The following is a 71,738-nucleotide window of genomic DNA, read 5'->3' on the forward strand; positions in this document are numbered from 1 at the left end:
TTTTTTGGTGAAAAATGAAACAAAAAAAGCATTTAAAACTACAGCCATCGATGCATTTTCTGTTATTATCTTTCCCTTTCGTTGAGTAATGGGCCTAACCTGTCTTTGGTCTTCCTCTTGCTTCTCATGTATTTTAAAAATGTTTTCTTGTTACCCTCGATGTGCCTAGCTAGTTTAGTCTCATTTTTTGCCTTGGCCTTTCTAAGTTTTGTCTCCACATGCTGCTGCTGCTGCTGCTTTTTGAAATGTAGTCAGGCCCCAGCTTTGTAGATCCATCAGATCAGCACAGCTCTCCCGATTTCTCATGGGACATGGGCAGTCACGCTCCTGGATTCAGCCTAGGGAGCCAGAAAAGTTTTATAAGTTGAAATAAATGGGGTGGGACAGGCCATCAGTGGGGGGTGCTGGGCAAACTGTCACCAGCTCCTGCAGAGCCCTGCTTTAATCCATACAAGCCTAAAAGAGATGCACAGTCCCTAGACAGCTAAATTAGCCCCCCATCATGTGCAGCATGACTACCATCACTCTAACTCAGTGGTCCCCAACCTTTTTTGTCTGGCGGGCGCCAAACGAAGGACCGTGGTGGTGGTTGAGCATCTGCCAAAATGCTGCCAAAATTCAGCGGCATTTCAGTGGCAATACCTCTCGATGATGCCGCTTGTCAGTGGCAAGCAGTGTCATCGAGAGGTGCCGCCGCCGAAATGCCATCGAATTTTGGCGGCATTTCGGTGGATGCTCGACTGCCGGCCAGGATGCGGGCGCATTTAGATGCCCCTGTGGGCACAGCATTGGGGACTCCTGCTCTAACTGCTGGTGCGGTGAGAAAAAGAACACAGGGACTCCTAGAGAGACAAAGTGAGTGACAGAGTGGGTGGAACCGTTTGTTTAGCATAAGTAGTTAACGCATATTTCAAGGGACCAGTGAAATCAGCTGTTAACACTCCTCCCATCATAGGGAGGAAAGAAAGGAAAAGGGAGAAAGCAGTGTGTGCTCACTTTGTGAAAAGTATTCCCCCACAGGCCATAGGGTTTTTTTTGTCTCTTATCATTTTCCTGGAAATGATTAAAGACATGTGGCTGAACTTTTTTCACAAAGTGATCACTCTGTATCTGACCTCTCCATCCAACAATGCATTCAAAAGATGAGCCTGGGAGACTAAATCCATAAGCCTTTGCTAGACACTAAAAATTATGCAAAAACAGCGAGGAGTCCTTGTGGCACCTTAGAAACTAACACATTTATTTATTTAGCTTTCATGGGCTAGAACCCACTTCATCGGATGCACGAAGTGAAAAATACAAGAGCAGGTATAAATACATGAAAGGATGGGGGTTGCTTTACCAAGTGTGAGGTCAGTCTAATGAGATAAATCAGCCACACCATCCGGGGCTCATTCACCTGCACATCTACCAATGTGATATGTGCCACAGTGCCCCTCTGCCATGTACATTGGCCAAACCGGACAGTCTCTGCAAAAGAATAAATGGACACAAATTTGACATCAGGAATCATAACATTCAAAAACCAGTAGGAGAGCACTTCAACGTCCTTGGTCACTCAATAACAGACCTAAAAGTAGCAATTCTTCAACAAAAAAACTTCAAACAGTTTCAAGACTCCAACATGAAGCTGCAGAACTGGAATTAATTTTCAAACTGGATACCATCAGATTAGGCCTGAATAAAGACTGTGAGTGGTTGGGTAATTACAAAACCTAAACTTAATTTCCCCAATACTAATTTCTCCCTATTGTTACTCACACCTTCTTGTCAACTATCTATAATGGGCCACTCTGTTATCACTTCAAAAGTTATTTTTCCTCCCTTGGTATCCTGCTGTTAATTGATTATTAGTCTCTAAAGTGCCACAAGGACGCCTCGTTGTTTTTGCTGATACAGACTAAAATGGCTACCACTCTGAAACTAAAAATTATACACTGAATGGAGACACTGGATTTATGGCTTATTACAACAATCTGTAACCCTCTAACAACCCTGCCTTCCTATCCCGCCACCCCCGCATGACAGGAGAGGTGTTAACATAAGAACAGCCATACTGGCTCAGAACAATGGTCCATCTAGCCCAGTATCCTGTCTTCCAATGCCAGGTGCTTCAGAGAGAATGAACAGAACAGGGAATCATGAAGTGATCCATCCCCTGCCACCCATTCCCAGTTTCTGGCAAACAGAGACTAGGGACACTTTGGAGCATGGTTTTGCATCTCTGCCCATCCTGGCTAATAGCCATTGATGGACCTATCCTCCATGAATTTATCAAATTCTTTTTTGACCCCCGTCATAGTCTTGGCCTTCACAACATCCTCTGGTGAGGAGTTCCACAGGTTGATGGTACGTTGTGTGAAGAAATACTTCTTTTTATTTGTTTTAAACCTGCTGTCTATTAATTCGAGTTCTTGTGCAATGAGGAGTAAATAACACTTCTTTATTTACTTTCTCCACACCAGTTATGATTTTATAGACCTCTATCATATCCCCCCTTAGTCATCTCTTTTCCAAGCTGAAAAGTCCCAGTCTTATTAATCGCTCCTCATATGGAAGCTGTTCCAGACCCCTCGTCATTTTTGTTGCCTTTTTTTCTGCACCTTTTCCAATCCCAATATATCAGTTTAGCATAAATAGTTAATAAATACTGTATTTCAAGTGAACTGGCCTGTTAAAAGAATCTGTCTCACTTTGTTTTTAGCTATGACACTGAGTACTTTCCCCAGACCTGAGGAAGAGCTCTGTGTCAGCTCGAAAGCTTGTCTCTCTCACTGACAGAAGTTGGTCTTATAAAAGATATCACCTTCCCGCACCTTGTCCCTCTCATATCCTGAGACTGACACAGCCACAACAACACTGCCTAGGGAATTGTGTCAGGCTCACAACTGAAATGTCAGGGGTAGAGGTTGTAACTTCAGTGTGAAGAAGCTATTTCTTTCTCTCTTATAAGCTACACACTCCAAAGAGCTGAGACTGGAGCCCTGCAGCCATAGGCACCTATCAGCTGAGCTAAGGGAAGAGCTTGGCTTCCCGTCTGCTATTAAAAACACTCTTCCGCTCTGTTTAAGCTGCAGCCAGCCACTAGAGGGCAACACACAAACATACAGGGGGCCTGATCCTGCTTCCACTGAGGCCAATGGCAAAAACCATCTGTTTGTGTTAACGGGAGTGGATTGGGCCCAGAGCTCTGCACAGCAGAAATCATTCACTAAAGCTGGCCAGAAAACGGAATTTCCATCTCGTTTCCAAATTGCCTTTTGTCTGGAAATCCTAAATTTACTGAGGAAACATTGAAATGAACTCATCCAAACCTTTTAATACAGTTGAAACCTTATGATATACTATCAGATATTATCTCTCTATAAAGTATCATAGACCCATAGAAATATATTAAAATGAATTGACAGTTTAAAAAAAAATTAAAAGCTGACACAATATGAGACAGTCCAAACTAAATCCTCCCCCTTGAAATCAAATCATTTAAAAAAAAACAAAAAACATTTGCATCACAAATTTTGTCGAAACTGAGATGTTCTGGAAATGTTTCAGTGAAACAGCATTTCCCACCAGCTCTAATAACACATTCAACACAAATTATTTTCTTCCAGTCCAGCCGGCAGCTGGATCCCCAAGGACATTTCACTGGGCAAGAAGTTTTAGGGGCCAGTAATGAACCATTTTTGAGCTATAGGGAGACAGAGACACCTTAGGTGAACCCATCCTTTTGGGGCAGGGTTGTTGTGACTGCCCTGGCACTCCCAATGGGTTTGAGGTGCTTTCTCCAGACTGGCTGCCTGAGTAAATGTGGCAATTTTCCAGCCAAACCAATTGTCCAAGTCAAAGCTATAGGAAAGCGTGCCTGGCTCAGCCTTTAATTATGGCAGGGTTCTCACCTCCCTGTATAGACCTTTCTCTTTAATCTAAATCCTGCGTGGCTGGGGATGTCAAAGCACTTTGCAAAGGTTTAATTAATGAAGCCTCAGAAATGCCCTGTGATGTACGTGGTGTTATTCCAATTAAATCAATTAGTAAATCTCAAGGGTGAAATCCAGCCCCCACAGAAGTCCGTGGGAAAGCTCCCCTAGACTTCAGTGGGGCCTTAGAGTTTAAGGCCAGAAGGGACCAATGGCCCAGATCTTTAGGCACCTAACTCCCATCTAAATTAAATACCTCCAAGGATCCGGGCCCATTGTGATCATGCAGTCGGACCTCCTGCATAGCGCAGGTTAGACAAACTGAGCCAAGGGTTCCTCACCCTGCTCACTGCTTGTGGCTGAGCTCGAGCAGATGTTTTAGAAAGAGAGACCTAGTCTTGACTCCAGGTGTGATGAGAATCCCCCATGCCCCTCGGTAAGTTGTTCCAATGGTTGATTGCCCTCCTCATTAAACATGTGCACCGTATTCCCTGTTTGAATGTGTCTAGCTTCAACTTCCAGCCATTGGATCTCCCTCTACCCCGGTCTGCTAGATTGAAGAGCCTGCAAATAACAGAAATCTTCTCCCCATGATTGCAGTATAGACATACCCTGAGTAGCTTCTCTTGGGTAAGCTACTCAGAGGGTATGTCTATACTGCAATCATGGGGGTTGATTGCAGCATGAGTAGCTGAGCCCAAGCTAGCTAGCTTTCATCTAGCAGCGGAGCCATATAGCCTGGGCTACGCCACACAGGCTGTATGAGCCTGTCTGGAGCCCTGGGTAATTACTCGGTGGCTAGCCAGTGCCGCTGCGACTTTACTGCTCCAGGACTCAAGCAAGTAAGATTAAAGCTGGTTCGAGAACATCTACCTGAGCTGCAATCAGCCCTCCGAGTGCAGCATCAGCTGCTTAAGCCTCTCATGCTTTACAGACTGCCTCATTCTCCTAGCTCTTTTCCCGGGAAGTAACAGGGATGCAGACAGGTGCATTGATTCACCTAGGGACACAGGGAATTAGTGGAAAAGCAGGTAGTGGAACCCAGGCTCCCAGTTCTCACTCTGACCACAGGCTATAGGTTTGCACCCAGCTGGTGATGTGGGACCTGCAGCTGTGTTCAGAGGGACACTCTGCAGCAATACATGCCTGGATTCTTCTTTCTCCACTCCTGCACCTCCAGCCTAGGGGCTGCCCGCTCCAGGGTCATCCTCACATCTGTCTGGAAGGTGCTGGGTCACTCTGTGGGGAGTTTGGAGCTGGAAGCATCTGGTGCAGGAGGCATTTTATTTGCTCTGACTTTCTGGGCAGTGGAGGGAACGAGCAGGGAAAAGCAGAGCAGCCTCGGAGAGGTCCGAGTCTGAAGTTAAACCTGAGGCTATGGTCCCCAAAAGAGGGAATGTGGAACCCCCCTAAAGAAACTGACTCCCAAAGGAGATCTCCAGAGTGATTTCACTCTGTCTGTCAGGATCCTTGCAGGAAGGGGTTTAGAGAAGGGCTGGTTGTAATTTTTGGAGGTGAAACCTAGTTTTTGTTTGTCTTGACAAACTGTTTCCCCTTCAGTAACACTTGTTTCTATGATTCCAGGGTGGGTGTGTGTGTGTGGGGGGGGATTTTCTGTTGTGCACCTTTAGCATGTAGCATTTGACACTACATTTAGGAATAACTTTATCACTTCCGCTCTCCAGGTGTTGTCTGTTTATCGCCATAAGGCACAGTCCTTGATCAAAGGAGAGATTTATCCACCATGAAACATGGTGCTGTGAGCTCAGAGAAAGAGCATAGGCAGGATGGCCTAGTCACTAGGGACTAGTCTAGGAGTCAGAAGAGCTGGATTCAGTTGCCTGCTTTGCCACAGTCTCCCTTGAGCAAGTGAATTAGTCTTCCGGTGCCTCAGTTTCCCATCTGTACATTAGCACTGCGCTGCCTCCTAGAGGGGTGTGAAGGGTGAAGAGGTGCTCCCATGCTGTGGTGATGGAGCCATAGAAGTACCTAAGATAGGTAGATAGTGCTGAAGTTTTTGGGTGGTAGCAGCATGGCTTATTCAGACTAGCTCCCCCAAATTTTAACCCCTGAATTCTCAGCTGACGGTTGGGTTTAGGGAGCCAGCCCCAGTGCACATGCCTCCAAAGGCATAGTTCAGGGGTCCCAGTCAGTGTTTGAAGTGCTGGATGGGGCAGGATCAAACCCCTCTTTAAATTACTTTCTCCCAGAGGAGTCAGCTTTCCTTTCCCCTGCACTGCTATCCCACAAAAAAATTGCAAAACAAAGCACGAGTCCTGGAGCTACAAACAGGTCTTTATTTGTTGGGGTATTTTTTTTTCTTCTTCTCTTTGAATGAAATTCCTGCCAGCTCTCTGAGAGAGAGAGGGAGAGAGCAGAAAGTTCCTTTAGCTCCTCCTCTCAGAGGCTCTCACGCCCCTGCCCTGCCCAGCCTGTGAAACCCAATAACCAAGATCATTCAACAATGCCTCCCCTTCACTGGTTGCATCTTTACTACGCTCAGGAGTGCAGGGGATCCAGTGCCTGCTGGGTCTGAGAAATCAGACTCTGTCCGAGCAGCCAGCTGAGATCAGAGCCACTGAGCCAGTGCCAGCCACCCTCACCCAGCTCATGTGGGCTGCAGCTGTGAACAAGATGGACAAACTCTTCTTCTGCTGCACTTTTCTATTCTCCTCCGCCGCTCTCCAGGTGGCATCCACGGACCCAGGTGCTGCGCCCTCATGCCCGCCTCAGTGCCACTGTGAAGAAGATGGCATAATGCTCTCAGTGGATTGTTCAGAGCTGGGACTCTCCCAAGTCCCTGTCAGCCTGAGCCCCTTAACGGCTTACCTGTAAGTACCGAACTGTCATTTGCTTTGCAGTGCAAGTGCTGTCCTTGGGGCACAAGGATAGACACCCTCCCTCCCCACCCCAGAATCAGCTGCAGCTTGCTTGGGCTCGGAATCTGGGGCCACACTTTGGTGATATAAAATTTCTACCGCAAATTAGAAACAAAACAAAAAGGCAGCTATTATTTCAGGACCTGTTGAGCCAACTCACCCCTCCTCCCTATGCCCCGCTGCATAATGCTGTTTATACTGTGCTGTTCTGCATGCTTTGCTTCTTGATTGCCACGGATCAGAGGAGCTGGTTTGCTGGGCAGATTCTGATTGTTTGAGAGTATAATGGAGTATTTATACTGAGTAATTACTGCCAACTGTCCTGGATCTTTCTGTCCAATATTTCAATAGCTGTGATAACCCATGGCTTTGGTGGCTTTCAGTTTGGGTTAGCCACCAGCAGAGTGTTGGAATTGTCTGTTTCAGACAGAAAGTAAAGTTTCACCAGGTGGTTCAGTTCAAAGATCTTAATTTTCCAAGCGTTGGCCCGGCCCTGTTGCCACAGGGAACCCAACAGGGCTCAATTCAAAGAGGATTTTGCAGGGTTGACTTCTAGCACCACGGATGGTCCCAGTGGTTCCGCTCCGGTTACATCCCAGTTGTGGAGAGGACTGGGACTAACCTGCCCTCTTGAGAACTTCCCCATGCTCTACAAGGGAGGGCTTGGAAGGGCAGCTGGATGCCTCCACTGGGGATGGTGCCCTTCTCTGCATGAGACAGGTTGGCTTTGGCATTCCCTGGGAAAGACGCTTTGTAGCTGTATTCACAACAGGTTTAGCTGTGCTGCAGCAAGGATGGGAAGGAGCTTGGCTTTTGAATTTAGGGACAGAGCTGAAGGGCTGCCAGAGAAATGTATTCAACATAAAAACCACATTGTGTAGCTGGCAAACCGTAGCGGGTTGTGCTGAGCACCCTAGTCAGTGCAGGGGGCAGTCTTGTCTAGTGCCTAGGCTAGAACAACAGGTTTAGGAAGGAGGAAGGAGCCCTGGCTTGTATTCCAGACTTTGCCACTGATTTCCTCAGGCAGGTCACTGCCTCAGTTTCCCCCCTCTCTGAGGTGAGGATAATGATACTGACCCTCCATTGTGAAGTGCTTTGAGAGCTCTGGATGGAAGGTGCTAGAGAAGGGTGCCATCTCCTCTCCCCAGTCCATTTTTGCCCGAGGCAGAGTTGGCATTCAGCCCTCCTGTTGCAGTGTCTCTCTGTCTGTCACTGGCAGTCAGGTGGGAAGGGCTGTGCAGGATCCCATTCAGAATGGATGCTTTTCATCGGTGAGCAGGAAATACAAGGGAGCTGCCTAGTGCAAGGTGCATGTATCTTTAGGTGGGGATCCTGCGGCATGACTGTCACCCTCCAGTGTCTCCTACAGTAGAAGCATCTCACCCTAAGCATCTTGTACACAGACTGGTTCTGTCTGCAAACAAGCATTGCTGGATGAGGGATGCCAGCTTTGCCCGTGCATCCCCAGGGCAGTGGATTGTAAGCACAGGAGGCTGCAGGGCTCAGCCAATGCTATTGTAATGGGAAAGTAAAGCCCTGTCATGCACCCGTTCCACCTTTTAATTCATTTCAGGACCTGCGCATTCGGCTCCAGCCCTATAAGAACCACTCTCCCCAGCCCACTGCAGGAACACAGTGGGTAAAGGGAGGGTGCTGCTAGCCCATGCATGCTTTGCACTAGCCTCCGCCTGGATCACTTAGGTCGCTAACATTATTCTAATAGGATTGTCAGACTATTCATAACTCCTTAGCTACATTAATCAGAGGAGTGCGGGATCCCTAGGGCAAGGACCCTGCCAACCAGGGCGGTCGCTAGCAGTGTGGGCGTGCTGATGCGGCAGCTACTTGCAATGGGGTGAGGATTGCAGCCTGTGGGGTGTTGTAAAGACATTTTAGGCCTGATTGTCATAGTCCCTGGGTCCCTCGCAGGCATAGCAGGTGGCTCAGGGCCTCTGAGAACCAGGCTGTTTCTGGATGAGGTCAGTCTTTCCTTTGACAGTCGGAGTCCTGCTGTGCCGATCAATTTCTATCCTGTCCATCCCAAGGTGTCATTGCCTTTTTAGCAGCTTCACCCCTTCCCATGCTTTGCTCGGGGGATTTCCCTGGTAAGGACATTAGCCCACTTTGCTCATGTGGTGGCGCCATTGACAGCAGTTTGAAGGAAACATGCGGGCATTGTAACCTTCCAAGCCCAACACCCCATTGGCGAAGCTGGTCTGGGGGAGTTATTGGTGCTTAAAAATTGCAGGCCCCATCATGCGAGGGACTAGAGTGTCTGGCCCCCTGGCACTGCCTCTCAGATACTTGGGAGAATGCCAGCAAGCTGGCTGTATGATTAAAAGGCTTCAGATTGCAGAGCCCAGCCTGTCAATTAATACGTGACACCATGTAACGTAAATACGGGAGATGCCCTGGGCTCGTGGTTACAGCCGGGGACCGGGGAGGGGGGGTGGATTTTACTCCATCTCTGCCACAGTGTAACCTGCTTTGCTGCAAGTCACTGAGGGCCAGATTTTCCAGGGCTCAGCACCCACACTTGGAACCAGATTTTCCAAACTGCTCAGCAACATTGAGCTCTCTTGAAAACCTGGCACTGGCTGTGGGTGGCTGAGCCCTTATGAAGGTTTCTGGCCTTCAGTCCACACTGACGCACCTAAATAAGTGGCTGGACTTTAGGGAGAGCCATGAGGAGAGCAGAGATGCTTAGGGGAGAGCAGAGATGCTTAATGACTTCTTTGTTTCAGTCTTCACAGAGAAGTCTGAAGGAATGCCTAACACAGTGAATGCTAATGGGAAGGGGGTAAGTTTAGAAGATTAAAAAAAAAAAAAAGTTAAAAGTCACTTAGAAAAGTTAGGTGCTTGCAAGTCACCAGGGTCTGATGAAATGCATCCTACAAACTCAAGGAGCTAATAGAGGAAGTATCTGAGCCTCTAGCTATTATCTTTGGAAAATCATGGGAGACAGGAGAGATTCCAAGACTGGGAAAGAGCAAATATAGTGCCCATCTATAAAAGGAAATAAAAACAACCCAGGAAACTACAGACCAGTTAGTTTAACTCTGTGCAGGAAGATAATGGAGCAAGTAATTAAGGAAAATATCTGCAAACACTTGGAAGGTGGTAAGGTGATAGAAGATAGCCAGCATGGATTTGTAAAGAACAAATCATATCAAACAATCGGATCGCTTCTTTGATAGGGTAACGAGTTTGTGGATAAGGGAGAAGCGTGGATGTGGTATCCCTAGACTTTAGTAAGGCATTTGATATGGGTCTCGCAAGATATTCTTATCGATAAACTAGGCAAATACAAGTTAGATGGGGCTAATAAAGGTGGTTGCATAACTGGCTGGATAATCGTACTCAGAGAGTAGTTATTAATGATTCCCAATCCTGCTGGAAGGTATAATGAGTGGGTTTTGCAGGGGTCTGTTTTGGGACAGCTTTGTTCAATATCTTCATCAACGACTTAGATATTGGCATAAAAAGTGCGTTATTAAGTTTGCAGATGATACCAAACTAGGAGAGATTGCAACTGCTTGGAGGATAGGGTCATAATTCAAAATGATCTAGACAAAGGAGAAATGTCTGAGGTACCAGGATGAAGTTAACAAAGACAAATGCAAGTGCCCACTTAGGAAGGAACAATCAATTTCACACATACAGAATGGAAGAGACTGTTAAGAAGGAGTACGGCAGAAAAGGATCTACGGGTTATAGTGGACCACAAGCTAAATATGAGTCAACAGTGTGATGCTGTTGCAAAAAGCAAACATGATTCTGGGATGCATAAACGGTGTGTTGTGAGCAAGACACAAGAAGTCATTCTCCGCTCTGCTCTGTGCTGGTTTAGGCCTCAGCTGGAGTATTGTGTCAGTTCTGGGACTGCATTTCAAGAAAGATGTTGAGAATGAGAGGGTCCAGAGAAGAGCAACAAGAATGATTAAAGGTCTTGAGAACATGACCTATGAAGGAAGGCTGAAAGAATTGGGTTTGTTTAGTTTGGAAAAGAGAAGACTGAGAGGGGACATGATAGCAGTTTTCAGATATCTAAAAGGGTGTCATAAGAAGGAGGGAGAAAACTTGTTCACCTTAGCCTTTAAGGACAGAGCAAGAAGCACTGGGCTTAAACTGCAGCAAGGGAGGTTTAGGTTGGACATTGGGAAAAAGTTCCTAACTGTCAGGATAGTTAAACACTGGAATAAATTGCCTAGGGAGGTTGTAGAATCTCCATCTCTGGAGATATTTAAGAGTAGGTTAGATAAAGTCTTTCTGGGATGGTCTAGACAGTATTTGGTCCTTCCATGAGGGCAGGGGACTAGACTCGATGACCTCTCAAGGTCCCTTCAAATCCTAGAATCTATGAATCTATAAGGGTTAAAATTCAGGCGGCTCATTTGAGTGGCTCGACATAGATTCAGGCACTTTCTGTTCGGCACCCAACTTTCGGATCTTATAGCCTGCGCCTCTTTGTGCCTCAGTTTCCCTGCCTGTATAATGAAACGAATTATGCTCATCTCTGCAGAGCATTTGACTGCCTTGGAGGAATGGGGCTTGGGCAACGTGAAGGGTTTTTATAATAATAATAATAACCCCATATGATTAGGCTCTCCGTCTCAGACAGCAGGGTGAGAAACTGGACCACTGAGTTTGAGGTCCTGCCTCCATCCCTAAAATGTTTCCACTTGAAGGAAGTAGGCGCTGGCAGCCCACTGTGTCCTCTTAGAAGTGTGTTGAATCCAACAGCTCCGTCTTTTGCAGCATCTTTGCTCTGGCGATTGCCAAGTCCCATTCCTGGTTGGGGGCAGCGGGGTGATGGGGAGAAAGACTAAGGCCACAGCCTGATTTCCTGATAGCTGAGGCAGAGAGCTGGATGGAGGCTGCTCCGGGTGGCAGCAGCTGCAGAGGAGAAAGCTCTCCTGGTGATCTAGGAGGGGCCAGTCCACCTCTGTCTCTGCCTCGGCGGGTCCCTGGAGAACCACAGTGCCCTGGTGCTGGCCTGCAGGTGGCAGGCTAGAGCCTGCCCCATCTCCCCGAAAGTCCCCTCTGAACTCAGGCCCCTATAGGTGCAGCACAGAGCCCAGCCCCACATGGGCTTTAGTGGCATCTCCGAGGGTCCCCCAAACAGAAGCCCTTTCATTCCCTGAGCTGTCTCCGTGGGGAGTGGGGCAGAGAGCTCCCAGCTGAATTCTCAGCCGACCTAGAGATTCTGAGCAGGCGCCTGGAATTTAGCAGCCCTGCTGGGAATGTGAAGCCCTGTTGTTACCTTCACCGCCCTCTTCCCGCTGTGGGAAAGGTTCTCCCACACACTGCTCTGCAGTTGCTGCTTCTGGGGCCATGGGGAGCCGGGCAGGGAAAGCTGGGGACACGCTCGTCACATCCCTGAAGCAGAACCTGCTGCCAGGAGCAACTTGGCCTGCGTTTGCATTCCTGTTTTCATCAGCCATCTCTGCTGGCCAGCAACAGGGCTGGGATCAGGGCTGGGCAGTTCTCACTGCCGCTCAGGTTGGGCAAAGCCCAGTACGTATGGCTGGCCAGTGGGGTGTATTCCCACATGGAGGTCTGGTCTGCCTGTACCCTCTGTCGGTGTGGGGTGAGGAGGCTCCTTTCCTCTCCTCTGCCCTGCACTGCAGCAGGCCGCCCTGCTGAGGTGACCTGTCCCTTCAGGGCCTGCTCCCTTTGCTCTGGGCACTAGCCCCAGGGAGGAAGCCAGCCCCCTGCTCAGGAGCAGCTCCACCAAGGGAGTGGCCTTTGTACAGCACCTTCCCCTGACCCACTGAGCTTGGCTTAACCCACCAGGCGGCCATGTGGCACCGACTCCAGCAGGTGCCGTGGGAGCCTGGGCACGGGAAGCAGGATTCTGAGGGGAGGTTAAAACTTCTTTCCCGATTCATGTGTTTGCTGGGCCTGAGCCAGGCACCTCTGAACCTTTAGGGGATGGAGGGATTTGGAATGGGACTGCCGAGCCAGACAGGCAGCTCAGGCCCACGCGGCCCCAGTCCCCTCCTGCACTGTGGGTGTGGCTAGGGCTCCAGAAGGAGCTAAGTGGGGCCTCAGTGAGTTTTACTCTGTGCACATGACTGTTCCACTGGTGAGTGAGTGTGACAGGTGGCCCTCTGGGCCAATCTGCAGAGAAGCTGAGTCTGTTACAGGCCCCCCTAGAAATTCTGCCTCTTTAGCTGAAGCTGTAGCATTCAGGGTTTTAACTCCGCCAGTCCCCAGTTCAACGCCCAATAGGTCAGTCAGGATGGTGACCACCACATGAGCAGACCCATCGTCTCCAATCCAAGCAGCCCCAGGAATGTTGGTAGGGCAGAACTTGAAATCCAGGCTCCAGCCAGCATCCCCCTGTCACAACTGGGCCCTGATATTCTGCAGGGTCCAATCAGAGCCCCGGATCCCAAAACGCTGAACACAAAGTTCTCAGGGTGGGAATTGGGAGGGTGATAGCCTGACCTGGCCCCACGTGTATCATGTACCGTAGCACCAGCAGTGCACAGGGCTGCACGAGCCAAACCCCCATCGCAAGGCTGGCTGGAACACACAGGTAGATGAGATTTCCAGCCTCCCTGAATAACTTGCCCCTGCTGGTTTCTCATTGGCTGTGGAAAGGAAATGTGAACGGTGCTGCCTGGCAAGACCTTGCTGAGACAGAAACACAGCCACAGCCGGTCTGCAAGGAAAGGCTGTTAGGCTCATGACATACACTCAGAGATAAACATGCGAACACTCTCACTGGAGGGTTGCAATGTAACCCTGCTTTATTTCTCAGAATCCAGACTGATAATGCATGAGAACCTGAAAACAGAAAAAGAGAAAACAGGCTGCTTCCTGAGGAGCGAGTCCCAGCTCACCCCACCTCACTTTAAAATGACCCTTTCCAAGCAGGGCTGGTTCCAGCTTTTCTGCTGCCCCAAGTGGTGAATTGGGAGGGGAAAAAAAAAGAAACAAAAAAAAAGATAAAGCCACGATCGACGGCAGTTTGGCGGCAGCTCTACTGCGCCGCTTCATTCTTTGGCAGGAATTCAGTGGCAGGTCCTTTGCTCCAAGAGCGACTGAGGGACCTGCCACCGAATTGCCACCGAAGACCCAGATGTGTGCTGTGTCAATCAGGCAAGGTACTAAAAAGCTTCAATAGGACTTTATTTTTACAGTGGAAACATCTTTACCACGCTGCTACTGCACACTCTGTAACTTTCACTCCACCTCCTCAACTTCTACCCTCTCCTTCCTGTTTCCTGTCCTTTCAGACCCCCAACAGCCAGTGCTCCCAGTTCTAATAATTACAAGCACATCTAAACACCACATTCCCTCCTCTCTTAAGAAACTCTCCCAATTAAAATAAACATTGTTCTAACCGGAGGAACAAATAGGAAAGAAGACACTATACTATTGGCAGATATATTACACCGAAACCACTGTATATCAGGCCTGCACAACTCGTAAAGCGGTGAGGGCCACATTACTCCAAAGAAAACAGCTGAGGGCCGAAACCCCCTGGCCCCACGGAAACACCCCCGCCCCCGCAGGACCTCCCGGCCCGCGGAAACACCCCGCCCCAGCACCGCCCAGCCCTGCAGAAACAAACCCTCCTTCCCCAGCGCTGCCCCACCAAAACAGCTGTGGGCCAAAAAGAAAGGTTGGGGGTGGAAGGTGATACTTATTTTAATCAACCAGGGGCTCGCAGCTGAGAGGTGCTGAGCCCTCGGGGCAAATTAAAGGCCAGGGGCTCTGGCGGCCGGAGGAACCCGGAACTTGCGGGGCTGAGGCAGAGATTAAAGGGCCAGACTCCTGCCGCTGAGGGAGCCCGAGCCTTTAAATCCCACCCAGCCATCCGCTGGTGCCGCGGCCAGGATTCAAAGGGCTCTAAGCTGCCTGCAGCCGCGGGAGCCCTGAGCCCTCTTAAATCTCAGCCGCGCCAGGATTCTCTGCGGGCAGCCCCAGACCCCTTTGATTCCAGCCGTGGCTAAGATTTAAAGGGCTCAGGGCTCCCGCGGCTCAGGCAGCCCAGAGCCTCTTTGAATCCGGCCGTGGCTGAGATTTAAAGGGCTCAGGGTTCCCTGCCGCTGCGGGCAGCCCAGATCCCTATGAATCCCAGCCGTGGCTGGAATTTAAAGGGCTCTGGCTCCCCACCGCTGGGGCAGCCCAGAGCCTTTTGAACCCGGCCACAGCTGGGATTTAAAGGGCTCGGGGCTCCCCACCACTGCCAGCAGCCCAGAGCCTTTGAATCCCGGCCGCGCTGAGATTTAAAGAGCTCTGGGCTCCCCGCTGCTGCAGGCAGCTCAGAGCCTTTTGAGTCCCGGCCGCGCTGGGATTTAAAGGGCTCTAGGCTCCTCGCGCAGCGGGCAGCCCAGAGCCCTATGAATCCGGCACGGCTGAGATTTAAAGAGCTCTGGGCTCCCCGCAGCTGCGGGCAGCTCAGAGCCTTTAGTCCTGGCCACGGCTGAGATTTAAAGAACTCCGGGCTCCCCGCCACTGCGGGCAGCCCAGAGCCCTTTGATTCCCCCCCGTGGGCTGCACAGTGAGCCTCCACGGCAGCAGCGGCCCCGCGGGCCGTATGTGTGCAGGCCGACAAGTATCTAGTCCAGGCAGGTCATTGTCTGGGTCTGACGGGACTCTCTCAAGCCCAGTTCCAGTGAGTGTCTTGTTGTTGGTTCTACGATGAGTCATCCAGTGCAGACTGGTTGTTGGCATAATCCCTCTTGGTGCATAGGCAGGTGCAAGATAAGAAGTATTCCATACCAGCCCATCAGAAAGTCAATGGTAAGGTCCCTTCTTCACTATGATTTAAAGAGACTGTGAATTTATGGTCCCTTTGCATAAGATTCCAGATATTGTATTCTAATGAAGGAACCACACTCAACTTTGGTTCCTTAGCATCCTGCTGCTTGTCTGTAAAAGCTTTAAACTTTGCTTGGTTTTGTTCAACTGCTTTTTCTCTTGCAGTGTTTGTCTGCATGATAGTGGAACTTTCTGCAAAGGAGTCACAGCATGGACTGTGCCTCTGTATCTTGCTCATTATTTTGGCTTCAGCTGTAGCTGACTCAATCTGAGTAGCAATGGTTATTGTTTTCTAGTGTAAGTTGTGGTTCGAGAAGTAAGCGTTCTCTTACTTCGAAGCATGGTTGTTTTCTCAATGAGCTGGTCTCTAATCATCTCATCTGCCATATTCCCAAAGTCACAAGTTACAACCAGACTCCTCAGGGAAGCAATATACTGCATTATAGTCTCCCCCGGTTTCTGCTCACACTGGTGAAATCTGTAGCAATTAGCTACTACATTGACTTTTGGCACAAAAAGGTTCTTTAATGCAGTGAGTGCAGTTTCATATTTATCATCTGCAAGGGGAAAAGAGTAAAATATACGCTGCCCTTCTGCTCCGAGGCAGTGGATTAGCAGAGCATGCTTTCTTACTTCAGAAATCACTGTAGCATTGCTTGCAAGCAGATAAGTCTCAAACATATGGATCCAGACAGTAAAAGCAACTGGAGGCTCACCTGGGCTTTGCAGAAAGGGTGCAGGTGGGTTCAGAGGCAGAAGATCCATCCTCGTCGCCAAAATGTTGTATCAATCAGGCAAGGTACTAACAAGCTTCAACAGGACTTTATTTTCCCAGAGGAAACCTCTTTACCAAGCTGCTACTGCACCCTCTGTAACTCTTACTCTGCCTCCTCAACTCGTCCCCCGTCCTGCCTGTTTCCTGTCCTTTCAGACTCCCAACAGCCAGTGCTCCCAGTTCTAATAATTACAAGCAACATCTAAACACCACAACGTGCTGCCCCTTTCCATTGGCCGCCCCGAGCACCTGCTTCCTTTGCTGGTGCCTGAAGCTGGCCCCTGCTTCCAAGGGTTGTCTGCTGACTGACTTGGTGGACCCAGAGTCCACAGCTTCCCGCACCGCCCCCTCGCCTGTGAGCAGGACTGGGAATCCCTCACATCTCACAGAATGGCTTGTCATTTTTAACCAATTTCCAGTACACCACAGACCTGTTCCCCTGATGGATGGGAAGCATTTCCTCGCTGGTCCTCCCAGGAACGGGCTGGGTATGAAAGTGGGAAGCTCCCATGGTACTTAGAGGGGAAACAAATAAGACTCAGGCCAAGCCCCTGTCCTCTTGCTAACACACAGCAAAGCACTCCAGCTCTGAGCTGCCAGGGCCCGGCTAGCTGTTAGAGGTGAAGTGAAGACCCTAGACTAATTTGGCTACCATTGAGGAGTGCCCACCTCGCACATAGCAGGAAATCCTGTAGTGGGGCCGCTGTGGGGGTCTGGGGGGAGCAGTAGCTATTTAGTGCACGGATGTCTCTAGCCACACCAACAGGTTGCATTAGCAGTGGCCTGAGTAGAGGCTGCCTGTCTGCTCCCCAAAGGGGAAATGCAGCACTGAATGTTGCGGGCAGAGGGAAGCGCATGGGGCTCCGGACCTAATGCAATCACCACTCCCAAACACAGATGGGTAAAGCTATTGGGGGCAGCTTGTGAAGACTGTGCAGGACAGGGACTGTCTCATTCTGTGCTACTTGCAGCACTGGGGGAGAGCCAGCCCTGCCCAGAGCGCCAGCCCAAGGTCCATAGACTGGGACTTCCCATGGTGCTAGGGGCTGTACAAACACAGAACAAAAAGATGGTCTTTGCTTCCAATCTTGCCATCAGCTAAGCCCAGAAGCAGTAAATAGGCTGGTGGACTTAAGGGGTGCTTAGGCCTTGTTCTGCCCAGGACAATTCAGCCCCAGCACGTTGCTGGTGCTCTGACATTTGGTAAGGAGCTGATAACCAAGGGTTTTCCCACATCAAAATGGAAACAGGCCCCAGCTCATGCCAATGTGCTGTGGGAGCTTGGGAACCATCTGACGCAGTCTCCCCGATCACCAGGAGTCTGTCTACACTGCAGTCGGGGACATGACCACAGCGAATGCAAACAGCCCTGAGCTAGTTTTCCAGCTACAGCAGTAGGAGCTGCAGGGGTGAGCTAGCCACCCAAGTACAGAGCCAGGACTCCAGCTAGGCGTGCACAGCCTAAACTGCCACAGCTGCACTGCTCTTGCTACCTGAGCTAGCGGGAGTCACTGCATGCTGCAGTCACCACCTGTTGCAGTGTAGACATGCTGTTAACACGCGATGGGGCCAGGGATCATGCAGGCATGCAGACTACAAGGAAGGGCCAGTGGTGGGGGCACTTGCCTAGGCTTTTGGAAACTTGGGTTCAGCTTCTGGAAGTGTAAAAGATTTCTTGGCCTGGCTGGGCCTCAGATCCTCATCTGTACAATGGGCATAACAGCTGCCCAGGGGCGTGTTTGGGTAAATCCGGTAAAGATTGTGGGGCCCTCAGATGCTACTGTAATGGGGCCCAGATCAGTGCCCCAGACAGAGACACAAAGTCTGCCATGAGTCCTGACAAGGCAGGATTCCCCCAGTGACCGGAAATCCACTTTGTCTCTCATGTCAATGTGGAGCTCAGCGAGTTTGCACAGAGGTGTGTTACCTCCACTGGAGAGCCACAGAGCCAAATCAGAGTGTGTCAGGCTGCAGAGGAAACCAGAAGGCATGGGACACTTCAAAAGGCTGGCTCTCTGCATGAGCTTTTCTCCAGTTCCCGGGTGGGTCAGCAAATGCTGTTGCTGAGCTCATGCGGCCAGAAATCCATAAGTCTCCCACTCTGCAGCCTTCCCTATGGAAATGAGAGCTGCGCTGGGAGCCTGGCTGCAGGGTGAGGGGTGGCTGTTATAAAAGGAACGAAAAGGAATGTTTTTGAGTGCTGGGGCCTGGATTCTCCTCCCGCAGGATATGAGTAAGTCTCCTCGACTCCAGTGGGAGTTATTCATACGCAGCCCCAGAATAGGGCCTCTGGGACGAGAACGGAGTGAAATCTGACGCAGAAGGAAAGCATTTTCCATGCATTACACCCAGGAATGCTCACAAATGCAGGGACCTCGGCGGCAGTCATATAGCTGAAGCCCAGGCCTCGAGCCAACACTAGATCCCTGGTGTAAGGGGCAGTTTACAAGAGAAGCAGTGTGGTCTAGTGCAGGGGTTCTCAAATTGGGGGTCAGAACCCCTCAGACGGTCATAAGGTTATTGCATGGGGGGTCGCGAGCTGTCAGCCTCCACCCCAAACCCCGCTCTGCCTCCAGCATTTATAATGGTGTTAAATATATAAAAAAAAGTTTTTAATTTATAAGGGGGGGTTCACACTCAAAGACTTGCTATGTGAAAGGGGGTCACCAGTACAAAAGTTAGATAGCCACTGGGCTAGTGGGTAGGCTACTAGACAGGGAGCTGGAATCTTGTGCAGACTCTGCCACTGCCCAGCTGTGTCCCCTTAGCTTAGTCCCACAGTGGCTCCTTGCTTTTGGCTCCCCATCTGTGCAAGGCAGGGGTAATAAGGATTCCCCACCTTTGCGTGGGTAGAAATGCTGCATCCGCGATCACTATTATCCACAGAGCCTCCCCATCCTGCAGACAGCATTGATCAAAGTGAGCTTTAAGAATAAAAGTCTGATGTGGGTTGCTTGTGGCTCAGTCCTAGGGAGTCCTATTGCCTGCTGCTAGGAAGGACACATTCATATTCAGCTTCCTATTAAAGGGAAGGCCTCTTGTAACAGCAGCCTGGGAGTCAGGATGGGTTCTGTTCCTGATTCTGTCACCAAACTGGTGTTTGATTCTGGGCACCCCACATGGGACCTGCTTCTATGCCCACTTAAATCAGGCGCCGTAGATAGCAGACTGGACTGGGCAGATGTGTTGCTACATTCTAGGATACATGACTAGAGCTGAGCAAATAATTTACCTCTTGTAAGTTATTGCATGGACAGCGCCTCTTCTTGTGTTAACGGACAGATCGCAGCATTCTCTATTGAAAATGGATTCGTAACTTTACCCAGCTGGCCTGCAGATCACTGTGACTCTTCCTGACTTGTGCTGTGTTGGTTAGTTTCGGAAGGTCATGCAGCATTGATGCTGTTCCTTGATTGGACAATATGTGTTTACTCACCATCACAGCACAATTTACAAGCATTGCAGCAGGATTCAGCATTGGAAATGGATGCATTTGAGCTTCAGTGCAGCTCAGGGGCTCCGATGTTAGACAGAGGGCAAGGGGAAGGAGCATGCTTGAGATGGCATTCCCCTAGGAAAGCAGAAGCCTCTGTGCCTTGTGCTAAAGAGTCACAGGGAAGGGCAGGTTGTCCGGGCACACAAAGGAACTTGGGTCTGAGTCTTGCATCTTAGGCTCCTAAAGAGCTTTGAGGATCTGAGCCCTCCTGCTTTGTGCTGCTCTGCAGAGCTCGTCTCCGTGGGAAGATGCTCTTTGCCCATCTGCGGTGCCCGAGAACCTCGGTAGCATCGGGAAATGCCAGGGGGATCTCTGCAGGTGTGAAATTCTGCACCCCACTGTGTCAAAGCTGCTTGAGTCAAACCAAACTGGGCCAGCCATTCTCAGCCCTACAGCACGTCAGGCTGCAGGGGGAGACCTGGCTTCAAAGACTAGTAATAAACTGCTAATGAACTTCAGCTGTTTTGACTCCCTGAAGAGCCTAGACCAAAACCAACTAGAAATACATTGTCATTTCTTATTCTGTCCTCTCCCCCACCCCCAAAACCTATAGATTTGTTTTCATTCTTAATGATCTCTCATTGCCTGGGAAGTGGGCTTGTAAGAGAAACCAAAAAATAACCTCAAAACCACAGCTGCTGGACATGTGCTTCTAAATGTCCTTATTTATCCACTAGGACTCATGTGATTCCTTCATCAGCCATACAGTAGCCAGGATTCCTTAGCTCCTGGCAGCTTGGCATTTAGATATGGGTTTGGTCTAGGGCAGCTCTCAAGACTCTGGGGGGTGCTGATTGGCTGCTAAAGAATTGGGGAAGTCCCCCTCTCCCCTGGAATCACAGTTGTGAGTTGCATTGCTGCAGGTAGTGAATGAGGATAACTGATTTGCCAACTGGGTGGCTGAACTGACAAGTTGGGGTGGGATGTGGGGAGAAGAGAAAGAGATTGAATTCTTTGGGGAAATGAAAAAGTTTTTAAAAAATTGTTTCAGGTCAAATGAAAAAATGTAGTTCAATCCAAAAGTTAGCATTTTCTTTCGGAGCATTTTTTCCTTTTTTACTAACTAAACAAAATGAACATGAAATTTAAAACAAAGTCATTTTGAATCAAAACATTGAAATGTTTTGACTTTTTCCACAATGTTTTTTTTTTCAACTGAAACAATTTGGTGAATTTGACATGAATTCGCAACGTGTTTCAGATAACCCTAATCTGCATAGTCAGTGAAGAAAAAGTGCTATCAGAAAAATTTTGCACAGTTCTTGTCATGATATCCCTGAATGGATCAGGCAGGAGATGGGAGAATTAGCAGTGGGGATGATAGGAAGGTGCTGAATTTCCCAAGGAGTTCACAATCAAGAGATCATACTCCATGAAACACGGATTATTGCCAATTCTTCAAAGAAAATGCTCAAATTGAAGTCTGAATTGATTTTTGTAGCAAGACATAGCCTTAAAAATTCAGCCAGTGGGTGAGCTTATTTCTAGAAGTGATGGAAAAAAATTAACAGAACAGTTTTCCCTCAGAAAATGCAGTTCCATCAAAATTGACATGTTTTGCAAAAACATGTCAATTTCAATGAATTTTTTAATGGATTTTAAAAAAAAGTTTGAATCAAAAAGGAGTATTTTGTTCTCGTTTTCTTGTTTCATTCTGTTCCATTCTGATATGCTCATTTCACTTCATTTTCACTTGAAAAAAACAACCTTTCCTAAACTTTTAATTAATCATAATATATTGTTATATATATTGTATATAATATTAGAGATTATTTTATATTTCAACTTTATTGAAATAAAACATTTCAATGATTGTTTTGATGTTTCCGAAACAAAATATTTCAGAATTGTTCTGCTGTAAATTGAGAGATTTTGTATTTCATCCCGATTTGGAATGAAAGGAGATTTTGAAATATGGGATAAAAGTCTCATTCAACCAGCTATGCTTATTTTCTTTCCCATTGTGTGCTCATCCTCCCACTCCCCCAGATGCTGTAGCTCTCATTTATCCTGGAGTGGAAGCTGTTTGGGGCAGGGACCTTATCTTCCATAAATACAACACCTAGCATGGTTTGGATACTACTCTGTATGACCAGAGTCTTAAGGGGAACCAACTGAGGTCACTCATTAAGAGTGAGCTGCAAAGAATGGAGCAGATAATCTCCAAAGTCGGTGGATATTCCAATACTTAGATTTACCAAGCCAGCATAAAACAGCTTGCATAATACCTTACTGGTTATCCAGAAGTCAACACCACAGTTCCCTTACAGGAACCCAGTCTCAGGCTTCCACCGAGACACCGAAATAAAGTATGATGAGGATTACTGAAAATCTTATTCATTATATAAAAAGAGTTCTACCAATCCCAAAGGTTTGGGCACATTACCTCCCAGGTTAATGAATATTCCAGATCTTACCCAAATACACACTTACAGCCAATTCTTATTAACTATACTCAAATTTATTAAAAAAAGAAAAGAGAGAGAGAATGGGTTAAAAGATCAGTGTACCTACAGACATAAGTACAATCTTGAGATTCAGATTCATAGCAGAGATGCTGAGCTTCATAGATGGCAAGAGTTCTTTCAGAAATAGTCCATTGGTTGTAGTGCAAAGTTTATATTTCAGGGCAATCCAATCAGAATTGGGATCTCAGTCCTTATGGCTTACGCTTCCCCTGCATGAAGCCTCAGGCAGATCTGAGATCACAGGATCAGGACCCAATCTATTTTTCATACAGTTTCAGGCCTTCTTTGACAGCTCGGAGTCCTTTGGTGAACAATAGGCCTCATGGGGACTTTGAAGTGGACCCATTTCCTAAGTATCACTGGTAATTATCTCCACAGATGAACATAATGCAATTACCTGTTTTTCCACCATGTGCAGATGATTTGCTATACATTTCAAAGAGAGATGAATACAGCGATATCCTATGTTTACAGTTCATTTAAATGTTAAGATGTCCCTTTGATCTCTGAATTAACAGAATACAGCAAAGACAGGGACTGTTTGAGTACATTGTTGACCTCTACCAGTATATATGTAAATACATAAAAACACAAATATTATCTACCCATATATTTTTAAGGGTTGAATTTGAGTCATTTATCCTGCAGGATGCTTCTCTCTTTATGGTCATGTGTCACACTCTGTAACACACTGGCCTAGTGGGTATTTGTATCCCTCCAGTGGTTGGACCATGTGGGAGGCTACCAGCCTCCAAGTGCTTCTAGCTTGGAGAAAGAGCTGTTTAGCTGAAGTAGCATAGGGCTTAACTTTGGCATTCCATGGCAGGGATTCCATCTTTCCCAGGGGATCAATAAAAGTGATAAGAAACTGCACGTTTCTTTTCTCGTGGAATGGCCAGCTGGGAATTTCTGCACTTATACCTTCGCAGCCATTCTACTGGTAGTGCTAACATTGGAGATAGGACTTATCTTCTGAGCTGGACAGGCATAGGAACTGCCTTACCACAGCCAGCCCACATTCTGGCTCAGTAGAAGAAACAAGAAACTCCAGCATGGGCCATGATGGAAAAACTGGAGGCAGGAGCCTATACAGGACCATTTGGATGGAGCATACTGTGCAGGATGGAAAGTAACACATGCCAAGCTCCAGTAGCTCAACCTGTACTGTGCCTTTGTTCATGGCTAGAGTTCCCTGACAGCAAGTGGGCCAGTATAAAGAAAATGCAGTGTAGTCTGGAAGACAGCATGGTATAGGGAGTAGAGTGAGAGACCTGGGTTCTACAACTGACTCGTGTATGTGACTCTGAACAAGCTCTGCACCTCAGTTTCTGTAAAATGGGCATAGTACCAGCACTGGGAGAAATGTTTCATGTGAAACCTTTTTTCACAGAAAAGTGCGGGTTTGGGTCAACTGAAATAATTCATGAGTTCGGGTGGATTTTGGCCATTTGTTTCAGTTGGAGAAAAACTAATTTTATTTCTGACGTGTTTCGGGAAGATGATATGGTTTGGAACATCTCTTCAATTTGAGTTAAAAACAAAGTAAGAAACCTCAGAATGAAACATTTTGTTGTGTGTCAATTGAAACATTTTGGTCGACTCAAAACAAAGCTTTTGTTGATGTTTCAGCACTCCAAACCAACTGGAATTTTTTTGCTTTGGATTGACCCAAAACATTTTTTTCTCATTTTTCAATTCAGCCGCCAAACCAAAAAATCGGTTATTTGCACAGTTCTTCTTAGTTCTAACCCCTCATTATGGTCCTAGGGCCATTGGTCCTGCTTTGAGCAGGGGGTGGGACTAGATGACCCCCGATGTCCCTTCCAACCCTGAGATTCTATGATTCTATGGATTGGATCATCTGTGCTTTTCTCTTTAAAAAAATCATATCCCATGTGCATTCGGGCTCGGAAGCTTGCTGCGTCAATGTACCCAAGTGATTTATGCAGTGTAGGGCCTGCGCAGCGCTGGTTAAGACACGAAAGGCGGTGAAAGCACTCGCAGGGTTCTGGTTAGCAAGGACAGAGCGGCTCTTCACTCAACCCATGCTTTGAAGCTCGCAGTGATGGGCCAGGGGTCAGGTCTGACTGGAGAACATACAGCTACAGGTGCGATGCTCCCCAAGAGCCGCTTGCTCCCAGCAGCACTGTGCATGGTATATCTGGATTTCCACCTTCCCTGCAGCCCTGGCTCCTCTCTCCTGCCCGCCAGCCTGTCCCGCTCCCTCCTCCCAGAGTAAGCAGTGCATGGCAGCTTCCCTCTCCCTCCCTCCTTCCCTTTCCTCCTTGAAGAAGCAGCTCATAAATCTGCCCAAGGCAATGAAAATCCTGAGCTTACAGCCCTTAGATCTGCGCGGGAGGGGCTCTACCTGGCAATTAAAGGAGTTTAGGGTTTACTTTGAAAAGCTCTTTGATTCTGGCAGAAGCCAGGGTGCCAGAGGGCAGCCCGCGCATGCATCTCTCCTGCTGCACCTGCCTGAGTCAGGGAGCAGAAGACGCTCAACAGCTGAGGCTGGAGCAAAACCATCCCCTCACCTGCTCCCTCCACCCTTTCTGGGGGTAATAGGATGGTGGGGGCCTCCTTTCTCTCTCTTGGCACCCAGGGCCAATGGGAAGCTGGACTGGGCCCCACCCCTGGGCACCGGCTACAGCAAGGCCACTCTGAGCAGCGATCTCGGCACAGCAGCTGCTGCCCCATTGTCAAGTTCTTCGTCTACATCCCAGCAGAGGAGAGTGTAAAGAGGCAGGAGGTGCTGGTGGAGGTTTATGAGGCGCTCCCCCCCACGGGATGCCAAGGGAGAGAGCACGAAGGTGATTCTTGGACAGTTTTCCCAGTGGGCACTGGGGGGCTGGCATCACTGGCAGAGCGGCAGCAAGAGTGGGCATCTCTCCAGCGGCTATGAGAGAACCAGTCACATGGGGATAGGCCGGGATGACTCTTAAAAGTGAAGCTGAACAGCTAGTGTTTGATGTGGCAGGGAAGGGAGGGCTGGAGGCTGGCGGAGGGACACGCAAAAAGTCATGATGTGGCCAAAGCACTGAACCAGGGCGATGATCTCTGGCGTGGCATTTCGAAGGAATGCAAGCACCATGAGGAGGGATTTGTCCCAGCTGGAGAAGGGGTCAGTGCCGGCATCGAGATGTGAGGTGATCAGAGTTGGCTGGGCAGAGAGGAAAGGCCATGCTCAGAGCTGTCATGCAGGAGGCAGCAGCAGGATTTCCACATGACCTGGATGCGAGGATCTAGTGAGGGGACCGAGTCAAAGACCACAGATGGTGTTGTCCAGGGTGACTGAGAAAGGAGGGAGAGGTGAGGGCTTGGGGGGACGATGAAGAGCTCTGTTTTGGCCAGCTTAGGCTGAGGGCTGGATGCTCACAAGGAGATATCAGAGAAGCTAGGTGAGGTTTTGGTTTCGACAGGAGACGGGTCAGGAGTGGTGGGGTTGTTGGTGAATTGTCCCTCTGATGGCTGGACACAGAAGGGACACAGGACCTACACCCACCAAGGCCGTCCTCCGTTAGCTCAAGCAGCAGAGGCAAAGGAGCAGGGCTCTGGGCCTGTCTCTCCCAGGCAGTATCTGCATGTGTGTGGTTTGTATGTCCTTAGAATGTGGCTTCAGGACACTGTGGGCTCCTCTGTGCAGATCCACCTGAGCTGGCATTGCAGGTAGCAGCGCCCCTCGCTGGTAAACACCAGACCAGGAGGCTAGACGTTGAATTCCAGCAAGGCGCCAGAGCGTGGTCTCCAAAGGCGCTGCCTGTCCTGGGGGCCAAACCACCGAGCGGGGCAGGGACTTGGGTCTGTCAGTCATTTTCCAAGTGAGGGCCAGGCCCTTACAGAGCTGACTCTCTTTGGGCTCCTTGCCTAGAGAAGCAGGTTTCCTGAGGAACATTTCCAAGTCTCCCCTGGTCTTCCCCCCTTTCTCCTTGTTTGAAATCCTTCCTGTGGCTGCCTAAACCCTTATTGAAGAGCAGAGGGATTTTGAAATGAAAAGCAGCCCACCCCCACCCCCAACGCACCTCCGCAGAGGAGTGAGTCAGACACACCTGTAAGGTTAGGAGCTGCTCCCGGAACATGCCGTCTCTCCGTCAGAGCAGCCGCGGGTCCCACTACAAAGAGACCCCAGGGAGACCGAATAGTTTCCAGCAAAGAATGTCCCCCCCATGGCAGCTAACTGACAACATTCCCCTCCTTCAAAGGGAAGGTGAGCCCCAGGCACAGCGCCGCCTGGTCAGGGCTGTGCCCACTGCAAAGGGAGGGAATGAGAAAGGAAATGTCTCCTGGAGAGGAAGAGGTCTGTGTGCACGGGGGGGATGGGTAAAGTCTGCTAAGAGCTCACACTAAGTGTTTAATAGGGTTTCACTTTGCAACACAAGGCTCAGCTGAGATGAAATGCCAGGCCATGCTGGGCTGCATACATGCTGGGCTGCATACACTAGTCACCCTAAGGCAAGTATGAAAAATCAGCACAGGGTGAGGGGTAATAGGTGGCCTAAAGAGAAAAAGCCCCAAAATCGGGACGTCCCTAAGGGGGAGGATAGCTCAGTGTTTGATCATTGGCCTGCTAAACCAGGTGTGAGCTGAACCTTGAGGGGCCATTTGGGGATTAGTTGGGATTGGTCCTGCTTTGAGCAGGGGGTTGGACTAGATGACTCCTGCGGTCCCTTCCACCCTGATATCTAAATTGGGACATCTGCTCACCTAGAGAATGAATCGGTGTTGTCAAAACTGACATAAATATATGTGTGAAATGAGATCAGGGGGAGAACTGGCAGGCTAAAAGCAATGTTTCAAGCCTGTTCTTGATAAGTTTATGGAGAGGATGGTGTGATGAGATGGCCTACTGTGGCCGTCTGCCCATCCGCAACAGCTGGTAGCAAATATCTCCAATGGCTGGCGATGGGACACTACATGGGGAAGGCTCTGAGTTACTCCAGAGGATTCTTTCCCAGGTGTCTGGTTGGTGGGTCTTGCCCACATGCTCAGGGTCTAGCTGGTCACCAGATTTGGGATCAGGGGGGATTTTTCCCTGGGTCAGATTGGCAGAGCCCCAGCTGGTATTTGGGTTTTTTTGTCTTCCTCTGCAGTGTAGGGCCTGGATCACCGGCTGCTTTGAACTAGAGTAAATGGTGGATTCTCTGTAACCTGAAGTCTTTAAATTGAGATTTGAGGATGTCAGTTACTCAGCCAGAGGTTTAGGTCCTATTACAGGAGCGGGTGGGGGAGGTTCTGTGGCCTGTGATGTGCAGGAGGTCGGACTAGATGATCACAACGGTCCCTTCTAGCCTTAAGGTCAATGAGTCTGTTAAGAACAAATGGGGATAAACTGGCCATGAGCAAATTTAGGCTGGAAATTAGAAGGTTTCTAACCATCAGAGGAGGCAGGTTTGGGAACAGCCTCTTAGTAGAGGTAGTTGTGGGCAAACAAGCTAACTGGTCTTAAGATGGAGCTTGATAAGTTTATGAATGGGATGATATGATGAGGTTGCCTGTGAAAGCGGGGACTGGACTCAGGGACCCAGGAAGTCCCTTCCCATCCATAAGGTCTTAATGAAATGTTTTTGGAGCAGGCATGAGCTCTATGGACGAAGAGTGCTTTATAACAGTGAATAGCTTCTATACAGTACTTTTCAACAGCAGATCTCAAACCACAACCAATTCCAAGATCGCGAATGTGCGTCCCGATTTGGGATGGAACAGTTCAAAATCTGGGCATTTCCCGCTGGATGCACATTCTGGTTTTCAACCAGCTCTAATTGTGAGGAAGCTGGCAGAGCTGTTCCCAGTTCTAGAGATGTGTTTGCATGCCCAGTCCTGTTGGAGGATGTGTCTCCCGGCTACTGCTGGGTGAGTGCATTGTTCCTCTTTCATGTCTCATACAATGCAGGATTTATTAGTGACAAAAACATGAAAGCTGGAGGTCTTGATTTATTGATGGGGGGATGAGAACATGCCACAACATGAGCTATACAGTATGACATCAGTTGGAGTCAAATCCAGCCCAGTAATTCTCTGCACACAGGTTAGGCTAACATGCTATTGCCATTCAAAGGCGTTTCTCTTTCTACAGCCTCCTTCTCACAAAGCGGCCCACTCCGTGCCTCAGTTTCCCCACCTGTAAAATACAGCTAATTATACTGGCCTCCTTTGTGAAGTGCTTCGGGATCTGCTGCTGATGAAACATACTGTAGGCAAGCTATGAACTCTCATATGGTGCTTTTCATCCACAGATCTGGGCTCCTTCATTTGAAACATCTTTTTTAAACTCTCTTAACAACCAATCTGTGAGTATTATAGATCTGCTAAGAAGAAGAGTGGTAACAGTCTTACACTTCTACCCCTTACAGATCCTTATGGACCAGAGGAAGTCATTACACCCCCCAGTGAAATGCAGCCACCTTGGGGCTGGAAGGCAGCAGCTTTGTTTAAAAGCAATGTCTCTCAGCTTCGGTGAGGAAAGTGAATGGGGACTCTGTATACCGCTGAAAGGACCAAGGGAATATAGTTAGACTGGAGCTTGGCCAGGGCAGAAGAGGGGGTGGTCGAACCCTGACTCTTGTGAAACAGGATAGGAGGTCTCAGATCTTATTTCACCTTTTCAGGCATCTACCTGGCACTTAGCCGGGCAGGGTCTGAACATCAGTGCAAGGTTTCGCAGCCCAGCCCATGGATTGTGGTTTGCAACAGGTTCCAGAGGGTCTCCCCGCACTTGCCTGTCTGTTCTTTCAGCAGCGCTCCCTCCTCCTCGCTTTCCGTTGTCCATACACAAAGCTGGGAGCATTCCTGCGGAGCTTTAACATGCCAGAAAGAGACTGGAAAGTGGCCAGGTTAGGGAGGGCAAGGATTCAAACTGGCTCTTTTTGTCCTGTTGGGTAGGTTTACACAGCAATGGAAAACCCACTGCTGGTTCGGGCCAGCAGGCTTGCAGGGCTCTTACAGCGGGGCTGTAAAATTGCTATGTAGATGTTTGGGCTCAGGCTGCAGTCCGGACCCTGGGACCCTCCCTCCGTGCAGATTTCCAGAGCCCGGGCACCAGCCCAAGCCCACAATCTCCGCCACAGTGTTACAGCCCTGCAGTCCAAGCCAGAGCCAGCTAGCATGAGCCAGCCGCAGGTGTTCAACTGCTGTGTAGACACCACTTTGGAGCCCCCTGCTGGTTCCTATCCCTCTGTCCTGCCACTACCACCTGTCTGCGTCTGAAACACTGCTGGGCTGTGCAGCTGGACTAGAGGGGAAATCCACATTCCCTTTGATGTCTGGACACTTGAGCAGCCCGGGAATTATGGGGCTGTACTATGTTGGAATGTTTGGGGTTGTAATTTTGACTTAGATCCTTGGATGAAAGGCGCTAGATACGTGGAGAAATTCTTCTTATGGGCCTATAGTATGTGGATTGGGGATGAACGTACATACCAAAAGGTCCTGGAATATGAAAGCCTCTTGGGGAAATTCAAGCAACAGCTTGGGCCTTGTCTACACAGGGGAAATTGACAGCCATAGCTCTTCCAGAATACCACCCCCCCCCCCCATGTGGACACTGTTACAGAATAAAAGTGATCATTGCTGAATAGTTCTGCTCATCAATTTCCCCATGCATACAAGCCCCTGGGCCCAGATCCTCAAAGAGAAACCCCTGGGAGTTAGGTGCCTAAATCCCATTGCTATCTGGACCATGGTGCTGCTATGCAATCTGTAGCTGGAGCAGAATGTGACCGTGAGGGGTGAGCCACCCCAATGGGAAGTTCAGGAGACAGTGACTCCGGAAAAGACTTTGGAGATGTGGTGGAACTGAATGTCAGCTCCCCATGCGCTGTGCTGGTGAATGTGATCTGTGGAGCCCCTCCTTTCCATCTGTCAGTGCTTGGCTGGCTGGGTTGGATCCAGAACCCCGAGTTTGTCACGCTGAGTCACGTCTCCGAACACATTCCTTCCCTGGCCCTAGCCGTCCGGCACCCTACACGCCAGGGAAGATGGTAATTAGCTTTGGTTTGCTTGACAGAGGATCAGCAGGGCATGTGGCACTACAAAGCCTTTGCCACTTAGTCACTCTTCAGTTCCCTGGCCCTGTTCTGCCTTCAGATCTTGTTAGCATTGGGGGACTTAAGTGAAAACAGGCACCACACACGGCTCCCCAGCAGTTAGCACAGCACCAGGCAGATTTAACCAGACGTCGCAGGCAGTGTGAAGCGTCAGGTTTCACCCCAGCCCCCGGTTCAGACTGTCCTTGGAATGGTTGGGGTTTCAGCCTCACTCTCATTCCCCTGAGCTTCGTGCATCCAGCTTGCCGGGCCCAATCCACATCCCAGTGAGATCAGCACTAGCCTTTCCATTGGCTTTCGTGAGCTTTGGATCAGGCCCCACAACTGCTCAGTGAGGCTATCACAGGCAAGTAGGGCAGAATGTGGATCTGAGCTTCATAAAGAAGGGCTGAATAAGGGGAGAGTGGGAGGTGGGAGCAGAAAGCGTGTTGCACCAGATTTGGTCACCTTGGCAAGCAAACCCCCGAAACTTCCTGTCCTAAACAGCCATGTGATGTTGCTGTGAGCTTTTAAGCAGCTGCTGTGTTTCACCCCAGAGGTGGCCACATTTCAATGGTGTTAAAATGACCTTGGGGCAGTGCTTTAGTTGCAGTAAATGCCGCCAGAATTGGCTGGAAGTTGAAGCTAGACAAACACAGACTAGCAATAAGGTGTAAATTATTAATAGTGAGAGTCATTAACCCCTGGAACAACTGACTGAGGGTTGTGGTGAACATAAGAACATAAGAACAGTCATACTGGGTCAGACCAAAGGTCCTTCCAGCCCAGTATCCTGCCTACCGACAGTTGCCAATGCCAGGTGCCCCAGAGGGAGTGACCCTAACAGGTAATGATCAAGTGATCTCTCTCCTGCCATCTATCTCCACTCTCTGAAAAACAGAGGCTAGGGACACCATTCCTTACCCACCTAGGCTAATAGCCATGAATGGACTTAACTCCATGAATTTATCTAGTTCTCTTTTAAACATTGTTATAGTCCTAGCCTTCACAACCTCCTCAGGCAAGGAGTTCCACAGGTTGACTGTGCGCTGTGTGAAGAAGAACTTCCTTTTATTTGTTTTAAACCTGCTGCCCATTAATTTCATTTAGTGTGGCCCCTATTCTTTATTATGGAAAAATAATACTTTTCCTATTCACTTTTCTACATGCTCATTACTTTTATATATTCTAATCAATCCCTTCTTTAGTATCCTCTTTCCCAAGCTGAAAGTCCTAGCCTCTTTATTCTTCCTCATGTGGACACTGTTCCAACCTTCATCATTTTGTATCGAAGGGTAGCAATGTTATCTGGACTGTAAAAGCAGCAGAGTCCTGTGGCCTGTAGATAACGGTATTCACACGGAAGGCTCTGCTCCAATAGTCTGTTAGTTTCTAATAGCTGCCACAGACTCTTGCTAATCATTTTCTTGCCCTTTTCTAACTTTTTGTATGCCATTATCTCTTTATGTGAGAAGACCCACCTCGTACGCAGTTTCAAGTGTCAGTGTACAGATTTTATATAGCAATAAGAATTCTCTATCCCTTTTTATAATGATCCTAACATACTCGTTTGCTTTTGATGTTCACTGCCACTGCAGTGATCTTCAGAGAACTCTCTATGATTCAAGATCTCTTCCTGATTAGTTGTAGCTAAATTACCCCATTCATATGTATGTAATGGGGTATTTTTTCATGTGCATTAGTTACATTTATCACATGAATTTCATATTTGTATTTTGCTGCCCAATCACTTAGTTTGTGAGATCTTTTTGTGAGTTCTTAACAGTCTGTTTGGACTTAACTATCTTGGCGTTTAGTTTATCTGCAAACTTTGCCACTCACTGTTACCCCTTTTCTCAGTCATTCTGATAAATTGTAACGTCTGGACTGACCTTGGGGACACCATAGTTACCCTCTCCATTCTGAGATTTACCATTTTCCTACCCTTTTTCCCTGTCTTTACACAGTTCTCAATCATGAAGATCTTCCCTTTATCCCACTACATTTATACATAGACTTTTGGTGAGGGACTTGTCAAAGGCTTTCTGGAGAATCTAAGTACACTATGTCCACTGGATCTCTCCTGTCCACGTTTTGTTGACTTCTTCAAAGACTCTAATAGATTGTAATAACACGATTCCTTTACTGAAACCATTGTTGACTTTTGCCCAACAATTATGTTCTCTTGTGTTCATTTTATTCTTTACTTGTTTCAACTAAGTTGCCGATAGCTTACATTTAATTACCGGTCTGTAATTGCTGGGATACCTCAGTTTTTGGTATATGTTGTTACATTAGCTATTATTCTCCAGTCAGTAGGCAGAAGCTGGATTTAAAGGACGTTACACCACGTTATTAGTTAGCATTCACATTTGAGTTCTTCCAAACTCTTGGGTTGATGCATCTGTCCGGTATTGTTTACTGTTAAGTTTATCATATATCCAAAACCTCTCTCGATGCACTTCACCTTACAATTCTCAGACTTTGTCACTACACAGAGCGTCAGGTTTGGACTCTAACATCCGCAGCGTGAGACTGAAGAAGAATCCATTTAGTTTCTCCGCATGAGCTTATCATCTTTAGTTTTGTATCTCCATCGTCCAGGGGCCCCACTGGTTGTTTAGCAACTTCCTGCTTCTGATGTACTTAAAAAACATTTTGTTATTACCTTTGGAGTTTTGGCTAGCTGTTCTTCAAACTCCTTTTTGGCTTTTCTTATTACATTTTTACACTTAATTTGGTAGTGTTTATGCTCCTTTCTATTTACCTCACTAGGATTTGACTTCCACTTTTAAAAGATGCCTTTTTATCTCTCATTGCTTCTTTGACATGGTTGTTAAGCCGCGGTGGCTCTTTTTTAGTTCTTTTACTATGTTTTTTAATTCAGGATATACATTTAAGTTGGGCCTCTGTTATGGTGTCTTTGAAAAGTGTCCATGCAGCTTGCAGGGATTTCACTCTAGTCACTGTACCTTTAATTTCTGTTTAACTAACCTCCTCATTTTTGCATAGTTTCCCTTTCTGAAATTAAATGCCACAGTGTTGGGCTGTTGAGGCATTCTTCCCACAACAGGAATGTTAAATGTCATTATATTATGGTCATTATTTCCAAGCAGTCCTGTTATAGTTACCTCTTGGACCAGACCCTGCACTCCACTCAGGACTAAATCGCGAATTGCCTCTCCCTTGTGGGTCCTGTACCAGCAGCTCCAAGAAGCAATCATTTAAAGTATTGAGAAATTTTGTCTCTTCATTTTGTCCTGAGGTGACATGTTCCCAGACAATATGGGGATAATTGAAATCCCCCACTATTATCAAGTTCTTTATTTTGATAGCTGCTCTAATCTCCCTTACCGTTTCATCATTACTATTACCGTCCTGGTCAGGTGGTCAGTAATAGATCCCTACTGTTATATTCTTGTTAGAGCATGGAATTACTATCCATAGAGATTCTATGGAACATGTGGATTCGTTTGAGATTTTAACTTTATTTGATTCTACATTTTCTCCATTGCTGGCAATATGCAAATCAAACTGGTTTGTTTTTTTTCTAAAAGATCTGCTCTTGGAGTTACCTTGGGGAGGTTCCAGGGCTTGTGCCCTGCAGGAGGTCAGACTGGAGGATCACAATGGTTCCTTCGGGCCCTGAATCGATGACTCTCCTGCATCCCTGGTATGGTTCTCTGCCATCTGAGCCAGGCACTGGGGTTCTGGCTAGGCCACACGCTGACAGTATTGGGGATCTCACCTGGTAGCACCTTGGGACTTTATTTGTTCCTTGTGTTGCTGCAGCGTCTCCGAGTGGGAGAGGCGATGCTCTGGGCACTGTGTTAGTCATCAGAAGAGTTGCCTGATTCTCAAACATGCCCATCCTCCATGGCCTGTTTTCCTGGGGAAGCGAGTGCTGGGTGGCGTCAGACAGAGAGCAGGGAGGGAGGAACTGCAGCAGGCTTGACAGGCCCTGAGGCTGTGGCTTGTGTGGACGGGACTGGCTGTGGTGGGCTTTGCCCTGTCTGTGTCCCCACCTGGAGCAGCGTCCATTCCCTCCCCTCCCATGAGGTGTGAGAGGAGAGAACAGTGGGAGCTGTCAGACTCTGGAGCAGGATCAGCTGTGAGGATTCCAAGGATCCTGCCCCATTCCCGAGCATCTTATTATTTGAGATTGGGGCTGGCGTCTTTTGTGCCCCTAAATCGATGGTGTGGGGCAGGCAGGCAGGGAAGATGAGTAGGGAGCCCGGCCGCCCCAGCTCAAATGGTCCTGGCACTGCGAAGGAGTGTAGCTGCCCACCTTCCCCTGTGCCTGTGCAGCGCTGAGCCAGCAGCAGGATGGAGTCATGTGCACCAATACAGGGGCAGGGCACATCACTGCTCCCCTGGGGAGCAGAGGGGGCTGCCCGAGTCATGGTCCCTTCTCTGGCTGCTCGTGAGGTGTTGCAGCTCCACACTGCCCCTCTGGGGATCCAGAGCAAAGCTCTTGGGAGCAGAGATCTGTGTCTGCTCTCTGTTCAGTGGGGCACATGGGGGCCGGTACCAAACAGGCCAGGGCCAATGTATCAGTGTGACCCTGCTGTCCGGGCGCTGGTGCCTTCATTTTCCTTTCTCACAGGCTTTCACTTGGGTCTTTGCCTCAGGCTGGGCACAAGAGGCCCTGGCTCTGCCCTCACCTTACTCCACTGAAGCTAATGAGGCAACCCTCTTCAACATGAGCAAGGAGGACAGACTCTGACCCCTAGCCATTGGGTCATCCTCCCACTGGCCTCTGTCAGGACCGAATAAACAAACCTGTGTTAGATGCTCAGGATTTGGCCTGTAATTCAGGAGAAAAGGTTTGCATAACTTCCAAATTTGGGAGGGCACTGGGGAACCTCTGCCCCCCACCCCCTTAAAGTTCACACACTGCCAGAATAAACCCTCTAGCTTGAAAATATCCTGTAATTAATGAACCTCCCCCATTACCACGCACAATGGAACAATTAATTGTTACTGATGCATGCAGCTCTTGCATTCCGATGGCTTTTTCAGATCTGAAGCTGCTGGTGTCTCCTCCAAGAATGTGCAGGCTGCTCTGTTTAGGGACAAGGCTGTTTCTTGTGCCCAGGTTGTCTTCAGTTTTCTAATGACCCCACAGATATTTGCAAGGAAACAGGTACTTTCATTCTATGGGGTTTCCCTGCCTTTTTTCCTCTCCAAGCATCATCAGCAGCAGCCTCTGTCCATTGCAAATAGCACCAAGATGCTTTCCCGGTAGAAACATCTCCAGTGACATCTCAGTTCTGCCATAGCAACCATTAGGGAAGACACAGCCAGGTGGCTTGAGGTAACAAGGAACAGACTGATGTATTTTTATTGAGTCACCAAGATTTTGGTTGCATGCAAATGTTACTGATAAACTAAAACCATGAAGGAAAAGATCATGGAAAATATGGTAGGAGCCAGTGGAAGAATTGGCGTTGAACAGAGTCGGTCTTTTTGTTTTCACCAGGGTAAATCAGGAGTAGCCCCATTGGTCCTGATTCCCCTTTTGCTCACCCTGGTGTAAATCAGGAGTAACTCCACTGAGTAGCACAGGCATGAATCCAGTGTCATGGAGCTCTGCACGAGGCCCAATGAATTTCCAAGCATTCGAGTGTTTTCAGAATGAAGCCAGGACGAGCCCAGGTAATCATGCAACTCGATCTGAGCAACAGTCTCTATTGCTCTGTGAAATGTTTGACTGGGAGCCAATAAAGACAGCCCGCGAAGGAAGAAGGCAGTGGGGGTTGGATAACGATGTGTGGCTGCGGTGCAGAGCCATGGCCCATGGATTGCTTTCTTCCCCATCTCCGGAGGGCATCGTGCCCAGGACAGAACAAGGTCATCTATTAACAATGTGCACCCAGTGGAAAGAGGAATTCCATCCCAGTGCCATTAGTCCCCCATCCAGCACAGACCCGAGGCGATCCAGACTGGCGTGCTGTCCAGTGATAGCCGGCAGCTGAACGGGGAGCCAGGGCGGTTTTCCACCCAATACAACAAAGCTGCCGGAAACCATTAGCGTCATGGGCTAGCCTGGCACAGCATGGGGGCTAGTGGCCTAGCATGATTCGCAGGGACAAAGGCGGACCCCAGAGCTCCCTGGCACACTTGGTCCTTGCTTGGCAGGTAGCCTGGAGGTTGGGAATATCCGCCTTAACCCTTTGAGTGCCACTGCCCACCTCCTGGTGATACGGGAGTGGGAGGAGGTGCTTCGGGAGGTGGCGGTTACCAGCAGAGGAAACAGGACAGCTTTGGTAAATAGAGTAAGGGCCAGTTGAATGTGGACACCCCCATCATTGGTTCTGCCTGGTTTCACAGGCCTCCAGACACTTCACCGGTAGAAGCAGCTGGAACAAGAGGAGCAGACGGCTGCTAGGATGATCCCATGCTAGGATGATGGTTAATGTAGTACAGTGCCGGCTTTCCCAAATAGGGGTTCACAGAAGCAACCAGCGCATGTGTCTGTCTGGCCTCCAGGTGAGACTGTCCTAGCCAACAGGGCAGCCCCTTCCTCTTCAGGGATCCAACCCCCTTTCTCCCTTCCCTGTGTCCCACGTCCGCCGAAGCTCAGAGCACAGCCTCCCTGCCAAGCCAGCTGGCCTCATAGACCCAGCCAGGCCAGCACTTCCCAGAGCCCAGAGCTCAGCCTTGCCACCCAGCCACATGGACTCCAGCTGGCATCCTCTGAAACCACCAGCAGAATCCCTGCCACCCCAGCATGCGAAGGAACCCTAGCCCAACAGCCTGGAGGTGGCAGCCATGGTTCTGCAAGGCCCCAATTCAGTGAGCTGTTCAGCCCCTGATTTCAGCCAGTGATGAGGGTACTCTACATCTCCCAGCACCTCCTGACCTTTGGCCCAAAATCTATCACAGCTCTTCTCAAATTCCATCCTCACAGAGCTACTTTTGCTGTCCTTTGGGCAGCCTCCTGGCCGCATCCCTGCCTTAGATCAGCCTCTGCCGCAGCTAGTCTGCGAGCGGCTCCTCCTCATTAGGAGCTGCACAGAACCAAGGGGAGAGAGCCAGGATTGGCTCTGGTTTTTTTGCCACCCCAAGAAAAAAAAGACAACCTGCGGGGTGGCCGGAGCCAGGGTGCAAACTTTCAGCTAGCGGGACTCCCTGCGCTGCAGATGTGCCCCGGGCAGGGGAGTGTGTGCCCCTGCTAGCAGGGGAGAGGGGGATGGAGCAGGGGGAAGAGAGAGAAAGGGAGCGGCCAGGGCTTCCTTCAGCAGGGGCACTCACCACTTGGCCCCTCCCACTGCACCGCCTGTTGGGAGGGATCCGTGCTGCTCCGATCGCTCCAATCGGTGGGGAGGGATGGAAGCAGACTGCCAGGCTTGCTGCAGACCTAGCACCAGCTGAGGCAGATGGAGTTCACAGCTGGCTCCCAGCAGGGCGCTCCCCTCCTCCACACCGCCGCCCCCTACAGGGCAGCCAGAGCAGCGAACAAAAAAAAAGAAAGAAAGAAAAGGGTGGCTGTGCCGCTCTAGGATTGGACTGTGCCGCCCCTTAGAATCTGCCGCCTCAAGCACGAGCTTGCTTGGCTGATGCCTGGAGCCAGCCCTAGACAGAGCCCAGCATCGCCTAGGATTTCCCTATCCCCCTTTGACCTGCTGAGAGTCAGTTTCTACCCATACTAGAAAGCTTTACCTGCAGCTGCGATTGGGTCTTTAAGACTCTTAACTAGGATCACGTTTCTATCCAGTGCCCTTAATTGCTCTGTAATTGCAGGCAGGTTAATGACTAACTTCCCTGTAATGCCTCTGCAGTTATCACTGAGAGGGAAGTAGTTGGGCTGAGCCCCAATTCATGGGGTCATTTCCAAGCCTACCCCAAATCTCTTAAGCTGGTCCCTGCTCCCCTTACCGTGAAACACCTCGATTGACTGTGATCCAGGCTTCCCGGAAAATCTGACCTTCAGGCTGAGACCAGAATGTTCAGCCCAAAAGGAGTCAGCCCGAGTAAGTTGGGTGTGAAGATGTTCTAAGGGCACCTGAGTCACAACCTTAATTGTAGCTTTTGTTGGGTGCGCTTCCAGCTAGGAGGAAGGTAGTTAAAACACTGTGCAGGGACCCAAAAAATCAGTATTCAGGTCTTTCCTCTGCCAAATGCTTCCTGTGTGACCTTAAGTATGTCCCACGAGGCCAGAGGCACTGCTCCCTAGTTGGTAGAGCACTGGACTGTATTTCTGCCACTGACCAGTGAGGTGATATTGGGCTGGTCACTGCTCCCACCCTGTGCCTCAGTTTCCCCATCTGTAAAAAGTTTCCCCATACCTTCTTGGTAAAGTGCTTTGAGATCTACTGATGGTATGATTATCATTTAAGGGCTAAGCACTGTTCTTTGTGATGCTTTAAAGGAGCTCAACATGCACCTAATGCTCTGAGCTTGACTGAAAATCCAGCCATAATAGAGGGTGCTGTGCACGTGGAAAGTTGGCCTTGAATCTCTCTGGGTCTCAGTTCTCCCGCTGCAGAATGAGGTAGTAACCCTCTCCCACCTATCACGTCTCTCATCTATGCACCCTGTCGGCTCTCAGTCTGTGTGTGTCCAGAGCCTAGCGCCATGGGCTCTGGTCTCGGTTGGAAGCCGCAGGCATGGCTGTGATAACACCTGCTGCCAGGGTATAATCACTGGCTGTTAATGAATGCTGAATTCCATGGGCATTGCAGGCTTTAACCAGTCCCTGGTTAAACACCAGGATTATATCTCAACAAGATCCTGATTTACTCAGGCAGTGCGAATGGATACATTTATGATGCCTTTCCCCCCAGATTCCCCAGTGCCTGCATCTACCCTATCCTTTCTCTGGAAGGCCCCTCATAGACTCTAGGACTGGAAGGGACCTCGAGAGTTCTGGGGGAGGGGGCAAGAGATTTTCTATTTCTGATGCTTAGAATCCTGGCGGAAAATGTGACCTGCAAAGGAAATACAGGGTGGGGGAATGAGGATCAGAGCTGTCCATGCATGACATTGTATGGAAACTGGGCCTTGTCCCATTAGAGACCTGATTCAGCCAGAAGGGGAGACATGCTTTTGCCTGACTGTTTGGAAGGGCTTTGGTTTTGGTTTTGGTTAACCAAATTATTTTACTCAAATGCTTGACTAACAGTGTGGAGGAAAGATCTCCTGGCTAAAGATCCAGCTGCCCTGCCACTTCAATGAAAGGGTGAGAGCCCTCACCTCTGCACGCTGGCCCTTCAGTAACACCTCCAGCAGAATTTAACATGCCCGATATTTCTAAAATGTAACCACATACTGCGTCTTTAAACAAAACAAAATCCTTTTTATACAATGTAAAGAGAGAAAATCCGACCAAGCCCCTTTCCCCTTTGCGAGTTCCTTGAGATCTCCCCTGGCAGAGACTCACTTCTGTTGTATACCATTGCTTCCTTCTTGCATCAGACTGATTTGACCCTGGCACATGGGGAGTCTTCTCCCAGTATCGATTACTTGCTACCTAATCTGCTGAATGATTGCTTTTATCCTACATTCCCTGCTCATGGAATTCCCTTCCTTCAGCGGGAGAGATTTCCTTCTACGGTCATTTCAAGGCTAGACTTTGAATATATGGTTTTCCAGCTTTTCTCGCTCGTTGTGTTTTAGCTGAGTGTGAGTGTGATGCTTTCTCAGGGCGTTCAGAACCGTAAGCCATCCTGTTCTCCTTCTGCCTTAGCTAAAGAGAGGTTTATTGGTGCTACTCTGTTTGGGAACTCCCAGCCCCCCGAGGCTGTTAGCCAGCAAAACAAAAGCCTGAGGATTCTACCAGTCCTAAGCTGGCCATCCAGCCCCTGTCACTGGATATCAACAGAAATACCAAGTCTTCTGTGTCCAAAGAGACAGACCACACCCCAGTCTGCTGGCGCAGCTGAGGCTGCACACCTCACTGTGATATAATAGCACAGAGATAAACTGAGTCTGGGTTTATTATACATTCATTAAAAAAGAACCGAGCTTGAAGTGATACCAGGCAGAGAGAAGAGCCACAGAAAAGGGTTACAAATAAAACAAAAGTATAACCCTCTTTGAATCATCTGCAGCCAACCATGGCAGGCTCTCAGCTTTCTCTAAAGCAGTTTTCTCACCTATAGCTACTTCTCAGTGTCCCTGACCCCCCCTGGTTAGGAATCCACCGTTCATAGATACAAAGAGCACTGACCTTTTGGTCTCCCAGTGATGGATAACAAGATGCTCTTTTGGTTCTTTGTCTGTTCCCCAAAGTTTGTTGTCTTTGTCTCAAGAATTAGGCTGACACCCCCACAGCCCCTGGTGTTCAGACTGCTGGCTGCCCTCCAGAGTGCTCACACCATACTGTTTCATCATCCAAGTGGTACCAGATGTTTATCTCAGATGCCAATAAACTGCCATTGTCTCTGGCATCCCTGTTCTCACTTGACTTTAGAGACATAGGCAAACCGGCAAATGGGCGTCCCTTTATCTAGGGCAAACTCCTTTATCAACTCTGCCTCCAAAACATCTCTTAGCGTACATAATTCTTTACACGCTGCGTGTTACATACATCACGCCATGAATTAAAGACTGTTCTCACCAGCTTTCATTTGATATGTCACATGACACTCTTTGCAGATAAATACCATGACAGCGGTGAGTTAGGTGTACTGAGTGTGTCGGGCCTGAGTGACCCCTTCAGTCCAGAGTTTGGATCAGATTCTGCTCCCATTGAGTTATCTAAGCCAGAGTCATGTTTTCAAGGGGGTTTAGCACGTTGGGTGCTGAGCTGTTTTGAAAAACATGTGGCCAAGGAGGTCACAACAGGAGCTGTTGGGTGTTGTGAACTTTTGAAAATCAGCCCTTATTTAGGTGTGTAAATGGGAGCCGAACATTCTGAAAATCTCACCGCAAAATAAGGGCTGATTCTCACTGGGATTCAGCATTAGAGCTGGTCAGAAACTTTTTGTCTGTTTTTGGATTAAAAAATGCCACTTTCATCAAAATCAGAAAAAAGTGTCAATTTTGATGAACATTCCTGTGGGGAAAATATTCCAGAACAAAATTTAAAAAAATCATTTGGGGAAATTTTCATTTTGGGGAATTCTGAAATATCATTTCGGAATTTGGAATTTTTGGTAATCCCAAATTTCAGCCAGATCTATTCAGCATCCAGCTGCTCCTGGTGTGACACTTATGCTCAGATTTCCACAGGGGCTCAGCACTAAATGCACATCTCAATGCACTGGCATCTCCTGAAAATCTGGCCAGTATTGCTGGTTGGGAATTTTCCATCAAAATATTTTTTTCAGCAGAAAATACGGTTGAGAAAATGTTGATTTTTGCTTAATTTTTTTTTATTTTTTCCCCTTTGAATCAAAATATTTTGTCTCTAGTCATGTAGTCCTGAATCGAAACACATTGGTCTGTCAAATCAAACAGAAACATTTCGCTTTGGGTTAATTTGACATTGAATCGTGTCTGCTGAGCTGATGTAATGCCTATTTGGAATTGTAGTTCAGGTGTATTATGCCTCTGTTCTCCTCTATGAGCTTGGCTCTCTAGCTGGACTACATCTTCCATGATACACTGCAGCCTCCCCTCTGGCTGAAGGGCTGTGAAGTATCATGCAAGTACTGTGACTGCAGTGTATCATGGGAGATGTAGGCCAGCTGGACTCTTCTGTTTGGCCATGCTCAGATTTCTGATGAAAAGCATGGAAAACAGACACTTTTTGCAAAAATATAATTTGAAGCAAAAACCCAGTTGTTCATAGAAAAACAGTCTCAGCAGAAAATTTTCAACCAGCCCTAGTCAGAATAACAGAGCATCTCCTCTTTCTAGCTGTCTGTTCCAGAACAGTAGCGGTTCCTCTCTGACAATCTATATAAAATGAGGTGACGCTTTCAGTCCATTTCCTGTTGGATAAATCCGTGTATCGCCAACACAACTGGCATTAAATACTATCTGCAATGCCTACTGAGTGGGCTGGAGGGCTGACATCCTCTCTCACCTCGATAGGGGACAACTCCAGCGCATTGATGCAGCACAGCGAGGAAGTGTGCACTGCAGTGGCCCGTTGGATAAAGAGTTATCCTGGAGTTCACCCCCAGAGCTGCCTCTCTGCAACTTTGCAAAGTTTCAGGACAGAGGCTAAGTTGGTGGAAGGCGTCATGCCTTTTATCAGGTGGGATTTAGGTTCAGGTCTTAAGACAGGCCAGCTCCACAGCAGCAAAACTAGTTAGATGTTTTCACCTTGCTCCTGAGTGGCTTTTTCCATGTCTCCACCTTGCTGCACAGCCTGATACAAACAGGAGCGGCTGCGGCTGAAAGGCCCCGAGAGTGGAGTGATGAGGGGCATTGGCGAGGATAGGTGCGGGCCCAAAGCTTGAATAGCAGAGGGTGACTTGGCAGCGCTCAGCAGTAAAAGCTGGAAAGCCCAGCAGCTAACGTGGGGAATGCGTCTGTGATTCCTGTAGTGAAATTCAGCCGGAAAACAGCTCTCATTTTGAATCTGGAAATGTGGGCTGTAAGCTACCTGGCAGTGATGCCTCCATAACCAGGGCAGGCTCCAGCTTTTTTGCTGCCCCAAGCAGTGAAGCAGGAAAAAAAGAAAAAGAAAAAGCCAATTGGCAGCACTTCAGAGGCATCTCAATCGCAACGCTTCATTCTTCTGCGGCAATTTGGTGATGGGTCCTTCGCTCCCTCTCTTCCTCTTCAGCGGCACTTCAGCCGCAGCTCAAAGAGGAAGAGAGGGACTGAGGGACCTGCCGCTAAATTGCTGCCGAAGACCCGGACATGCCGCCCCTTTCCATTGGCCGCCCCACACATCTGCTGGTGCTTGGAGCCGGCCTTGTCCATAACCACTCAAAGACCAGCAGCCCTACTGCTCAGTCCTCCAATGGCTCCTTTCCCTACAGGAGATTAGCTCTAGATTTTGGGACATTAGCATGGACATTGAGAGCTTTCGTGGAAGTTTCTATTTCCAGTCTCCATTAGCTGTCTAGCAGCAGGAGCAAACTCTAGCATGGGATCTAAATCTTATGCAGCTTTCTTCTGCCATTTTTCTCTCTTCATTGATTTAGTAATCCCTAGCTCCTCTATAGCCACCTTCATCAGTGGATCCTTTACCAAGGAGAGCAGGATCTTTATCCCCATTTTACATATGGGGAAACCAAGGCAGGACCCAGTGGCAGAGCCGAGCACTGAACCAAGGTCTGCTGAGACCAGCTCTAGGCTTTCTTTGTCTTTCTTTCCCCCTAGTGACAATGCTCATCTGTTTTTAAGTCAGTGGTAACCGTGTGAGGGACAGATGGGTCACACCTTAAACTGAGTGGGACGGGTGAGACCCGGGCCATGTGAGCCACAGCACAGCTGGCTTAGTGTGCTGAGTGCAGGACCAGGCGGTGACTGGGGCTAGGAAGGCCATCCTGCAGGCTGGATGGGAAGCACCAAGAGCCATGCTGTGGGATGAGTGGTAGACCTGGGACTTAGGGTGGTGTGAGCCATGCCAAAGGATGGGCAGAGAAGCCCGGTGCTGGATAAAAGCACAGGCAGCATTGGCCCGTGCCTGAGGCCCTGCATCCTGGAGTCATGTGACCAGGGCTTTGGAGCTGTACTCCAGCTCCGTTCCAGCTCCAGGCAAAAACCTGCAGCTCCACTGCTCCAGAGCTGTTCTGCGTTCCAGCTCCAGCTCCGCTCCAAAGCCCTGAATGTGACGATCTCAAAGATCTCAGCTAAAGTCTATTTTCATCCTTTGCAGCCATTGGGAAGAGACCTTGAAAACCCAACCTGAGTCTGCTGAGAGTCTGACACAATAGCTCTGAAGGGTGCAAACTGCCCATTCACCACAAAGTGTTGTTAATACTGCCACAGGCTGCTGAGAAAAGGGAATTTGCTTGTTACCCCAGTGGACGGGTGTGTGTGTGTGCGTGCGCGAGGGCAGCAGGCAGGTTGCCTTCTCTGGCTTGCCTGCGGAGGGTCTGCTGGTCTCGCGGCTTTGGCGGACCCTCCGCAGGCAAGCCAGAGAAGGCAGCCTGCCTGCCGTGCTTGGGGCGGCAAAATGCCTAGCGCCGCCCCTGAAGGTGAGCATATGGGGAACAGTTTAGGGTGAGCACACGTGGGTGGTTTAGGGTCAGCGAGGATCCAAGGAACAGTGTAGAGGCAGCTACACTGGGAGGGATGATTTAGGCGCATCACCTGAAGATTCTTTAAGGGTAGCTTCCAAAGAGTTGTGTAGGGCGAGGACATGGGAGAGTTTTGGGGAGCATGTGGGGAGAGCTCTAGGGCGTCAGGGAGAAATTTGGAGTGCCGATGTGGGCAGGAGAGGCTTAGGCTGAGCATAAGGGTAACAAGACCCACTGAGTCACAGCACAAAAGGCACCAGCTTGTGAGCACACGTTCCCCAGGGGTCAAACGATGATAAGTCTTGGAGTGTGACTAGAGTGCATCTCAGACAGCAAAGTCCTGCCTGAGTCTGCAGAGTACCTGAAACAATAGCTCAAACCTGCTGCTCTAGAGTATCCCTGCTAAGGGCACCCCAGCACGCAAATGTGGGTGGGTGTAGGAGGCATGTGGGCCATACCACAGGGAGCTGGCATTTAGAGAGTGATGGGCTGTAGCATAGGTTAGAGTTGGTCAGCTGGAGATTGGGGGGGCAGCCCCATAAGCTGGAGTGGAGGAGCTGTGCGGGTGGCTTTGCAGGTTTGGCATGGGAGCCAGGACTGGGGGTACCTTGCTTCAGGCTTGATGTATATACACATGGGCAAGTGAGGAGGGGGGGACCAGAAATGGGATAGCAGGGGCTGCATAGGGGAACCAGGCCATGATATGGGGCAGGGACCCAGGCTGTGGGATGGCGGGGGCTGCATTGCCAGCTTGGTAGAGGAGCTGGTGCTGGATGGGGCACCCAGGAGGCAGAGATATCCGGAGGCTCTCTCTTAGCAACTCTAGACAGGCTGTGAAGGAAAATATCCTTGTGTGATGGATGTGTTCTTGCTCTGCCCTTGGTGTCTGGGGATTTATGACACGTGGAAGGGCAGGAAGTGATATTTTTAAAGGAAAGGGAGAGAAATACTTTGCATATGCAAATTTTAAAGAAAGGTTGTCTGACAGGCCAGGAGGAAACACCTTTGTAGCCAAGTCCTTAAAATGTACCTGCCAAACCCTGTCACAAAGACCAATCTTCCCTGCCAGGAGCGCTGCTGCTTTGGAAGGAAACCATAGCATTTGCTGTTGTAGATGGAAGCCAGAAGCTCTGTAGAGAAACAGCTGGAGTGCAAAGCCTGCCAGCCTGACAGGCAGGATCTTTGGAGGTGCTGGGCAGTGCAGATGGCAGCTTGTTTCTTTCTCAGCAGGGCTGGCAGCATAGGCAAAACAATAGGGGGTGCTCAGGACCCCAAGCACCCACAGAAAAACAATAGGGGGTGCTCATGACCCACTAGTCACAGTGGTTCCAGCCCCAGGGCTGTCCACAGAGTAGGGGAGAGACTTGCTGAATGTCACACAGTGAGCAGGGGATAGAATCCAGGGGGCAGATTTTTGGAAGAGCTCAGCCCCCTGGGAACTTTGAAAAGCAAAGCTCCAGTTGCGGGTGCTGCACCTTTAAAAACCGAGCTCCAGGTTTTCTGGTTTCCAGACCTTTGTCCTCAGCACTGCCTTCCTCCCTAGCTGATTAGTCCTTCAAGCACAGGCAATCCCAGACCCAGCTGATTTTCACTCCTGGTGTCAGGTGGATGGCAGTGGAAAGTTCCATTGAGCCCCTTCAGTGTCCTGGTGTTGAACTTGAAACAGCGGGTAGGACAGGCTGTGTGGTCACCAACCCAGTGTGCACCACTGATCTCTGGTACGTTACTCTGCTGAGAGCATCCCCTGTGGTACTGCTCTACTCTACTGCACCTGGGGAACAGCACTGAGGGTACAGCAGAGGCACACTGGTTAGATGTGCTGGACAGAAAAGTCACTCCACCTGGAGGTAAGGCAGGGCCCTGCTTTCCAGCTTGTACAGCCACAAGGCCTCAGAGCAGTGTCAACAGTCCTCTGTGACCAAACATCAGCATGGGTGTCTTCCAAAAGAATTAAATGCACCAGGGCAGTGACCTAGGAAACATTCCTCGCGTTAGCAGGAGACAAGTGATGCATCCTGGAGCTGAAAATCGTAAGGCAACTCAGCCATGGCAGCATTGCCAGCTCACATGATCTTTGGTGCTCTTCTGAAAGCCCCGGCTGCTGAAGTCAGCTGGTTACAGGAGGATCTCAGCTTTCCTTTCAAAATAACTTCAATTTCCAGACCCTTGAGGTCATGGAGGAAAGCTGGAAAATGTGACCCCTAAAGGATCAAAACCCAGAAGATGAATCACAGGAACCCCTTTGGCCCTGGTGGATGACCAAACCTCAGGGCCTTGCAGGGCTATTTCCAGCCAGATCAGAAGGTGACGATATGCGGGCTAGGAGTTGCTCTCCCAGATCCTTCAGGCTTTCTGCTCTGTCACACTCGGCCTGCCTGTCACTAGTGTCTACATTGGAAACCTCTCAGTCTGCACAGCTCAGCTCTGCTGTGCCATGTGGCCCATTGTTTTGGGCAGTTGCTCTCAAAGTCTGCAGCTGTTTTTCCTACTGTTGAGGCTTAATTGCTCCTTCTATTGAGCCTAAAAGAAGGGCCTTAGCACTCAATGGCTTTAAAGAGATCTGTGATTGTCTGCTGGCAACCATTAGCACCTTTCAGCATAACCCTGTTAAAATCTCAGTAGTTTGAAGCCAATCTCATGATTTTTAGGGGCCCATTTCATGGCTTCTGAATTGTTGGGATTGGCAATACAGACATTGCCTGGTAAGAACTGGAATGTATTGATACAAGTGGTTGTGTTTAAAAACTTCTCTCTTTCCTTGAGCTAACTAACAAATCTTATCTCTGCATTTGCTGCATTTTCCGCACCGGGTAGAGGAGACGGCAAATGAAGAGGTGAAGATTCTAGTTATCCAGGGCAAAACTGGAAGTAGCACCACTACAGTGAAAGGAATGTAGCCGTTCAAGTCAGAAGCAATACGTCGAGAACAGTACTTTGTTTAATCACAGGCAAGGAAACGCTGTAGGATCCCAGACTGCATCAAAAGTTATTAATTATGGGGGAATTATTCTCCCATTGCATAAAGCCAGAGCAGGCAGGTCTATACTAGAGAATTTGGCTTTGCAAATACCTGCCACACTCATATCCCTGGGTGCAATCCAAGCCTCAGTGAAGTCAATGCCTCAGCTCCCATTGTCTTCAATGGGGTCAGGATTTCATCCCTTGTGGTCACTCACCGAAGCGCCGGCAACAATGCATAAGCTTTGCCAAGCACTGTTGCAAGTGCATTTGTTGTGAGCCAAGCTCCCAGCCCATTGTGTCCTTCGTCTGGGCGGTGGACTGGTGCAGTGCTAGTGCAGACCAAAAACACTGGCCTTGCAGTTGGACCATTTTACTGTGATCCCCCAGTGCTATCCTCTGATGCCTGACACCCAACCCCCTCCGCCATGCCCCCTAGGCGTGGCTTTGCAAGACCCAACCCGCTTTCGAAATACTGGGAGGCTTGCAATTCTTTCCCAAGGGAATTGTGGGAGAAAATTTTCTGTCCTTTCTGAGCACCTGGGGGAATTGTGGGGAGACATTGATGGCATTGCAGTTAAAAGCAGCATGCACTTGAGTTAAGGGGTTTTGTCGCATTAGGGGCAATTTTGCAAGTCGTAAACCAGCTCAGAGCCAGACATCAGAATCCTAGTGTTTCGGGCCAGAAGGGACCACTGGAGCATCCAGTCTCACCTGCTGGGTAACACAGGCCACCAACATCACCTGGCACCAGCACACTACACCCGACAACCAGCATGAGATCAAAGCATTACAGCCCTCAAAGTGACTGTGCGCAACAGGCAGAGAACAGGGGAGACCAACCTGCCACCACCGCCCCAATGGCAGGGAATTGATTCGGTGGGATGTGCCCAGATGATCCCAGCAGCAACAAAGAAGGTGAACCCCCCTAAGGGACCTGTCAATCTGACCCGGGGAAAATTCCTTCCTAATAGTGTTGCCAGCTGTCTTATCACACAAACCCAAACACCCAGGCTCTGCCCCCTGGCCCGGCCCTGTGGCCCCGCCTCTACCCTTCCCCTTCTCAGAGGCCCTGCCCCCACTTACTCCATCCCCCCTCCCTCCATCACTTGCTCTCCCCCACACTCACTCACTTTCACTGGGCTGGGGCAGGCGGTAGAGGGGCAGGAGGGAGTGTGGGGTGCAAGCTCTGGGAGGAAGTTTGGGTGCTGGAGGGGCTCAGGGCTGGGACAGGGGGTTGGGGTGTGGGAGGGAATGTGGGGTGCAAGCTCTGGGAGGGAGTTTGAGTGTGGGAGGGGCTCAGGGCTGGGGCAGGGGGGTGGGGTGCAGGAGTGAATGTGGGGTGCGAGTTCTGGGAGGGAGTTTGGGTGCAGGATGGGGCTCAGGGCTGGGGCGGGGGGTGTGCAGGAGAGGGTCAGGGGTGCGAGCTCTGACCGAGTGCTGCTTACCTCAGGTGACTCCTGGAAGTGACTGGCACATTTAGCTCCTAGGCTCAGGGGCAGTTCCCATTGCCCGCTGTTCCCAGCCAATGGGAGATGCAGAGTCTGCGCTTGGGGCGGGGGCAGCGCTGGACTTTTAACTGCCTAAAATCTCCTGAATTGGTTTCAGTAGCCTCTGGGAGATCGAGGCGATTCCAGGAAACTCCCGGCCAAACCAGGAGGGTTGACAACCCTACATCCTGACCCCAAATCCACTGGCAGGGCCCATTCAGTCTTTTTCCAAAACACGATTACACTTCCATCCGGTATCATTCACCTTCTACCCAACCTCCGCACAAAGGGAGGGGGAAGAGACATTTCGCCCTTCCCAGTAGGCCTCTCAAACGAGGCCAAGCGAACCCGACTGGCGACCGCACTAAGTAAACAAGGGCTGAATAGTCATGGATGCTGAATGCACATCAACAATGGAGCCACCTCCCCTTGCCCCCATCTCCACCCAGTTCTAATTGGCCTCTCCCCGTCTTTTCATTATTCTCTTTTCCAAATGTTACTCCACCTCGCTGATTGTTCTCCCTTCTGTGCCAGGACAGACAGATGAGTTCCTGGGACAACAGACAATGACTGGGCAAGAGAGAGGGAAGATTTATCATCCTGAGCCAATCTTTACCTTCATTGTCCTTTCAGCACCAGCAACGGAGCTACAGGCAAGGGCAAGATGAGTCCCAACCTGGGGGTATTTGTGTCCAAGCCAGTGTTTTTCTACCTGGTCAGCTCAGACCCCCCCCTTAAAGTCAAAAGCGTTCATGACTCTGACAGACGAGGCAAATTCCTGCAATACCCCAGACAAAACTTCCTGAAGGAAGTTAAACCTTATTACGTTTAAGACTGTATCTACAGGGGAGACCTTACAGCGGCACAGCTGTGATGTGTAAGGTCTCCCGTGTAGCTGTTCTATGCTAGTTGGAGAGAGCTCTCCTGCCGGGATAATTAAAGCGCCCCCAACGATTGGCATCTCCCGCTGACGTAGCGCTGTGCACACTGGCACTTTTGTGGCTGAAACTTATGTTGGTCAGGGAGGTGTTTTTCTCACACCCATGACTGACAAAAGTTTTGCCAACAAAAGGCCAGTGTAGACGAAGCCTAAGTATCTATGGTTCATGGTATTCTGTATTACTGTGGGATTGTTGGTAATGTGTCTAGGGGAGAGATGTGACTCATGTAAACCCTGGGAAGTGGTAAAAATCTTCAAAGGACTCCTTTAAACAATGTAGCTCCCCCTCCCCCAGTTGTGCAAAAACCTGGCCTTTTGAAGCTTTGCCCTGAGAAGGGGACTGTCGTCTGGCTGATTCCCTGTTCATGGTCACTGGAGATCAAAGCCCCACATTGCAGAAAGCAGTGTCTCACAGATTTGTGGGGGTTCTTGTCCTGAGAAAAAGGTGTTATGACCCGGTAACTGCAGGAAAAAAACCCATGTGGGGTCTGAAGGTCTGTTCACCAGCCAGAGCCTTTGCTGGAGGTAGGGTGATCACTGCATGTGTGGAGGTTCTTTTATTGGGTTGAATGTGTACTTTTCTGTGTTGCTTTTACCTTAAGAATAAATGTGCTTGTTTAAAAAGAGCTGCGTGGTAGCTATGGGCAATAACGCCGTTTCTAGCCTCTGGGAAGGCGATACTGGCTGGCTTTGGCAATTTGACTTGTTGCGGCATTCACGGTGTAGGCAGGGAACTGTGCAGCCTGGAAAACCCCCAGTCAGGAAGGAGAGATATGCACATCTCTGCCCAAGACAGGAGATGGTTGAGGAGCTGGGAGCCTGGAGTGTAGGGTTGCCACCTTTCTAATTGCTGGTAACCAGACCCCGGAGGCCCCGCCCCGCCCCGCCCCGCCTCTTCTTCGCAAGGCCCTGCCCCATTCCGCCTTTCCCCACAAAGCCTCTGCTCCAAACCACCTTTTCCCTTCAGATCCCGCCCCCAACACTCACTTCTCCACCCCTCCCAGTGACTCGCTGGATTGTCTCCACCTCCCTACCCCCCGGCAGGCTGGAGTCCCTCTGCTCTGGGGCTGGGATGGGAGTTGCTGCAGCCTGACAAGGAGCCTGCCTACAGGTTGGAGGTGGCCCCAGCTGAGCAGGGGCTGGTGCCAGCACCTCCCCCCACCCCGAGGTAGCCAGGCTTCTGGTGTTTGGTTAATACATCTGACTGGACACTGCCAAGTCCCCTTTTCAACTGAACTTTCCGGTCAAAAACTGGGCACCTGGCAACCCTAAATGGCACCTGGACACAGAAGTCAAAAACCAGACTGCCCAGATAAAATCCAGACGAGTGACAACCCTACTGGGGTGGATGTCCTTGCTGGATCATGGAAGGGGAATACAAATGCAGTTGCTCTGAACTTTGACAATGACCCTCTTACAATCTCAGAACTGTTAACAGTTACCTTTGAGAACTCCTGGAGGAGGGTGAGGTCCCAGAGGAGTGAAACACAGTATGCATCTTGACAAAGGGGAACAAAGAGTACCCGGGGAACTATAGAGCAGTTAGCCCAACTTTGGTAGCTGGAAAGATCACCAGAACAAATGACTAAACAATCCGTTTGTAAACACTTGGAGGATAATAGAGTTATAAGGAACAGCCAGCATAGAATGGACAAGAACAAATCATGCCAAACCAACCTAATTTCTTTCTTTGACAGGGTTACTGGCCTAGTGGATGCGGGGAAGCAATAGACTTGAGATTGCTTGATTTTAGCAAGGCTTTTGACGCAGTCCCACACAACAGTTTCATAGGCAAACTAGGGAAATGTGGTCTAAATGAAGTGGTTAAAGAGAGTACTCAAAGAGTAATCATGGTTCACTGTCAAACTGGGAGGATGTATCTAGTGAGTCCTGCAGGTGTCAGTCCTGGGTCTGGTACTATTCAATATTTTCATGAATGACTTGGATAATGGAATGGAGAGTGTTTAAATGAAATCTGTGGATGACACCTAGCTGAGAGAAGTTGCTAACACTTTGGAGGACAGGATTAGAATTCAAAATGACCTTGGATGAATTGGGGAATTGGTCTGAAATCAACAAGATGAAATTCAGGAAAGACAAATGCAAAGTGCTACCCTTAAGAAGGAAAAATCAAATGAACAACTACAAAGTGGGGAATAGCTGGCTTGGTGGTTGTACTAATGAAAAGGACCTGGGGTAATATTGGGTTACAGACTGAATATGAGTCAAGAGTACAATGCAATTGCTAATATCACTCTGGGGTGTGTTAACCAGAGAGGTGTATATAGGACATGGAAAGTGAGCCCCAGCTGGAGGACTGTGTTCAGTGCTGGGTCCCACGCTTTAAGAAGTATGTGGAAAAATTGGAGAGAGTCCAGAGGAGAGCAACCGAAATGCTAAAAGGTTTAGAAATCCTGGCCTATGAGGACAGATTAAAAAAACCTGAGTGTGTTTAGTGTTAAGAAACGAAGATGGAGGGGGAACCTGATAACAACCTTCAAATATGTGAAGGGCTGTTATACAGAGGATGATGATCAGCTGTTCTCCTTGTCCACTGAAGGCAGGACAAGAAAAAATGGGCTTAATCTGCAGCCAGGGAGATTGAGGTTAAATAGTAGGGAAAACCATCTAACTCTAAGGGGAGTTAAGCTCTGGAGCAGGCTTCCAAGGGAGGTTGTGGAATCCCCCATCACTGCGGGGTTTTAAGAGCAGGTTGGACACACACCTGCCAGGGCTGGTCCTGCCTCAGCACAGAGGGTTGGACTAGATGACTTCCCAAGGTGCCATCCAGCCGACACTTCTATGGTACATTTACTATAAAAGTCAGAGTAAAACATGTATCAATGAGAACACTAACCCTTTATCGTGTATTTGGGTGGGTGCTTCAAGAGGATGGCAGAGAACACTTGACTTTGAAAGGCGAGGGTACATGGGTGGTGGGGGAGCGAGATTTGTTTTGCTTTAAATTGTAACAACATTTTCAGCACCTTGCAGCCCCCCAGCTGGTTCTTATTGACACCCCCCCGCCCCTGGGGATCATTACTCTCCCATTAGGAAACAGTGTCTATCTCATTTATAACAACATGTGTATGTCCCTCTATCCCTTGGACACAAACCCACTCTCTGGAAGTCACAAAATGTCTACACTAGAAAGACGCCCCAGTTTAACTATACCTGGATAGGTATATAGGTACAAGATGTCCTAGTGAGAGGGGGGAGGGATGCAGATGCTTGTCCCATTGCATTACGTGTTTCCCAGTTGCATGATGATTTGATTTGCTTGTGCCTTGGTTACCTGTGGTACCCTGCACTCTGTCCAGCGCCCTCTTGCATATGCTGCTGTTTTCCTGCTTGTCCAGTTAAGTGGCAGTACACCCAGTGTCCTCCCATACAAGGGGACAACCTGCACAGGGGCAAGTTTTTCAATTCCTGCTTTTACATGGATGGGGAGGGGGTGTGGCAACCGGTTTCTTGTTGGACCAGAGCAACAGAAAGGGTTAGTCTGCCGCTGTATCTAAGTCATCATACGACCTGTCAGACCAGATCAAACCATCTAGTCCAATGTCACGTGTCCAGTGGTGCCCAGGAAAGATGTAAGTGGGCAATTCTGGAACCTGCCCCTAGAAGAACCTTCTTCCCAAGCCCAGACATCTAGTGGTTGACTCATGCCATGCTGCAGGACGGTTGAAACTATTTTGGGACAGGTTGAATACTACAGAAACCAAACCATGTTCCATCCAGACACCTGCCAAGCTTTTTCTCAGTGTGGAGCGTCAGCTCCATCCAAACTAGTTCTCACCTTGGAGCGAAGGTTTGCTTTGCGTTCCTGCTTGAGTGCATTCAACGTATCTCAACCCCACGTTGTTACGGGCTTGTTCCTTCTCTGATTCAGTCTGGCTCGGAACATAAGGTCTCGGAGACAAGCGAGTTGAGCTGCAAGGTCCTGGCCCTGTCTCAGTTTCTAAGCAGGTGTCAGCTTATGACAGAATTTTCTCCTCTCGGGGCCACCGTTCTGCAGGTGTCATATGATGTATTATGAAAGCAATCTGCAAACTTAATGTACACACAGACAACTCTTCCAGGGATCGGGTTGGGCCACTCTTCAGATTGTGGGCACCTCTGCATATAGCTGGCCCTGAGGCCTCCATGTTGATCCTGGAGTTTCACATGCTGAGGCTTAGAACCATTTCTACATGGTTGATTTTCATTGGTGGGATTGAATCTGTGGATTAAACAAAATGCCATGAACCAGCTGAGGAAGTAATGGCAAACTAAGGAATGAAAGAGGAGGGGGTTCTGAGGTGCCCTTGGTACAAAGGCCAGCCCATGGTCCCAGAATTGGTTTGCAGGAAACATCATCTGCCTGAGCAGCTGCTCCACCATCAGCAAATTCTTCTGCTCTTTGCAGCAGGAGTAAAGTGGTGAAGATGAATAAGAGAGCTGAGACTGTTGCTTTCCTTGGGATATTCCTTGGTGGTGGCAAGCAGCCACGCTGGCATAACAGTGTGTCTGAACAGCTGTGCTCACGTGGGTGGGTGGAACATACAGGCCCAGTGTGTCGATCTGCCTTGCAGCTGATGGCTTTGTCTCTCCCACCTCCTCTTTGGGTCCTACAGGGGTTGGACCTGGCTTAGCTTGAGGTTTAAGATCTGTAGTTTACTCCTTTACACCTTGACTGAGTGCTTAGGTTCCTGGCTTGGGTCTTGTAACATCTGGGTTCAAATCTGCCACAGACCCCCTGTGGGACCGTGGGCAAATCACTTAAGGGCAAGTTTTTAAAGGTGTTTAGGCACCTGTCAGAGGGTGGCTGGCCCTTGAAAGGGAGATGGGGCCGACACAGCCAACTCTCCTCCCCCAAGTGAGGAAAATGAAGGTCATGTGACCCAATCAAGTCTCATGCTCATCTCGCTCTGGGAAGAAAGGGGAAGTGGTGGCTGCAGAAAGGCTGTGGGGAGCCAGAGGGGAGCACAAGGCCAGGGCCGCCCAGAGGATTCAGGGGGCCTGGGGCAAAGTGTGGGAGCTGCAGTGTTTGTTCTCACCTGGTGGCAGTCCGGGTCTTTGGTGGCATTTTGGCAGCGAGGGGCCCTTCAGTTGCTCCACGTCTTCATCAGTACTGAAGGGCCTCAGGCTGCTGAAATGCTACCGCCACCGGGTCAGGGCTTGCGGAGCCCCTGCGAGGCCTGGGGCAAATTGCCCCACTTGCCCCATCCTCCCCCTCTGGGGCACAAGGCAGGCAGAGGCCTGTGGAAAACTCCAGATAGGAAGGCCTGGGAGTGCTTGCTTGGGAAGAAAAAGCAGCTAGCCACCCAAAGGGGGTCAGCAGAAAGATGGAAAGTAGTCTACGAAGGGCTGGAGCTTGAGTCCTGAGGGTAAGCAGCAGATTTGGAAGGAGACGATCGACCCCCTGGAAAAGAGGGGCTGGGCCCAATTTGCGACTGGGGCTAAGACTTTGTGTTTTGTTTTCAGCATGGGCTGAGGAGCTCTGTTTCCCCGAAGGGGTGGTATTTGTTAAGGACTTCGCCAAAGCGCCACGCCACTGCTGCAGCCAGACCAGGCTGTGGAGTTGGCAGGAGCCCTGAGAAGGGAGGAAACTGAGGCAAGGCCGTGGCAGAGCCATCATACAGTACCAGGACGTGCTCTAGATGCGGCTGCCCTGTTTCTTCACCTGACTCCCATTGACTGAAGCTCTATACCCAGAGACACTGAGTGGCAGATTTTTTCAAGGACTGTCTACCCTGCACACTAAGACCCAGGCTTGGGGACTTGGTGTTTCCAAGCCCATGCATGAGCGTCCACACTGCATTGTAAACCTGGGTTTCCAGTTGCTGGCCCTGGGTCTCACAACCTCCTGACTCGGGTCTGCAGCTTGACCCGCATCCATGGTGCAAACAGACAGGGCTTGACCTGAGTTGCAACAGGATTCGGGTTCTGGCCCACAAAGGTGGTGTGTGTGATTCCTCAGCCCAGGAAGCATCCAGAGCCTACGCCCAGCCAAGCAGCACATGGGTGGCTTTGCTGGAGGGACACATGCACAAACCAGACTATCCTCCCAAGTTACAATAGTCAGAGCTCAGGCTGGATTTCCAATCCTGTTCCCCTGTAGATTAGGGGAGGAAACGTAGCCCCACTCTGTAACCCAGCCCACAGATACCAGACTCGGAGCAGACGTTTCACTCAAAATTTCCTTGGGATCCACAGAACGAGTGCTCCAATCCCGACGTTTACGTAAATAATTAAAAGTTTATTGAAGCTCTGGAGTCATAAAAAGAACAGACTAGTTCCAACAGCCACGCTTACGCGTGCAAAGAGGTAACTTCTGACATGCAAAACAAGGCCTGCATTAAGGAATAGTTATCGTGTCTGCCGTGGCCACTAACGCACACGCCCGCAGGCAAGAAGTTGCAGATATGTCTGGAATCCTTGTAACATTGCCTTAATGGTTTGCTTTCGCGGGGTTTCAGTTTTGCAGCACAGATTCCTGTGGAAATGAATGTGATTCTCCAAGTCCGGTTTGCAAGGGGAATTCACGTTGCCTAGTTGGAGGAGAATCTGGCTTGTGCAGGGAGAGCTCCTGTATTTCTTTGAAGAAAACCTAGAGCAGGGGGTAGTCAAATAGGCAGACCTGGGGCAAATCCATACCGCCGGATGCTTATGAATGGACTCTGAAATCTTTCTCTTTACTTATTATTTTCTCTGGGGTCTGGACCTTGACCAAGAAATTTGGACCTTGACAAAAAATAATTGATTACCTCTGCCCTAGCACATTGTGGAGAATGTTACATTTAGAGCAGGACTGGGGGGTAGACCTGGGGGAGGGGAGAAATGTTTTGGAGAGAAGTCTGGTCCCCCTCCCCAGAGCTGCCCAGGTTCAGGCTTTTGTGGAATTGCTCAGGGTGACCTCTGCCATCTCAGGATTTTGGTGGTGTGTCCTCCATGTGGACAGAACACAGGAGGCTAGAGAGACTGGCACTCCAACGGCCCGCTGCTAAGTGACCCAGCATGGCCTATAGGCACGTGGGAAAATCTGGGCAGTAGAAGGGGGCCAGGGAAGGAAGGCGTTAAAGGAATATGGAGTGGGGGAAGGAGGTGGAGACAGGAGATACGGCAAGTGATCAGTTATGATGACACCTCCCCTCCCACATCTCCTCTCCCCATGTTCCCCAGCAATGGCAACATCTGGTCCCTCCCAGTCGGATCTTCAGGTCAGGGACATCTGGGCCTCCCCTTCCAGGGAGAGGGACGGAATCGTACCAGAGACTCCTCACGCACGGGGGGCCCAATACCACTCCCAGAGAGCCCGGCCAAAAGCCCAGAAGGACACAGACGTGATGCGCTCCACAGGCAGCCCTGGCCTGATCCATGTGCAGCACACATGTGAGTGTGATACGTGTGCGAGACACACGTGCAGTAGGCAGAGGAGCAGAGCATGTGTGCATGGGATGTGTGTGGGACACAGGCATGTACAGGACCTGTATGCGTGTGGGTGGGATGTGCATGGGTGCGGGACGCACATGCCTGTGTTGTGTGATGTGGGCCTCTGTCTGAAAATAAAACAAAGTCCTGGTAATAATTACATCTTTTTGGAAGCAAATGTCTCTATAAACGTCTGCACAAACTCTCAAGAGCAGTGTCAGGCTGAGATTTGGCAGGAAGGGCCAGGGGATGCTGTGTCCTGGCTTGGAAAAACAGCCCCCCAGAAGCGCTCATTTGGGATGCATATTTTGGCCCCTGCTACATTTAGCTTGGAAAGACATCTCGCTGCAATAAATGCTGGTTAAATGCTACTTTCTAAAAAAAGAACCCAACCACTACCAAACAATAAAAACAACAAAACCCCAGCATCGCAAATAAACAACCGCCTCAGAAGAGGGGAACTCGCCAAGGCCCTGGCCCTGAATGGGCAAACAGCTTGATTCTGATCTCCCTTGCCCTGGTGTAAATCAGGAGTAACCACACTGACCCCAGTGGAGTTATGCTGCAGTGAAACTGATGCATCCGATGAAGTGAGCTGTGGCCCACAAAGGCTTATGCTCAAATAAATTTGTTAGTCTCTAAGGTGCCACAAGTACTCCTGTTCTTTTTGTGAAACTGATGTGTGGGAGAAGAGAATGAGGTTGCTTTTCTGTAAGTCCTTCCATACTTTCTGATGGTGCAATAAGTTGGCACGTATTATGCAATGGGCCAATGCACATTTGGGCAGGCAAATTGCCACTTTGCTCTTAGCAGTATTGCGATCTTGCAAAGAGTGCATGTTTCGCTATTGTTACTTTGTAGCAATTGGCTTTCCCAGGGCAGTTACTGGCCTGCATGGGCTGGGAGTTCCAAAGATCTCAGCTCGTTGGGTTCTGAGCACTTTGGCCAGTCTCACCCTTACTGCCTACACAAGGTTTCAAGCAGACGGCAGGTTATTTGATTTCTTTCTACCCCCCTTGATTGTGAGTCTGCAGCGCTGCGGGTGTGTCAGCTCCATGTTGTCCAGTGAGGTGATGCCCTGCCCTGCTTGGGAAATCTTGAAGTGGACCCAAAGTCTGAGTGTATTTGGAGGCAAGGGTTGGGTCCACCTCTAATGTGATCGTCACAGGTCAGGGCAACTGCATCTCTATTACCTCGCTGTGGTCCAGCTCGGGCATCTGCTCTTAGACTTCTGGCTCCCCAGCTGCTGCCTTTGTTGGGTAGAGACTCGTGTCTCACTCCCTTCTGACTGGGGCACTTCCAGGCTGCGTGGTTTCCTGCCTTCCCTGTGTTCTTCCCGGAGACACACCGCCCAAGCACACCTGCTAACTTTCTCCTTCAAAACGGTTAACAGGTGTAATTGCTGTGGTTCTTAGCTGCCCCCACAGCACTCATAGGAAAGCCTGATTTATTCTCCCAGTGAAAGCACTACAGAGAAAACTTACTAAACACAATAAAAGAACCTATGTGCATGTTAATAACCTTACCAGAGACCACCCCGACTGCAACACAGGCTCTGTCGGGACCCATCCCTCAATATCCCACCCATGCGGTTTCCTTGGTGGTCACAGGTTTATCAGAGCGCCAGCTCAGAACAAGCACAGTCTTATGGGCCCTTGGCAGGCCGAGTCCTTCCAACCCTTCCCGAAGCATTGGAGCCCTCTGTGGACCAGAGGTCTGGTCTGTTTGCTGGATCAGGAAAAAGACCCTGAGCCACTTAAAAAACAGGCTATTTATCCGAAACCCCTTTCTTTGGCTGCTGGACCCTGGCGAATGCAGTTTGAACCAGTACACGATGCCTCACCAGGGGTGGCTTCATCAGCATTCCCCTCCTCCTAGAGGAGTCCCATGCTATTGGGGCAGTGTCTTTTTAATGCAATGGAACCCAAGGGGATTAATTCTCATTCAAGAAAAAAGTTTCTTCATTCCATCAGGTTGATTCAGGCGGTTGCCAGTCTGTCACAGTGCTCTCTTCCCCTCTGAAGCTATTGACCATCCAGGGCAAGGGGCCACCAGCCACACGAGAGGGTGGAGAGAGCCCTGTGAAATAGGAGGCGTGCGTTGGTTAGATTTTGGGAAGATGAAAGGGGGCTGGTGGACAGCCCTGGAGCCCGCCATCCTCTACACGTGGAGCAGGCACCGGCTATACAGTTTGTCCTGCTGATATGAGAGACGGGCCACCTCCCAGGAAAGGTGCTTTTGCTGCATTGCCAGTCCTTGTCTTCTCTGCTAAGGCTGACTGCTCTTTGTGCAGCCACAGGTTAGCGTTAGGGGTACCGATCGCTGCCTCTCCGGTAACCCGCTGGCTTGCTGCACTATCACTGCGTCTTCTCTCCGGAGGTTTGCACGTTGGTTTTGTTCCTGTTCTGAAATATTCTGGGGGTGGGTGGGAATCCCCTATTATTCCCCTGCCTCCTTACAGTCTTCCTCGTGCAGGGCCCTGTGAACCCAGAGACCTCTGCACAATACAGACCAGACTCTGAAACCTGCTCAGCATCTGCTGTGCAAAGCTCTGCTGAAAATCTGCTCCCAAATGCAAACAGGCATGGTGGAGGTGTGGAGACAGGGCAGGGAGTGAGATCGAAGGTCCATTCCCTGTTCCCCTCTGCATTGCGGATCTCCTTTGGACACGGGTGGTCATTGTCTTGGCCTCCCAGGATCCTGTTGCTCGGCACAACGCCAAGAAAGAGAGAGCGCCGATCCGTGCCCATCCACATCAATAGCCCTGCTGGCCAGGAAAGGCCAGGCTGGTGTGTAACTCCTCAACCATGAGACTTGTGCCTCTCTCCAGAGATATCTTCGATCCCTGCTGATCCCCATCCTGGCAGCATGAAGGGGGTGGGCCTTGCCACTACCAGAATATATGGACCTGATCCTGCAATATGCTGAGCACCCTTCACTGACCATGAGAGCTCAGGGTGCTCAACTCCTTACGGGACTGGGCTCTGGTATCCATTCGCCTGAAATGCTTCACACATCACCCTGACAGCATCTGTTTAACCCATCAAGTAGATTGGTTCGTGAGGGGCTAGAACCTCATTGTCCATTGACGATCAGTTTCCTCTGGCTGGGTGGAGCTGACCTTCACCTCCCTGGCCTATTAAATATTATTATAATGATACTCGTACATAGATCTCAGAGTGCTTCACAAACGAGGTCAGGATCTTTATCCCCACTTTACAGATGGGGAAACTGAGGCACAGGGCTGTGAAGTGACTTGTCCAGAATCACCCAACAGGCCAGTGGCAGAGCAGAGCATAGAACTCATATCTGCTGAGACCCAGCCCTATTTACTAGGCCCTGCTGCCTTGCTGATCATATTCAGCCTGGTGCGCTTTGTTAAAGGTGAATGATGTCTCTTGGGGTGGGGTAGAATGCAGGGTTTTGCAACAGTGGGAGGAATCCAAGGAAGTTGCAGAGGAGACCTTTATCCAAGTGCCTACCTGCTTGCAGTGGGGAAAAGAAGAGTTTACCCAAAGTACTGCACATTCAGCTTGTTAATCATGTTTAAAGGCCATGATCCTGCATATTCTCCCTACTGAGTTCTTGGGTAGCTCTGGGTAGGGTAGGGGCGGGACCAACTCCACAGCATTTGCTAATCCATAATGACCCCCCGGGATCATTGGTAAAGAAATCACATGGTCACAGCTGGGGGTGTTTTTCCTTCCAAGTATGAAAATAGAATGATTATTTATTAGAGTGGCTTATAGCCAAGGATCTCCAGGTGCTTTACATACTTTACTGCAGCAGCATCCCCATTTTAAGGATGGGGAAACTGAGGCACAGAGAAAAGCAGTGGCTTACCCCAGGCCAGAAATGACAGGTTTCAGAGTAGCAGCCGTGTTAATCTGTATCCACAAAAAGAACAGGAGGACTTGTGGCACCTTAGAGACTAACAAATTTATTTCAGCATAAGTTTTTGTGGGCTACAGCTCACTTATAAGCCCACAAAAGCTTATTCTGAAATAAATTTGTTAGTCTCTAAGGTGCCACAAGAAGTGAGCTGTAGCCCATGAAAGCTTATGCTGAAATAAATTTGTTAGTCACTAAGGTGCCACAAGTCGTCCTGTTCTTTTTTCAAGGCCAGAAAGTGAGCCAGTGGAAGTGTCAGGTATAAATCAGAGGTTCCCAGCCTACTGGTCCACCCAGTGGGTATGCTGCCTCTGGAGCCTTTCCCCTTAGGGTGACCAGACAGCAAGTGTGAAAAATCAGGACAGGGAGTGGGAGGGTAATAGGAGTCTATATAAGAAAAAGACCCAGAAATCGGGACTGTCTCTATAAAATTGGGACATCTGGTCCCCCTATTTCCCCTCCACATAGCCACCCCTCCTCAGTCACTGGTTACCCATCCAAGGGCTTGTCTACATACTGAGAGCTATTCAGGAGCAGCATCTGTGTCTCGGTGCATACCGCTATTCCCTGTTTTCCTCTCCACCCCGGGCCAGTGCCTGGCTGCACAGTAACTCAGTAAATGGGAAAACTCTGACTCAGAAATGATCCAGTCAGAGCTTCCAGGGGAATGTGGAATGAGGTGTCTTCAGGGAAGGTGAGGTCTGAACAGCAGATTGGCTGGGCTAGGGGCTCTGAACAGACCATTCCTGCAAAGCTCAGCCAGAAAAGCAGTGTTAAAGCCAGGTTTGCAAAGAGGCTGCTAAGCGTGGGTAATTAATCTCACAGGGTGACTGACAGAAGGCAAAAAACAGGAGCTCCCTGGTCTTCCTCTGACCCTAAATCTTTTGTGGGGAGCAGGTTCTGCTCTTGCGGGAACTAGCACCGGGTGCTACAGAGAGGCTGGCTGCTGTTCATAGAAACCTTTCTTGGCAACAAATCTCAGTGTTTTTCCAGGAACCTTAGAAAATGCCTCCAGATGTGCTAGGTCAGGTAGATGGCTCCTTAGCCCACTGACTGCATTGCTATAGCTTTAAAGGACTGCTCTGCTACAGCATTGAGGGGACTTGTCCTGAGATGCTCCTCTAAGCCATTGGATCTGATGTGGATCAGACCGGGAGTGCCCAAAGGTCATGGCCGGCTGATAAACCTGCGTGGCATGAGTTTGTGGATCTCACTCCAGTTACCCCTGCTGGGCTGGGATCTACCTTACATCAAAACCACCATCTCCAGCAGCCCTAGCTGGGCACGTGGGCTGGAGGCCTGATCCTGTGCTTGGCGATCAGCAGGACGGGCACTCTAGTCTGGGCTCTGAGAGGCCCAACACAGGAGTCTGTGCGGCTTATTCAACCCTGAAATAAGTTGATGCTGTTTCCCTACCTGTCTGAATGGGCTCCAGGCTGTGGGGCTAATGGGGATACACTCCAGCTGCCTCTGCCGTAGCTGGGCTGCGCCTATAGGGCCAACAGGAGCAAAACACCCTAGACATGTATTTTAGCCTCTGATACGCATAGGGACTGTTTTCAGCCTGCTGCTAGAGCCACACCAGGGATCAGCACTGATGGGACAGCAGGTCCTGTTTTTATTTTTCCTTTCAAGGGATACAAAGTGCTCGACTGCACACCCTGGGGTGTAAGAGCTCAGTTTAGACAGCTCTGGTGCTGCCTGGGTACTCCTGCCCACTGCCGGGCCAACATGCCTCACACCTTCCCTGGAGGAGCCTCGCTTTGGGGCCAGGCAGGAAGGTTAATCTCCATGGGCCATTCAACCCCCAGCCTCTGCCTGGAAAGCCACTTAGTGTCCATTGTGATACTCTTGGTGATGCGGACACTGACCTGAGATCCACGAGCTCATTACACATGTGGGCCATTAAACAGCTGTCAGCTGGACTCAAGCTTCTTGTCACACCTCATCTGGCCCCAAATCAGAACAGCTATCTAGACGCAAAAGGGTCCCCAAACCTGTTATCATCCAGCCATAGCCAGCACAAAGACTTTGATCTAATGTGGGTGAAAAATACCCTGCAGTTTACCTGAGATCCATTTCAGCAGAGCCCTTTCCAGCCTTCTGGTTAGTATGAACCTCTTGACATGCCCAGCCCAGAGACATGGGGCTGGATTCTGGTGTAACTCTAGTGCCCGCCAGGAATGGTTCCTGATTTACCCTGGGATATGGGAGCTGAGAGTCTGGGCCAGCATTCTCTGTGCACACAGGCCTGTCCTGCAGTGCTCTGCCCTCTCCTATCTGGCTGTCTGGTCCTACCAACCCCAGCCCTGGCATGATGGAAACCACCATTGCCTGCTCATGCAGAGAAGGTGTGTTGCAGTTGGGAGTTGATACACCCAGCCCTGGCACCTTTCCTTCATTGTTCCCAGCTCAGCCACAAATAGCTTGAGAGGTCAGGCTGCCTCTGGCCCCCACTTAACGCGGCTTCGCCACAGGTAGAAGCATGCAAGTAGCAAATTGCCCATGTTCCACACAACCTGCCAGCCCCTCACCTCTGATCTGCCAACTGATTCCCAGGTGGCTTGGCAGGGCCTGGCTCCGGCTCTACCAGCAACAGCTGCACGCTGCCAGAGCCCGCCGGAATGGGATAGATCGGCCATATCACACAAACAGCTGTGTTCGCTTGCAGGCCTCTGAGCCCATGCTCCTGAAAGCAAGCTGGCAGGAACAGGGAATACCATGGGTACGGGTGGCTCAGGATTCCCAGGAGTAGATAAGGGGTCAAGGAGTCAGAAGCTGAGCCGTGTCATAAGAACATAAGAACGACCGTACTGGGTCAGACCAAAGGTCCATCTAACCCAGTATCCTGTCTACCAGCAGTGGCCAATGCCAGGTGCCCTCGAGGGAGTGAACCTAACAGGTAATGATCAAGTGATCTCTCTCCTGCCGTCCATCTCCACCCTCTGACAAACAGAGGCTAGGGACACCATTCCTTACCCATCCTGGCTAATAGCCATTAATGGACTTAACCTCCATGAATTTATCCAGTTCTCTTTTAAACCCTGTTATAGTCCTAGCCTTCACAACCTCCTCAGGTAAGGAGTTCCACAAGTTGACTGTGCGCTGTGTGAAGAACTTCCTTTTATTTGTTTTAAACCTGCTACCTATTAATTTCATTTGGTGACCCCTAGTTCTTATATTATGGGAATAAGTAAATAACTTTTCCTTATCCACTTTCTCCACATCATTCATGATTTTATATACCTCTATCATATCCCCCCTTAGTCTCCTCTTTTCCAAAAAGTCCTAGCCTCTTTAATCTCTCCTTATATGAGACCCGTTCCAAACCCCTAATCATTTTAGTTGCCCTTCTCTGAACCTTTTCTAGTGTCAGTATCCGGTGTCAGATGGGAGCCGTGAAAGGAGCCAGGTGAACAGATGGGCTGCCCACGGGGCCCAGATCCGCAGAAGTACTTAGACTCCCAACTCCAGTTGAACTGAACAGGTGTTTGGCACCTAAATCACTTTGAGGATCTCTGCCTAATTAACTACAAGCACTTAAGAAAACAGCCATCAGGGCTGTGCTGAAGGAGAAGGGAGCTGCAGGCCGGCTGGCTGCACAGTCAATCAGTATAGGAGTCGCTTGTTACAATGACAGATTCTTTTAGTTTAAATATTGCTTCTTAGGAACAGCTTTCCCACCTCTGTTTTCGTCCTTGTCTTATATGGGCACAAGAAGCAAATTCATTTTGCAGGGGCACTGTCTAGTGGGGAGGCTGATTGTGTGTAGGAGGGGAGAGGGCGCTGGTATGTGTGGAATGGTTGCATATCATATGCACAGGTCTGGGGCGGGGGGCATATGAGCATGTGCACACACCTGACCTGACGCAACTGATCCGACAACCATCGCCACTTTCCCCTCTCCTGGAGTACCTCCCAGCCAATTGTCACAGCCTAGCGCTAATTTTCTCGTGACAATTATTGGATGATTCAGTGTGTTAACGAGAGAGGCTCAGGCTCCTGAGCTCCCGGTATTTCCTCCCCATGACAGCCGCAGGTTAGACACAGACACTGCGCTGTTTTGCAGGAGCTGCACGTAGGAAGCCGTTTGGGGTATGTCTACCCTGCCGCTGGGAGTGAACCTCCTGGCCAGGGAAGGCAGATTCATGCTTGCTTGAGCTAGCACACTAAAAATAGCCTTTGGACACTGCAGCTTGGGGTGACGCTTGGCTTTTCAAGCTAGGCAGGCTTGAGAGCTTCAGCTGCAATGTCCATAATACCATTTTTAGTCAAGCACTGCTTGCACGAGTCTGGCTGTCCAGCGGCTCCACAGACGTTCCCTTTTATTGGTCCTCCAAAGCCTAGGAAGTATGCTGCGTATTCTTGAGCTCCATCTACTGGCACTGTGTCTCTGAACGTGCTACTCACCGCTGTTCCGCCATCTCTGTCAGCGAACACTCTCGTAATGACATTGGCCAATTGCCTCATAGCCATGCAAACAACTTGCGAAGAGCAGTAGCTAAAGGCGAGTCAGATTGGACCAGCTTGCAGTTAATAGCCACAGTGGCTCTCTCTTCATGTACAAAGAAACCTAACAACCCATCTTTACCCGCAAAGCGTGTACCCTGCCAATAGCATCCTTGTAGTGCCCCATTTCCTCTCCCCTCGTGGCTTGGAAACCATGATCCACATTCACCAGTGCGCTCCTGGGGAGGGATTTCCCTCCTGCTACAGCCCCTGCACACCGCCCTTTTACTGGACAGAGGAGAATTCCACATTGTGTGTGACAGCCACAGGGGGCACTTCTGGAGCAGGACTGATGGTAGAAGCAGGCGTGAGGAGCAGATGGACAGTGCTGGTGATATACTCAGGATTCCCATTTGTAGATCAGCCTGTAAACAACTCAGGAGGTGGCCACTGTAGCTTAGAACAATTCTTGTCTGCTCTAGGTTACACTGGAGACCACAGGCGCTGACTCTGTGAGTGCTTCAGCCCTGGTGCCCCCATGGAAAAAAAAATAGTGTGTGCTCAGTACCCACCAGTGGGCCCCGCCGATCAGCTCCTCCCCGTCTCCCCACCAATGCCTCCTGCCCATCACTGATCAGCTGTTCACTGGTGGGAGGAGGCGCGAGTGGGGGAGAGAGAGGAGTGAGGGCAGGAAGAGGCACAGTGAGGCAGGCCGCACTCAGGGGAGGGGGCGGGAAGAGGCAGGGGTGGGAAGAGGTGGGGTGGGGTCTTGGGGGAAAGGGTGGAGTGGGGGCAGGGCCTTGGCTGGAGCAGGGGGGCATTGGGGGAAGGGGTAGAGTGGGGGCAGAGCCTGGGGCGGAGCAGGGGTGGGCTTTGGGGAAAGAGTGGAGTGGGAGCGGGGCCTGGGATGGAGCGGTAGTTGAGCCCCTCCGGGGAAATGAGAAGTCGGCACCTGTGCTGGGGACAGTCGTGGCCACCTTAGAATAAGGACGGCACAAAGATGGTATGAAGCCACCTTTGCCCTCCTTCCCTCTGGGCTGTCCCTTTTTGTGCAATGCCTCATGGGGGCGCAGCAGAGAATCTCAGCTCATGTGCTTTGTACTGCTCCAGTGATGCAGTGATGTAAACCCAGCTCAGCCAGAGTGGCACAAAGTGACCAGAGCAGAGCTGGTTGGGAATTTTCCTACAGAATGTGTTTTCAGCAGAAAATGCCAATTGGCCAAAACAAAATGTTATGGACAGCTGTTGAGTCTGTCAAAATTCTGTATTAGGGTGGGAGACAACATTTTCACAATGCAATGTTTTGATTTTTCATTTTGGAATGACTTCATTTTGAAATGTATATTATATTATTCAAATGAAATCTCAGGATTGGAAGGAGGCCGTTTGATTTTATCTAAATGAAATATTTTTATTGACCTGAAGGAAACACACAAAAAGCATTCTGAATTTTGTTTTGTGGGAAATTTCAGAATGTTTTGGTTTTGTTCCATTTTGGAACAGAAAACTTGTTTGAATTCCTGGCAGTTCAATGGAAAATGTGGTTCCTATCCAGCCCTAAACCACGGCATGTTGGTGAATCCGCCCTTAGATCCATGTGATGAATTCAGTGTGAGAGCAGGAGGACCAAGCTCTTACAGGTTTGGTGAAGGTTCTTTTGGTTAAGCCTGAGCCGTTCTCTGGATGGGTTTCCAGTGGAAGACCCGAATTCAAATCCCTGATCTACCTGATTCAGGATCTCTTGCATCTTAGTCTGACCTTCTGTATAACACAAGCCATAGAACTTCCCTAAGTAGTTCCTGGTTGAGCTAGAGCAGATCTTTTAGAAAAACATCCAATCTTGATTTAAGAATGCCACTAATGGAGAATTCACCAGGACCCTTGGTAAGTTGTTCCAGTAGTTAATTACCCTCCCTCTTAACAATGTGCACCTTATTTCTAGTCTGAATTTGTCAAGCTTCAATTTACAGCCATTGGATCATCTTATCCCTTTCTCTGCTAGACTGAAAAGTCCACTATCAAATATTTGTTCCCCAGCTAGGTACTTACAGACTGCCATCAAGTCACCCCTTCTCATTCTCTTTGTTGAGCTAAATCGATGGAGATCCTTGAGTCTCTCACTAGAAGGCAGGTGTTCTAATCCTTTAATCATTCTCGTGGCTCTTCTCTGAGCTTTCTCCAATATATCTTCAGCCTTGTTGAATAGTGGACCCCAGACCTGGACCCAGTATTCCAGCTGTGGTCGCACCAGGGCCAAATCCAAATGTAATTTTAGCTGCTCCAGTTGGCAGCTACTAGTTCCTCTACTATTTGATGGCCTCCACTGGCAGCTGTCAACACCAGTCCTGCTGGTGGCATCTGAGAGCAGCTCCCACTTCTCCCCTGCTCCTTCCTTTACTTATAACATCTCCTGCTGTGCTGGCTTCTCTGCCTGGTTTCAATCTGCTTACACAGATGTCCAGGATCTTCCTTGCAGAGTCTGGCCGGCTGCAGAAGCAGCTGAAAGGAGGAGAGCCAGCTCCATGTGAGATGTGTTCTTCACAGACCACCAGCAAGGTGTTGCCCATCTAGGATGAGATCCCATTGATTCAGCTATGGGAATAGGACTCAAAGGGTTTATATTAATATAGCAACATTGTGGGGATCACTGGTAGGGCACAGACATGGTTTAGTGATTATGGGATGTTCTGAGGATGAGTCCACTAATTAGAAACATGGAGAACTGGAGTAGAAGCACAGGGTCACATGGTGCTCTCAGCTACTCCAGGGGAACAGCACTGAAGCCAGGGCCGTGCCTCCAGATTTCTCCTGGAGCACTGGAGATGAATTGATGCCCCTTTGCTCTCTTGCTTGATCTCCTTTTCTCTGCAGAGTCCACTTGTAATGTGGTCCCCCCATGTGGGGCTCATCACTGTAACAGGAAAAATTTCAGCTAGTTCTGCAAGCTAAATGACCTCTTCGCGAGCAGTTGTGGGTCCAGCCTGAGCCACCCAGGAATTTCATGGAGACCCAAGAATCATTATAGAGAGATCTTGGAAGCTCCTTAAACTTATCATTTATGGCCTGCTTTTCACTGCACTTCAATACGAAGTGTCCCAAGGTGCTGACTCAGCCCTTGCAGGATTGGGCCCAATGTTAGAGGCCTTTGAGGCAGGGGCTGTCATTTTGTTCTGTGTCTGTACAGCCCCTGACACACTGGGCTTCTGGTCCATGACTGGGACTCCTAGGCACTACTGTAATACACCTAACAAATATTGTACAATGTCTATCACAGTACAAATAATTAATTAATAACATCTGCCTCCCCCCAGGAGCTGTAGCCCATTAGCTTCCCCCCTCAGTCATATTGGAAACTTCTGTTCAGTCCCCTTGGTGTTGGGAAAGCTACCCTGTGTGGGACTGATTTTCAGGTGTTCAGAAGGGCTCAGTGCATTAAGAACATAAGAACGGCCACACTGGGTCAGACCAAGAGTCCATCTACCTTAGTATCTTATCTTCCAACAGTGGCCAAAGCCAGGTGTCCCAGAGGGAATGAACAAAACATGGAATCATCCATCCGCTGTCACCCATTCCCAGCTTCTGCAAACAGAGGCTAGGGACACCAACACTGCCCATCCTGGCTAATAGCCATTGATGGACCTATCCCCTGTGAACTTATCTAGTTCTTTTTTGAACCCTGTTATGATCTTGGCCTTCACAACATCCCCTGGCGAGGAGTTCCACAGATTGACTGTGCGTTGTGTAAAGAAACACTTCCTTTTGTTTGTTTGAAACCTGCTGCCTATTAGTTGCATTCAGTGATCCCTAGTTCTTGTGTTATGGGAAGGAGTAAATAACACTTCCTTATTTACTTTCTCCACACCAGTCATGATTTTATAGACCATTGGGGCAGGTCTGGAACTGCAAACCTGAAAATCTGGCCAGGATTTCTTTGGAAAAACTGGCACTATTAAAATATCATTGCCCCTTCAGCCCAAGTCACTAATACTGGGGGCCTTGCTGGATTGTTTCTGTTAGGAGAAATTGATGAGAGGACTGAAGTCTTCTTGGGTGCAATCCTATCTTCACACAGAGTCCTGTTCCCCTGAACGCAGTGAAAACAAATAGCAACAGGCAGTTTCCTTGCTTATCATTTCCAAGTCTGCCTCTTCAGTCCCCTCTGTCTCTGCTTGCTTTCACAGCTGCTGGCTGTTGGCTTTCAGGCCTAACGCACACAGCTCCAACCAATCAATCTCCTCAGCCTTGCGTTTGCAACTAATTTCGGAGCCCTCACAATTTAGCTTCTCATTGGGCCCCCGGTGTGATGAACTGGGACTGTTCTTAATGTTTGCTCTGAATACTGTGTTGGTGCCTCAGTGTCCCCTAGGCAGTTCTTAAGTATCTAGGTGGTGGGATAAGGGTGTGTGATTGCTGCAGAGCAAAGGGCCAGTGCACCTAAATGCCTGGCACTCTGTCTCCTAGCAACTGATGGCCTGGGCCCCTCCTCTGCAAAGGTGCCAACTGAAGGTGTTGGAGACAAAGGGATCAGGTGACCTCCTGGCCCGGGAAAGGAGCTGAGCAGAGAGGAGGGGCTGGAGGGAGGTTAGTCTGGAGCTACCTGGGGATAAGGAGTGAAGTGCAGACCTAGGGGTCTGGCTCACTGCCCCCCAGAATGGACCCGGCCGAGGGGTCTGGTTTGCTGTATCTACAAGCTCTGTTTTAGACCCTGTTCCTGTCATCGAATAAACCTCTGTTTTGCTGGCTGAGAGTCACGTCTGACTGCAAAGTGGGGGTGCAGAACCCTGTGGCTTCCCCAGGACCCCGCCTGGGTGGGCTCGCTGTGGGAAGCCCACGGAGGGGCAGAGGATGCTGAATGCTCCAAGGAGAGACCCAGGAGGTGAAGACGTGTGAGCTTCTTGCCCTGAACAAGTCTGCTCCAAGGGAGAGGAGGGTCCCCAAAGTCCTGACTGGCTTAGTGGGGAGCAGTTCCAGAGCATCGCCCGGGGACTCCATGACACCCGGCAATACAGCCTGTTGCGTTGGGTGGTGGTGGCTTCTGTTGTCTCCAGCTATCACTACATACAGGGGAGTTTAATTGCTTCTCCCAATTTGTCTTAAAGAAGGGTGCTTAGCATACCCATCACAGTTAACAAGATATAGGATTATCTGCAGGGCAAAGAGCCACTTAATGGCAGCCCTTAAAACCTTCCAGCATAGCAAATAACAACCAGACAAGCAGAGGGTGCTGGATTTGAAGTGATCATGTGGCATCCACCCCCTTTGTACATTCATGTAGGGATAGGACCCAGTAAAGGTTGCTGGACATGGAGACCTTAGCCTGCTGAGCGGATTCTATACATCACTGGCTTGTGGTGTAGACAGAGAGCTGACTCACAAAGTGTTTGACACAGCCGAAGCAGGAGAGCTGTTGTTGCTGGCGGAACTGTCACCACTCCACAATCAATCACAGGAAAGGGGCACCTGCTTCCTGTCATGGAGTTAGGCCTGGCTAGAACAACAGAGAGTGCATCTCTTCAGCAAAGATATGACAATTCGTCCCTTTCAAGCACTCCCAAGCAGCTACATGGAACCACCCCCCTCTAAAAGCATTCGGGACCCTGCGGCCTGACTGTCCTTTCAGAGCAGATTTCTAATGGGGTAACTGCATGGATGTTGGAAGGCTCCTGATTTACACCGGCATGAGAGAAAGGGCATCTGGCCCCATGACCACATGGCCACTGCTTGGGCAATTTCCCCTTCCCCTAATCACCCTGCTTCGTGTAGCTAGCAGTCATGTTGGGCAGAGGCTGGTGATCCATGAGAAGCCCACACCCCCAACTTCATGAATCCTCAGTCATTGGCTCTCCTGGTGCACAGCTGCATTCTAGGACCCCCAGGAGGGCTGGCTAGAGCCCCTGGCAGGAGTTAATGCTGCTTCGAGATGCACTCCCACATCTGCTGCCTTCACTACACAGGTTTCCAAGGAGTCGTGCCACTTTGTGTGGCCGCTGCCCCGACATCCCATCCTGAGTGATGTGCTGGCCACACAGCAGTTATAGGGCTTTCAGTGGAGCACTCTGCAAAGCTGTCTTTCCACCAGGACTGCCCAGTTGGGGCTGTTTCAAACTGGGGTCGAGTTTGTTTACCTGACGCATCTGCAGGTTTGGCCGATCACGGCTCCCATTGGCTGCAGTTTG

This window comes from Chelonoidis abingdonii, chromosome 4, assembly GCF_003597395.2.
Source record: "Chelonoidis abingdonii isolate Lonesome George chromosome 4, CheloAbing_2.0, whole genome shotgun sequence".
Classification (NCBI taxonomy): domain Eukaryota; kingdom Metazoa; phylum Chordata; order Testudines; family Testudinidae; genus Chelonoidis; species Chelonoidis abingdonii.